The 70,451-nt window shown below is 45.4% G+C and overlaps 2 protein-coding genes across 9 annotated transcripts; one reads left to right on the plus strand and one right to left on the minus strand.

The window, feature by feature from the left end:
* The first annotated feature begins 482 nt into the window (after positions 1-482).
* PDE1B (phosphodiesterase 1B) lies at positions 483-39,891 on the plus strand. Of its 2 annotated transcripts, XM_072654932.1 has the most exons (16): positions 483-601; positions 732-855; positions 26,515-26,628; positions 27,359-27,541; positions 28,378-28,444; positions 28,793-28,909; positions 32,035-32,175; positions 32,900-33,000; positions 33,117-33,242; positions 33,492-33,593; positions 35,188-35,308; positions 35,820-35,901; positions 36,345-36,453; positions 36,812-36,912; positions 37,494-37,614; positions 38,405-39,891. In XM_072654932.1, the coding sequence occupies exons 2-15, from the start codon at positions 746-748 to the stop codon at positions 37,592-37,594; spliced, it is 1,575 nt and encodes a 524-aa protein (XP_072511033.1). In that variant the 5' UTR covers positions 483-601; positions 732-745; the 3' UTR covers positions 37,595-37,614; positions 38,405-39,891. The 2 variants fall into 2 exon arrangements, with proteins under 2 accessions (XP_072511033.1, XP_072511034.1); XM_072654933.1 differs by lacking the exons at positions 483-601; positions 732-855 and adding an exon at positions 15,740-15,907.
* A 1,427-nt stretch (positions 39,892-41,318) lies between these two features.
* Positions 41,319-54,955, minus strand: PPP1R1A (protein phosphatase 1 regulatory inhibitor subunit 1A). Of its 7 annotated transcripts, XR_011977204.1 has the most exons (9): positions 54,659-54,951; positions 45,202-45,262; positions 43,746-43,783; positions 43,511-43,574; positions 42,666-42,830; positions 42,399-42,453; positions 42,163-42,269; positions 41,953-42,056; positions 41,319-41,450 (listed from the first exon to the last, which is right to left on the minus strand). XR_011977204.1 is itself a non-coding variant. In XM_072654934.1 (7 exons), exons 1-6 carry the CDS (start codon positions 54,740-54,742, stop codon positions 42,163-42,165), a joined length of 519 nt encoding a protein of 172 aa, XP_072511035.1. In that variant the 5' UTR covers positions 54,743-54,955; the 3' UTR covers positions 41,319-41,450. The 7 variants fall into 7 exon arrangements, 3 of the variants coding, with proteins under 3 accessions (XP_072511035.1, XP_072511036.1, XP_072511037.1); XR_011977202.1 differs by lacking the exon at positions 42,399-42,453; XR_011977203.1 differs by lacking the exon at positions 41,953-42,056.
* Between the last annotated feature and the right edge of the window lie 15,496 nt (positions 54,956-70,451).

Genomic DNA, 70,451 nt, shown 5'->3' on the forward strand with positions numbered 1-70,451 from the left:
GGTTCTCCAACACGCTGATGACCAGTCAAGCTGTTTTGCGCATGACACCACCACTACCACCCTCCACAAACAAACAAACCAACAATCAAACAAACAAACAAATAAAAGGGAATGCTTGCAAACAGAGACTCGGTTGACAGCCTTGAAACACGCACCAGGTGGTCTGGCCTGTGTCTGTGTGTGTATGTGAATGAGTGTGTGTACCCGCACGACTGCTTTCCAGTGCACCTATGGGCTGTGCTTGGCTGTGTATGTGACAACCCTCTTTTCCTCTTCCGTTGCCCCCCCTCCCCACGTCCCCTGTAATTGTAACACTGGGAAGCGAAGGAGAGATGGAGAGGAAAGACAGAGAGGAATGAGAGACAGCAAAGGGGTGGGAGGAGAGAGCAGGGAGGAGGAAGGGAGAGGAGGAGGAGGAGGGGATCCAGGGAGGGAAAGGAGGAGGGAGGAGGGAAGGCAGAGGCGGCTGAGGCAGAGCAGCATCGGGGCCAACACAGACAAGCAGCCCGGAGCTCAGCTGGGCAGCCGGAGAGAAGACGCTGCAGCCTAGCCGGGGCCCCGACTCAAACACACCGGCCTGGCTGGCCTTAGCCAGCCGCAGGTGGGAAGAGGGGAGGCGGGGGTCAGGAGGCTGGGGGTGAGAGGGATCTACCAGGGCGGGGAGTCGAGCCGGGGTCTGAGCGGCTCTCCAAGCTGTCCTTCCTCGCTTCCTTCCTCCTTCCTTCCCGCAGTGGCTGAGCGGAGCATGGAGCTGTCCCCCGGCAGTCCCCAGGAGATGCTGGAGTCCGATTGTACGTCGCCCCTGGAGCTCAAATCAGCCCCCAGCAAGAAAATGTGGATTAAGCTTCGGTCCTTGTGAGTGAAACCCTAGCCCCCCCCCCCCAACCCCCGCTCCTCCCCGGTGCCCAGTGCAGAGTGTCCCCCCCTCAACAGGGAGCAGAGACTGGGTCGGGGGAGGGGGACGAGATGCACCTCTGGAGCCATCCCAGGGTGAGGGGAGCTTTGGGGAAGACTGGTGGCCACACATGTTGGCAGGTACAAGGTGACATAGCCCTGACATGCTTGGTCACTGACAGATCTGAGTCGTGTGCAAGTGGAAGGGGGTAATAGAGTTATAAAGTGAAAGATGAGGGAGATGGGAGTGCTTGTCTCTGGGGGCGTTAGTGACACATGTAGCAAGGAGAGAGGTCCTGGCATGTACCTGTAACAAACAGCAATGGTGAGGAAGACCCTCTGTCGACAAGTTATATTCAGAGATGACTAGATATGACAAAAACGTTTATATGTGTATATACATGCTAGTGGGCAGGGGAAATGTACAGCTATACTGTGTGCCCACAGTGACATGCCCAAACCATGCCAACCTGTGGGTAATATGTAGTTGCTTGGGATTGGCAGCTTTTGACTTCCATATATCTCACCAAGGGGTAAGGGAAGTTGGGGAATTGGGTAGGGAGAGCTCCGTACTGGCCCCCTCCTCTTTTCTTAGGGTTCTTGGCCTGGGGTGTCAAGGGCAGAAACAGAAATATGTAGTATGTGTGGGGGAATGAATGGAGTTACCCTTCATATTCATGAAGAAGGCCATTAGGGAGGAAAGGAGGGGTATAATCCTCCTTAGAGATGAAGGGTGTTTGGCAGGGGAAGGAGGTAAATAATTATCTCAAAGTCTTGTTTTTATGTAGGATCTTCCAGGATCCTCAAGCACTTCCAAACCTCTAGCCTCATTGTGGCAGGGCCATTGGGTGGGTGGGGGGAGAAGATATGAACGGGTAAGACATAACCCAGGTGTCCAGATCTCCAGCCCTCAGTCTGGAGAAAGAGTCACTCTTTTCTGCCTCTGGGAGGCAGGGAGAGGAAGTGGACAATATTAGACTAAAGCAGAGCCATTCTGTATATTAATCCACCATCAGATAATCACTGCATCCTGAAATGACTCCCCATGGACTGGTGGAAAAGGTGAGACAGCTCCATGTAAACATAACTCCTCACTCTCTTTTCATCTAGTAGCAACAGACTGGCATCACTGGGGGCCCTGGGTAACCCATGTGTAGAGGATTTAAAATGAGAGAATCTAGGTTCAAATTCCTGCTGTAGCTACTTATGGCCAATTCATCTTCTGGACCTGTAAAATGAGGAAATTGGCTTAGATGATCTCTAAGATCCCCTTCAGCTCTAAATTCCTTAGAAAATTATAGTTCTCTTGGGGGGATTAAGTCCCATACATACTGGGTACTTACCAACTTTCAGGGTTGGGTAGACACACTGAATTTCTGGGTCCCTTGCTCTAAATCTGTTGACTGTGACTCTATATTACCCCCTGCAGATCAATTTTTATCAATCAGCTGCTGGAAATCTTGTAGGGAAAATTGAGGCACATGGGGAACATGTATATGAGAGAACCTGGGATTTATACATCCCTCCCTATCTCGTCTTCCTAACTGCCTCAGGCCAAAGTAATTTTCTGGACTCAATGGAGCACAGCCCTGGCTAGAATGAGGTTTGGGACAGAGAAATGGCAAAGCAGGATTAAATTGATTTTGGGTGGTGAGGAACACTGGAGGATTTTTAATGGAAAATGAAGTTCAGTTGATGAGAACCAAGGGTGAGAGATGGGAATTAGAGGAAAGGGTTAGGTATCTCAGGCTGGTCTACCCCATCTTTCCAAGGACATTAGTTCCTTCTTCCTGACCTGATTCAAAATGATCTTTCCTTTGGTCCAGAACAGAAATATCTTTACCTCTTTCTATCTCTGAATATCAGGAAGTCTTACCTGAGGCCTAGCGCTCATATTTCCTGCCATAGTTTAATCAAGGGGATCCTGACCTCTAGCCTGTTTAGAGCTTGGGAGAGTAAAGGAATTGGAAAGAGTGGTCCATGGAAAGATATTGGCTTAGACAGCATCAAATTGTTATCATATTATCACTAATAACACATACTTTTATTGTGAAAACTATTCTAGTCTTTCTATTGTAACATGATTTTGAAGGAGAAATGCTTTCCCATAACCAAGGTTGGGCTCCTGCAGGTGTTATGCGACACGAAGACTGTATGTAATAAGGTCAGGAATATTGTAATAACATATTGTTGTAAGACAAATCTCCTGATAACATGGCAGGTATCCAGAAAAGGCCTGCTTCCTTGATTATTAGCCAAGATTTGAATCCCAATTTTTTGAAAAGGTCAAAAATTCTTAGAGGGAGGAAGGATTGGGGATGAAAATAATTCCCTTTTCTCAACAGCAGAGAAGGAGCTAGGTGACGTAGTGAATTCTAGACTTCATTTGCCTCAGGGCCCTGGTACTAGTTGGTATTTTGGGAATTAAAAGTATTGGGGAGGCTTTGGTGAGCCATGATGGGAGAAAGCCAAAAGCCATGGAATTACAGAGAGAAAGAAAATAGGGAATTCACCAACTTTCGGGGCTGGGTAGACTCTGAACTGGTAACAATAGTCATTTCTTTTGGAATCATAGAATGTCAAGAGTTGGAAGAGACCTTAGGAATCATCTAGATCAAACCCTTCATTTTCCAGATGAGAAAACTGAGGTCCAGAGGAGTGACGTGGTGCATATCAGGTCTCCTCACTTGCTAACCAATATTCTTTCCAATGTAGCACTGCTTTGAAGGGGAACTTTGCCCCATAGGCTAGGCTGGAGTTCTGGAGGGGTGATGTCCTACCAGGAAGTGGGAAGCTATGACTTCGGGGTGCTAGGCATGGGTAATGAAGGCTAACATAGTAATGTTTCTCCTCCATCACTGCTATTTGACCTGGTTGGAGGTGGGGTGGGGTCCAGTGATGGCTGTAATGCAGGACACCTGTATTTTCTTCTAAAAGGTCTGGGTTTGGCGTTTCCTCTGATGGAAAAACCTCATTTCCTGGTGTACAGTGTTGCAGGAGGGATTTTGGGCGGGAAGGGAAACTAGATGTCCTGGTTCGCAATATAGGGAGGGCTCTGCCAGGACAGAAGGGTCACTTAAGAGGGAGTCTGAGTAAACTGGAGAGCCAGGGTAGGGAGACTTTGGGGCTTTAAATCCTAGGGGCTTTCTCCACTATTCCACAGAAGGGATTGTAGTTAAACATCAGAAAGGCTTTCCTGAGGAGGCTGAGAGACTGTAAACAAGGGCGAACAGACCTGTCCAGCTTGGACACAGGAGACTGGCTAAGATGGCCTCTGGAATCTGTGACCCTGAGGTAGAAGGAGTTGGGTTGCCATCTATTTCACCCTGAAACTATGCAGGCATGGTGGTATGGGGCTTTCCATATGGTGACAGCTTTTGTTTTTGTTTCTGTTTTTTTTAATGGCTAAGCAGTGAATGACATACAAATGAGCAGTGGTAAATTGATCCAGCTCAGGAGGTCTGTGGCTGCCTGGAAAAGGGGCAGGGGTAAGGGCAGGGGCAGGTCACTGTGCCTTCTCTATTTCTCCAGCCTTCCTTCCACCTCTATCAAGTGGTGAAATTCCATCAGACAATTATTTTTGTTTTCCAATTCTGCCCACTCTGACCCAGGGGATCTGGGGCAGACTAGCCCCTACACCTGTGGAAACAGCACTGGGCAATCCTATTTAATTCCTCCTTCAGGGACAAGTACATAGTAGTCTTCTCTGACTCAAGACTGTTTAGACTTAGCTTATCTCTCTCCCAAGAACAGCATAGGCATGGTTCCTCTCTTCTCTGCAGTCTGGCGTAGACACTGTTACCATATCTCTCAAGTGAGAATAACTAACGTAACCCCTTGATCCCCTCAGGAAATTGTGGACACAGTCCCTTTTCGCCTTTTCCTCTAATCCAAGTGTAGTGTAACCATAGATTCTCTTTTTTTTCTTTTCTAAAGGGGTGGATGAGTAGTGGAGTGTGTCTGGGCTCAAGGTCATGGACTCTGACTCAAGGTCATTGCTATGGGTTTGGGAGTCCAATACTATTCCTGACCCTGGGGCAGATTGAGGGCAAGAGGGTTGCTTTGGTGGGGTGGGTAATGAGAACTTTGAGTAAGTGAGATCTGAAGGGCTTTGAGGGATAGACCCTGTTTTCTTAACACTGTGATCTCAAGAGAGAGCCAGAAAGGGCAGGAGGTGCCCAGGGAAAATGAAAAGACTTGGAGTGTGTTCATGTGTGTGATCATATGTGTGACTGTCACCATGGTGGTCATAAATGGTGGTGTATTTGTGCTAGGTATTTTGTGTGTGTGTGTATGTATATGTGTCTAGGTGGGTGGGAGAAGGTGTGAATATATGTGATTATCTGTGTACGTTTTGAATGTTAGAGACAACACTGGGAGAGTGCGTTGGAGGAAGTATATGTAGTTCTTCATGGCTCTGTATGACTATCATTCCGTGTGTGTGTATGTGTATGTGTATGTATGTGTTGACTACAAGAGGGGGGGAAGTGACAGAAAATTCAGAATTCCAACTGTTAGTATTTTCTCCTTTTTCGAACGTACAAGAAGGATTTAATGACAAATTCCTTGGACCTGGCAAACTAGAAGTGGGCAGCATTGTATAAGAGCCACTTGGGCAGGGGTGGGGTGGGAACCACCTATGATTCTACTACTGGTAGCTGGGAAACAGGGGAGCAGTTCTCAATTGTTTTATCCCAATTGTGTTATCTTCTCTCTCCTCTCTCCCCCCCTTCCCTGTGACTCTCGAGTTGCTGTGGTACTGACAGAATGAACTCCCTGCTTCCTGATCCTCTGGAAGCAGCATTCCTATGTTTAGGTGATGGTGGGAAGAGACATCACAGCCCCTTTCCCCCAGCCTGACTCCTTTCCTTTTATCCTCGCCTATGGGAGACCCCTTCTGAGGCTGTCAAAGGGTTCCGTTCTCTTCCAAACCTTCATCTCCCCCCCTTTCACCTAGTAGCCCTGTGCAGCAGCTCTTACAGTCAGTAGACTTGACTTCAAGTCCTGATTCTGACATATATCAGCAGTGGGATCCTGGGCCCCCTGTGACCCTTTGCCTTTTTTTAAGCCTCAGTTTTTTCATCTGTAGAATTAGCTAATAACACCCTACTTACTTCATCGTTTCTAGAGAGGAAGCATTTTTAAACTGTGGAGCAGCAACATTATGCCTGATGAAACTTTTCACCCAGAAGGGAGATGATTGGATACCAACCACTATTGCTGGAGATGCTGAAGTCAGATCTCAGGGAATACTTCTTGACCATGAGGGTCATTGAATGCCAGGGACAAGTAGCTGAGGGAGATCAAGGAACTTCATTCTCTGGAAAGTTTTTGGCACTGGTGGGATGAGATTCCTGGAGGAGAGGCAAAGGAATGGTCAGATGGGATGACTTTAGCAACGATAATAGTTGTGCAGAGATAGTAGGGCCACAGACACCTACAGGATGAACTTGTTGCTTCTTGGACCCCTGGAAGCAGGATCTTTATGTCCAAACATATCCAGAAAGGGCCCAGAAATTGGGGAATTTAGCGGATGGAGTACCCTGGGGATAGAGGAGAAGAGGGGAAGGAATAATGGAGAAGGGACTCAGGTACCTTGTGTTTCGGTTCAGACCCTCACTGGACCCTAGGGAGATATGGTATAGTGGAAAGTACACTAATTCTTGAATTGGAGGACCTGGGTTCAAATCCTGATTCTTCTGCTTCCTTCCTTTGGACCTTGGCATAAGTCACAACGTCTCAGGATTTCTGTTTCCTCATCTCTAAAATGAGGAGACTGGGCTACAGAGGACAAAGAGCTAGGAAGAAGAGAGAGAGCAGAGAAGTCCTTGATTAGTCTCCATCTTGCATACTCCATGATCTTCGAAGAGACCATGCAATGACATCTATAACACGAGAGAAGAAATGGGCTGGTGAATTGAATTTGTTGTTGAATTAAGCTGTAAGGGAAAGGACTGAGGCTAGACATAAATATAATGCTTTAGGGTCTATAGTGCACTTTCCTTGAAAGAGTCAAGTTCAGACACAAACTTTGGTACTTATTGTCTATGTGATTGTGAAAATTAATCTATTCTCTCTGGACTTCAGTTTTCTCATCTGTAAGATGAGAAGTTTGAACTGGATAAATTTGAAGATCTTTCCCTGTTAATTATTATCCCCATTTTACAAATTAGGAAGCCCAGGGACTTGTGACTTGCCTCTAGTCATATAGCTAGCAAGTATCAGTGCCAATATTTGAGCCAGGGTGCCTTGGTGGATAGAGTGTCGGACCTGGAGTCAGGAAGATCTGAGTTCAAACCCAGTCTCAGACGCTGACTAGCTGGGTGGCCCTGGGCAAGTCACTTTAACCTGCTTTGCCTCAGTTTCCTCATCTGTAAAAGGAGCTGAAGAAAGAAATGGCAAACCATTCTAATATCTTTACCAAGAAAACCCCAAATGGGGTCATGAAGAGTCAGACATAATCGATACGACTGAACAACAAACAACAACTCTTGACTCCAGGCACAGTGCTCTTAAAAAAAAACCCCAAACACACACACATATACATTCACACACACATATATATTTTCATACTCACATACACATGGTAGCATATAATATACACACATAAAATATATACAATATATACACATATATATTCATTTATTTGTAGATGTACATATATATGATACATAATTCTTTCTTTTTCTTTTTTTGTGTTATTCTGAACTTAACAAGCATCCACAAATATGAGCATTTCCATATACAAAGAACAAAAGAAAAAGGATTGTATGTGAAACCAGTGATCTTTCTGTTGCACTGTAGGAGGAAAGGACTTCCCAGCATTGAATGGGTATGAGTGGTAGAGGGTAGATAGTAGAGGCTCCTCCTTTCTGAGGATTCTCTAACACAGGAGAGATTTGAGGCACAAAGAAAGAGTGCTGGTACTAAAGTCGGAAAATCTGGGATTAAATTCTCCCTTTGAGACTTTCTAGACAAACTGCCTCAGTTTCCGCATCAGTAAAATGGAGAGGTCATTTTCATGTCTAGCCTTATGATCTTATGAGATAAAGATGGGCTAAGGATGAGATTGTCCTCAAGTGTTTGAGGTTCCTCTAGGAACCATGAGAGGCTGACTTCTCCCAATTCTGTCCAAAAATTTTGTGTGAGATTAGCTTTTCCTGTTGACCTATTTGGAAATTTTTCATTCTTCCCAACCCCTTTGCATCTTTAGTTCTTCTCTCCTTGCTTTATGAATGATTTGGAGCTATCCTCTCTCGTCTTCTTTATCCAGCCTCAGGATCTTATATGTTCCCCACCTCCAACTTTCTTTCCACTTCCTAAATTGGAATGATGAATTCTCTTTTTTGCCTTTTCTTTCTGCTTAGTGGGACTCAAAAAGATAAAAATTTTCTCCCCCATTTTTGTAGTCAAAGAGAACATTGGAAGCATTGTTTCTTCTTGATTTCTCCTCTCAGCCTCATTTCCATCCCTTTCTTATATCTACTCTCCTGTCCCCATCTCGGCTTCCCTTTTCCCTACCTCTGATTTTCTCTTTCCTTTCTTTTCTTCTTTCTTCCCACCTCCTCCATGGTCTTTCATCTTATTCTTCTCACCTCTGACTCCTCCCATGAAAGTCTCCTTCTTGTATTTTTCCTCCCCTTCCTCCTTGGTTGGGAAAGAGAAGGTTCCTTATAATTCCTCCCAGGTGTTTCTGGGGTGAAAGTACGAGTTGAACTTATTTCTTTCTGGATTTTTTCCTAGAAGTGGTCCTTGCCTCCTCCTTGGAGTCTCTCCATTTCACATACCTCCTCAATAAGGTCTTCCACCCCATTGTTCCCTCGACTAATTTGAGTTTGTGAGGATGGAAATCAATCATTGTCTTGAGCGATTTTTCAAGGCAGAGAATAACTCTGCTCTGTCTCTCTCAAGGCCAAAACTAGAAGAGAAAACTGTAGGTGCAGGAGGGGGATGGAGGTTAGACATTAGGGGGATCTTATAAGGGTGGCTAGTCACGAAAATAGATTCCTGAAGAAGGGAGTGGCCTCTTTCCCTTGGAGATCTTTTAGCATAGGAAAGACTTGATATTTGGGGTAGGGAAGGCATGGGAAGGAAGTAGAACAGGAAAAGTGTATCAGATACTAGTTGCCTAGGTTGAGGGAGTAAGTGGGTTGGAAAGGTCCAAAGGCAAGAGAAATGATCTCTTTCAAAATCCTGAAGTCCACCTAATATTTTCTGATCCTTGTCTCACTCCTCTAGTGCCTCTCTCTCCTTCCCATGTTGTGCCTTCCCACCCTACCCTTTATTTCATCCTGTGAACTCAACTCTTGCTAGGGAAACTTATATTTGGTCCTCCCTCAGCTTCCCTGCTGGACAGCAGACCATGGGGGGCATGCTGGGTGCAAGAGTGAAGGTTGAGTGGAGGGGTGTGTTTGGATGGGGTCAGTCAGAGCTGGTTAGTCTTGGGAGGGCTTTGGGAAAGTGGAGATATCAGAAGAGCCAGGAAAGAGGCATCTGGGGGGGATGCTCATAAACACAAACTCTGGGATGGTGGATTTTGAAGTTATAGCAAATCATGAGATAGGCTTGCAAAGAAGGCTTTTCTCTGCAAATGCAGACAAGGGTTGGTGATGGGTGCTGATGTTAACAAGGAAGGGGATGAGGTTCTGGCTCGGTAGGTTCTTGTCTTGGTGAATTGGATCTGAGGCATCTTCTTCTGGCCACCATTCATGGTCCCGGTTTTTTCTCTCTCTGCTCCCAGCCCTGGGGTATCCATGATGGCTCCCCTTCCCATCCATACTTGTCCAGGTTGGCATTAGCACATGGAGAGGAGAGGGCAGAGGATGCTAATAATAATAACCGAGATTTACATGGTGTTTTATAGTTTACAAAGCATGTAGTAAATAGAGTTCTGGATCTGGAGTCAGGAAGATAAGGGCTCAAATTGTGTCTTCTATGTTTATTAGCTCTGTGTCCATGGGCAAGTCATTTAACCTCTTCCAGTCTCAGTTTCCTCATCTAAGAAATGGGAATAATAATTATGTCTACACTATCTACCCCGTGGGGAAAATGAGACAATGTAAATTAAGTGACTTCTAAATTTTAAAGCCAAACATATGAATTTTAGTTCAGAGGTGACCTTAGATACTTACTGGCTGTGTGACGCTGGGCAAGTCACTTAACCTGTTTGCCTCGGTTTCCTCACCTATAAAATGAGAATAATAGAACCTATCTTCCAGAGTTGTGAAGATAAAAGGAGATAATATTTATAAAGCATCTTGCAAACTTTAAAGTACTATTTAAATGCTAGCTATTATTATTATTGCTATTATTATTATAATTATTATAAATGTCAGTCATTTTATCTCAGATCCTCACAGAAACCCCATGGGGTAGGCAGGTAGGGATGATTATGCTAAAAGAGAGGCTCTTTATGCTTTCCCCCAAACCCTCTCCCCCCAAACATCTCTGGCATTAGGCATTCCAGAGCAAAATGCTTGGCCCAGCCTGGAAAGTTTCCTTTCCCCCCATTCTTTTAGCAGTTTGCCTTCACTTCCAAAAGGGAAATTTGCTGGGAAAATGCTTTTTAGAAAAGCTAATTGAGACCCAGGGGTGGGGAACCTGTGGCCTCGAGGCCACATGTGACCCTCTACACCAGAAGACCTTGAGGCTCCCCACCCCTGGCACTAGACACTTCTTGGCATTAAACCCCAAAATTCATTGAATCAATGTGTACCTGCAATATGTGTGAAAAAGTTCAGGCTGGACAGGGAAGTTAGAAGTGGCATTCATCCAACTTTAATTAACTCGGTCTCTGCCTTCTTTGATCAGGTCTAGATGATGGGCAGAAAGCCAAACGGGTAGAACAAACTCTGTAGCTTACTTAGGAAAAGGGACCCAAGCAACCTATTCTTAGGTCAGGAGCTCTCTCTGTCAACTTGAGCTGCTTCTCACCCAGGCAGTCCCTTGCTCAGAGGCAGAGTCTCTTTCCCCCATTTCTTCCTCCTGCTCCCATCCAGGGTTGCCCTCCAAAGTGTATGGGACCCCCTGGGACCTGGGCATCTGTTAGGAACATCTGCTAGGGATGGGGTATCACCAGCTTGGGGGGGGGTGAAGGTAGTCTATGGGGAGGGTGGCTTAACAAGCAATTAATTAGCACTGGAGAGGAAGGAGAAGGGGCAGCACAGGTGAGGATGTGAGCTGGAGGCAGATTTCCTCTTCTCTCTTGGCTCCTGAGGATACGATTCTTCTCCATGTATCATCCCCCTTTCCACTTTCCCATCTCTGTTTTTCCAAGAGTCTTCTCACTCCCTTCTCCCTCTAGCTCAGTCAAAGCTTTGAGCTGGTGGGAGAAGTGACCCCCTGTGGGTGGTGGGTTTTTATTGCCCTGAGACCTGGCCCAGGATGCTGGGATCATCCTGCTCCCCGGCTCTTTAGCTGTCCAGTCCTCGGTCCTCATCCGACCTGAATGGAGGAGAGATAACGCTGAAGCCTGAGCAAGGGGACACTTGTCGGAAGCATGTTCTTGTCAAGAGGTAGATAACAGAGCTTGGAGGGCAGGGTGTAGCAGCAGGGAAAGGCTGAGAGGAGAGCTGTTTTAAGCTTCTCTGATAGCTTGAATACTTCCTTTTCGCTTTTGACCAGTCTCTAGAAGCAGTCACTGCCTGTTTCTTACAGTATCCCCAGAACCTCTGCTCTTCCCTCTTTGCCCCCCATTTCCTTCCCAACCTCTCTCCTCCAGCCCCTGCCTCTCTCCTAATGTTATCTTAGACCACAACTGGTTTCCCTGCTCTCTGGTTCCCCCCATTACTGCTTTAACACTATTGGGCCCTGCTGACTCTCAGGATGGCTCCCCCAGCTCTGCCACCAGGGGGGTTATTTTTATCTCTCGGTGCCACCCCCGCCACTCTGCCCAACCAGCTGCCAGAGCTGAAGATGTGGGCATAGTTACGGAAAGTAAGGGCATGTTATGTAGTGGTGGTGGTGGAAATATGAATCTTGGATCTAGGTAACTAGAGGGGAGCCCCGGCCCTCTTGGATCTGCCCACCTTCTAATGGACTAGTGTCACTGGCTTACTTTCTGCCTCCAGAAAGGACAGTATAGAGGGGTAGAAAGGAGTGGGATGGGTTTGGAGTTTTGCCACTAAGGACCAGGTGCAAATAAGATGCAAAGAGATCAGGATCTTGGGAAGTGACTCTTCACCTTCCCTCATCTTCCTCTTCTTAGCTTCATTCATGTACCTTGTCATCTGGGGTTTGGGGAACCCCTAGCTCCTCTCACCAACCAAGACTGTCTTCTCCTTAATGCCCCTCTCAGCTGTTAAAATGACAATCATGATGCACAGGCTGCCTTCCTCACTTTTCAGTGCTATTACAAAATCATCCTCTGTTATTATAATCATTACTATTAATAATAATAGCATTTACATAGCACTTTACAAATATCATCTCCTTTTATCCTCCTAATAACCTGGGGAGTTAGGTTTTACTGTTATCCCCATTTTGCAGATGAGGATACTGAGGTAGACAGAAGGCAAGTGACTTACTCAGGGTCACACTGTGGTATGTGTCAAGGCACAGATTTGACCTTAGGTCTTTTGGACTACAGCTCCAGGGATCTATCCATTAGGCTACCAAGCCACCTCTATTCCAGGTCTTCTACAGGTGTAGGATTTTGGTGCTGGCTGCAGTGAGGAAGGCATTCCTAGGTTCATTTCTGATTTTAGGGGCTAGAAAAAAGGTGGTATATTTGACCTTAGTTGGGGTTACCATGTCTGTCCCCCGCCTGTAGGCTAGATAGCATTTTTCCTAGTACAAGCAGAAATGGATTATTTTTCCTATCTTAGATTCAAGTCAACAAGCATTTATTAAGTACCATGTAAGACCCTTCTTTTTAGAGGTTTTATTGAATTGAATCAAGCTAATGTTAGCTCAGTCCAGAGAGGCATCAAGAGAGGTCAACAGTCTCATCAGCAGCCTGGGTATTAGCATTACCTTGCCATTGTGTATGTCAGGATAAGTAGAGCTTTTGCTTTGGGAGCCACAGAAGGGATCACTTCTCCGAGGAGAGCCCAGTGTTTGATAATTATGGCAGGGTGGATTTAGGTTAGACTTAAGGAGGAACTTCCTAGCAGCAACAGGCTTTTTGATCATAGATTTAGATCTGTAAGGCACCGAGGGTGCTATCAAATTCAACCCCTGTGTTGTGCAAATAAGAAAATCGAGCCAGGTAATTGTCTGTGGCAGGATTTGAACTCAGGTCTTCCTGACTCCAAGTCCAGCACTATCCACTATCCTGCTTACTGGTTAAGCCCAGGAATGGGCCTAACAGGTAGAACCAGCATCTCTGGAGGATTTTATTAAACATGACACTGTCTCATCTTTTGGGAATTGTTTTGGCATGTTTGGCATGATCTAAGTCTCTTTCAGACGGAGGCTCTGCTGTCTCACACCTGATCGGCTGGAGGTTAGTTGCCTTCCTTGGCAGTTTAGAAGGTCAAGGAATAAGGGAGCAGGTTGGGGGTTAACCTGACTTGGCGGGGGGAAGGGGTCTATTTCTGGAAAGTCTCCCAGGTTAGTGTCTGTGATTAGGATGCTGTCAGGGTCAGAGCCAAGAATTGTTTTATTTCCCTTGGAGCTTCCTATTTTCCCAGGCTCTCATTTACCTCCTAAGTAAGCATATTGGTACAGCAAAAGGTAAGTTCTATAAAGGTCCTGAACCTACAGCCAAACTGGTTACCTCTGTAGTTCTTCCTAAATCTTAGTGCAGCATTCTGTAGCGAGTGTGAGTGCATGTCATCACTGAAGGGGAATTCCTGCTGTGGAATTTCTCTAAAGATATAAATCTGCCAGATTCTATAACATACAGTGTCAGAGAGTTGCCTGGAGAGTGGGGACTTGGAGAGGAGGGGCACTGAGCCACTGAATGACAGTGTAACCTAGCTAGTATAAATCAGAGGCAAGACGTGAACCCAAGCCTACCTGACTCCAAGGCTGGCCTCTTGTTGGCAGGGCCATGCTACCCAGAGAATTAGTTGGGCCAGAAAGTAGGAGAGCTATTCGCCCTAGAAGCTCCCTTTGGCCCAGCATTATGTCCTTCATAATGTTCCATTGGAGACCATACCTCATGTTTCTTCTCTGGGCCCAGTTCCTGCCTCCCTGCCAAACTAAGGAACCGATCAAAGCATCTTATTATTCAGAATTATAAGGGTCCTTAGAGAACATCTTTATTCCAATCGCTTCACTTTACAGATAAAAGAACTGATGCCCAGAGTGTCTGGGATTTCTCTAAGGTCACAACAGGTAGTTAAGTAGCAGACTCTGGATTTGAACTCAGGTCCTGACTTCAAATCCAGGGCCTTGAGATCACACAGTGTACCTTGAACATAGCTGATGCTTCTTATATGATTGATAGACAAAGTGAGTGGAAAGAGAAAGGAGGTTCTCTTATTTTTAATTTTTTTTTAGGCAATCAGTGTTAAGAGACTTGTCCAGGGTCACGAAGCTAGTAAATGTCCGAGGTTAGATTTGAACTCAGGTCCTCCTGACTCCAGGGACGGTGTTCTATCCGCTGCACCACCTAGTTACCCCTCTTCTCCTTTCTAAGCCCGACTCTCTGTTACCAGCTGACTCTCTAAGGTCCAAATATAATCCCTTCTGCCTCCCTTCTATAGTCTAGGGCTGAATAACCTACCATGGGGCTAGGTAAATGCATCTCTCCCATCCTCTACCCGCTGCTTAAAATCTCTGCTCTTTGTCCCTTCCCGTCATCTGAAATGATCACCTGCGTCCTCTCTCCATTTCAGTTTCTACACTAAAAATCACCCCTGTATTTTAGTTTAGTTTCCCTCCAGCCATTCTATCCTGGCCCCTCCCATGCCAGGGACAAACCAATCGTAGGCAACATCTTGGTTCCTAATAATGATGTCATCTCACAGACAACTAGGGGATGGGCGGGGGCTTGAACCCCTTAGCCAATCAAAAGGCAGACTGAGATTCCGGGCTAAGTAGGCTCACAATGGGTCTCTGGTGCTTGTGTATTCTTCGCTCTCTTTCTCTCTCTTTTCCCCTTCCCCCCCACCCCCGCGCGCACACACACCGGGCCCCTTTCCAGTTTTTGGTGGGGGCCAGTCTTCGTTTTGCTCGTGCCTCAGAGTGAACCTCGGGATAAGGTTGCAAAGCATCCCGGCTCCACATTCCGTTCATTCCTCCGCCTCTGGATTGAACAAACGCTACTGTAACCAAATGTATCTTCATCCCCCTAGCTTCCTCTCCCCTAGGTTAAGGCGGGTACTTCTAATTTCTCTCCTGCTCAGCTCTGCCAATTTTGGCCAATCCCAACGAGATGGAGTGGGGGAAGTTCATCCTCAAGTCTCATCTTCTCCCTTCTACCTATTAACAAAGCCCATCACTATGTTCCCAAACTAAAAAGGCCAGGATTTGGGCCTTGAACCAAGTCAAGGAGTAGGTAGGATTGGTGAACTATTATTGGTCACTAACATCTGGAATCTGGAATGCCTGGGTCTTGCTTCAGTCAGACATTCTGGTTGATACCTTTCCTACCCTGCACTGGGATTCTTTGGGCCTTTCCCCTAATCCCTGCCTTCTTGACTAAAGAAGAGTTGTCCCCTCTCTCTGGAGTTGGACTGGGCTGGGCTATTTTTGTCCTTTCTGGGATTCTTCTGAAAACAGTTTCTTGTTTTTGGTCTGATTCAGAGGTGAAACTTTTCCTCTCATCCCAGGCTTCTCACCCAGTTCCTGTGGGTTGGGTCTCAAACAAGCCCTCGTTCCCCACCTCCCCACCCTCTTGTAGCCTGGCCGTTTTCTCTTCCCATCCCCAGAGTTCTCCTGGATCTCAGCAAAGCCTTGCTGAGGAGGGGACTCAGAGAGGAAGCCAGAGGGCTGAACAGGAGCCACTTCCCTTAGGGTCCTGATGGCTTCAGGGGCATTGTTTTGACCTCCAGAGAAGGGATTTGACTCTCATGGCCACCCCTATACCTGTGCAGAGGAGTCACCTCCAGGGCCCCATCCTCAGGTAGGAGCTGGGAAGGAGAATAGTGTGTGTGTGGGGGGGGGGCCTGCAAGTCCCCTGTGAGCCAGACCAGTGATGTAGTTTGGGTGAGATCCAAGGTCTAACAGCTTCTAGCAGCTGGGGGAAAAACATGCAGAGAATCTGGCGGCAGTTTTATTGAGACTCCTGCCTTTGTCCTTCCTACCCCTCCACTTTTCCCCACTTTTCTCTTTCCCCTCTGTCTCTCACTGGCACTATGACAATCGACTCACTATTCTTACTGATCCTTCCCAATCCATAGCCCATATAACCCCTTATCTGGCTTTTAGAACTCCAGAGGAACCCCAAAGTTACCCCAGCTTAAAACAATCCTGACCTACATCAAATAATCCTTTGCCTGTTTATACCTTTTATACCTCTTTACTCACAGTGACCTGACCTGATGGGGGCTTAGCTTTAGTTCAACTGTTTAGTTCAAACATGCAACAAGTATTTATTAATCATGTACTATGATAATTTAAGAGAGTGTTTAGAATAGTAGAGGATTCAGAAAAATGGAAAACTTGGGGCTGGGGGAAAGATATCCCCCTAAGGAGAAAGTGGTGTTCTCTAAGGGATGATATTTTCAGAACTTTATGTCCTGTCCTCCCTTTTTTGGGTCTGTTTCAACAGAAAAGAGTTCTTTTTCAGCCAAGTCCCTGAACTGGACACTTTTAGGTCAAGTGTTTGATTTAGAATAAATAGATTTGTGTTCAGATTTCAGTTCCATTACTTACTACCTTGGACGTGTCATTTTACCTCTGTAGGCCTCAGTTTCCACCTCAATAAGTATTGGGTTTGTTTCATTCTTTGTTCTTGTATCCCCAGAGCCAAGCATAGTAGCTAGCACACAGTAAGCACTTAATACTTGTTTGATTAATTGATTAGATGACCTCTGAGGTCCCTTATTATCTTCACATTTGATCTCTGGACCTAGAGTCGGGAAGACCTGAATTCAAATCCTGCCTCAGATTTTTGTTTAGTCATTTTCAGTCGGGTCCGACTCTTCGTGACCCCTTTTGTGGTTTTCTTTGCAAAGATACTAGAGCAGTTTGCCATTGCCTTCTCCAGCTCATTTTTCTACAAATGAGGAAATTTGAGGCAAATGGTTAAGTGACTTTTCAAGGTCACTCAGCTCATAAGCGCCTGAGGCTAGACTTGAACTCCTGTCTTCCTGACTTCAGGTCTGGCACTCTATCCACTCTGCCACCTAGCTATAGCACTGTGCCATCCACTGTGCCACCTACCATATTAGGTCTTTCACCTCTGAATTTTTTCATCTCTAAAATGGGGATACTTATCTCCCACGATGATTATAAGAATAAAACGAGATAATATTTATAAAGTGCTTTGCAAACCATAAAACTATTATGTAAGCTAGTTATTATCATTACTATTACATTATCCCCTATGCTTGAAATGTCTTGCATCACACCTCTTCCTCCTAGAACTGTGTGTGTGTGTGGGTTCTCTTTCAAGACTTAGCTCAGGTGCTGCCTTCTGCAGAAATCATCTCCTGGTCCCCTCTAGCTACTAGTACCTTCCTTTATACATACATATGTACATACACACACACACATATATAAATTTAGTTATTTTTAGTTTTCAACATTCACTTCCATAAGTTTTAAATTTTCTCCCCTTCTTCCTTCCCAAAACAGTGGGCAATCCAACAGAGACGTTACAAATAGTAGTATCTTTTTTTTTAAGGTTTCCATGTGACTTGTAGATGTCTGGTCTAAACCTATGCATGCTATCTGGTCCATTACAGTATGTGTCCTCATGAGCAGGGAATGTTTTTGTCTAACTGCCAGGCTCAGCAGAGTCCCTGGTACGGAGGAGGAAGCCCTTTCATAAATGTTTATTGATTGAGTCTGTTACTCTACATTCTCGTAGAATTCTTGTGCTAGTCAGAATTTTAGTGAATGAGTTGGGGCTCTGGATTTGGGGTCAAAAGAGATATGGATTTCAATCTCAGTTCTGATGCTTATAAGCTGTGTGACCTTGAGTAAGTCACCTAACCACTTTGGGCCTTAGTTTCTTCATCTCTAAAATAGAAATAAGAAAGTCTCATATAAATGCGAAGTAGTCTTCTTTTGCACAGATGGGAAGATTGAGATGAAGTAAGTTGTCCAAAGTTAGATCCTAGTTTGTGCTACAACTGTGACTCAAACTCTAGTCTCCTTACTCTCAGCCAAACTAGTTCTTTACCTCCTTCCCTAACTCATCTGGCCATTCAGTGATGTGGAGAGAGAATTAGCTCTGCTGGAGACAGAACTATGGCAAGAGGGAAGGGCTGTGTATTGTACTGGGCACAGGCGATGGGTAACAGTGGCAGAGAGGGACTAGAAGAGAGAAGGGAAGGTGGAAGGAAGGAGATAAAGAAAGGGAGAGGAGAGTGAGAGGGACCTGGGGGAGGGGAAGTTGAACCTGGGAAGAACATTGAAATGGAGGGATAGGAGGAGAAGGCAGATGGTAAAGCTGAGTTTATTTTGTATGAAAAGAGGTATTGGAGGGAGAACTAAATTAGTGGTCCCTTTAAAATTTTCTAGGTCACTCTTTTCTGAAGGCTGTACCAAAAAGAATGCATTGAAATGGTAACAGGTGGGGGCAAAGTGTAGTTCTCAGGAAAGCTTTTTTGACCAAGAACATTGTGAAGTCAGAACTCTGGGGGATGGGGAAGTGAACGCTTTTTCCTTAGAAGGGCTCAAGAAGAGGAGAACAGGCTACAAACTTGTACCAGGCAGGAGGATGGATGAGATGACCTTGGAAGGACTGTGTTTGGGATCTGAAGCCTCCCAGTGGCCTGTATGTCTTTCCTAGACTCTCTTCCCCCTCCTCCTCCACCCCATACCCTTCGTTCTGTGCATCTGGATTGTGTTATGTTGAGATTTCAGTAAGATTCAGACAGACAAGAGCTTCTGGGTAGGATCAGAATGGACATTAAAGGGAGGAACCAGAAGGTGGAGAGAATTAAAGATCAATCCTCAGGCTCATCTTCCTTTAAAGTCTTTCCCTGGACCTGTTGGGTTTCAATTGTAGGGTAAAGGTGGAAGCTATGTTTGAGACAGCCTCCTGGTCATCCATCCTTCTTCCTGCCAACCGTCTTGCCTTAAGGTAGAATGGATTCCTTTTTGCTCATTGTTCCTTACCTAGAAGGATTGAGTAGGACGGCAGAGACAGTTGCCAGAAAGGGATCTATAGATCCCTAGAAATTGAAAGGGATTTAACTTTCTTAAAGTTGGTAGAGACCATAATGATCATATAAATCATACAAATTCAAAGCAGAGTCTGGGTGAATGGCATGACACAATGCTGGAATAAATGACTTAGAATGTTTTATTAATGTTTACAGCCAAAAGAGCATGGGAGGAAATGGACAGATGCAGCCAGGAATAGTTACGCATGGTCTCCCTTGCCTCTGCTGTCTTATGGGGCAACATGTTGAGTGGTATTGTGAATGCAGATGTGTGTGTTTAAGCTACTAGGGGCTTGGGATTACATAGAGTTTTCATGCAAAGGGTCTATTGTGGCAACTGTCACATTACTGATTGGACAATGGGATCAGGGAGCACTTACTGATAGCAAAAGGTGGTGGATTTCTAAAAATTAATTGGAAAGGCCTATTCAGGATGATGAAGATGGAATTATAATGATGCTACATCAGTATACCTGCTGCAGTTTTCAGCAGCCTAGAGCTGACGAGAACTAGTTATCCCCTCCACATCATTACTTTCCCTATCATAGTTTCTATGTACTGAGGGTCAACATAAGCCAGCGATGGGAAACTTGTGGCCTTAAGGTCACGTGTGGCCTTCTAGGTCCTTAAGTGTGGCCTTTTGATTGAATTCAAATTTTACACTTTAAGTATTTTACACTTTAAATACAGAAGTATTTTATACTTTAAAATTGGGATTCAGTCAAAAGGCCACACTTAAGGACCCAGAAAGCCACACGTGGCCTTAAGGCTCAGGTTCTCCACCCCTGGCATAAGCTTTTAAATGGAAATTTGGGAGGAATTTTGCAGAAACCGCAGATGACACAGAAAAAGTTTAGAAACTCAGAAATGCATAAAATATATGTATGGTATTGTATAATTTCAACACATTTTATCTGTTAATACCATAACAATTTAGACGTCTTCTCTTGTGTGAAGGGAGGGCCAAAAATTCTTTTTTTAAAATTTATTTTAAGTTTTCAACATTCATTTCCACAAAATTTTGAGTTCCAAATTTTCTCCCCATCTCTCCCTTCCCCCTGCCCCAAAAGGCCTTGCATTCTGATTGCCCTTTCCACCAACATGCCCTCCCTTCTAACACCCCTCCCTTCCCTTATCCCCATCTTCTCTCTTGTCCTGTAGGATAAGATAAATTTCTATACCCCATTATCTGTATTTCTTATTTCCCAGTTGTACACAAAAACAATTCTCAACATTTGTTCCTGAAACTTTGAATTCCAACTTTTCTTCCTTCTTCCCTCCCCACCCATCCCCACTGAGAAGGCAAGCAATTCAATATAGACTATATATGTGTAGTTTTGCAAATGACTTCCATAATAGTCATGTTGTGTAAGACTAACTATATTTCCCTCCATCCTATCCTGCCCCCCATTTCTTCTATTCTCTCTTTTGACCTTATCCCTTCGCAAGAGTGTTTACTTCTAATTGCTCCCTCCTCTCATTTGCCCTCCTTTCCATCATCCTCCCCACCCTGATTATCTCCTTCTTCCCTACTTTCCTGTAGCGTAAGATAGATTTTCATACCAAATTGAGTGAGCATGTTATTCCTTCCTTGAGCCAAATGTGTTGAGAGTAAGCATCACCGTTTTCCTCTCACTTTCCCCTTTTCCCCTCCTTTGGGAAAGCTTTTTCTTGCCTCTTCTATGAGAGATAATTTGCCCCATTCCATTTTCCCCTTTCTCCTCCTAATATATTCCTCTCTCACCCCTTAATTTATTTTTTTAGATATGATCCTTTCCTATTCAACTCATCCTGTGCTCTCTGTCTCTCTGCCTCTCTCTCTCTGTCTGTCTGTCTCTCTCTCTCTCTCTGTCTCTGTGTGTGTGTGTGTGTGTGTGTAAAATCCCTCCAACTACCCAGATACTGAGAAAAGTTTCAAGAGTTACAAATATTATCTTTCCATGTAGGAATGTAAACAGTTCAACTTTAGTAAGTCCCTTGTGATTTTTCTTTTCTGTTTACGTTTTCATGCTTCTCTTAATTCTTGTGTTTGAAAGTCAAATTTTCTTTTCAGCTCTGGTCTTTTCAACAAGAATGCTTGAAAGTCCTCTATTTCATTGAATGACCATTTTTTTCCTGAAGTATTATACTCAGTTTTGCTGGGTAGGTGATTCTTGGCTTTAATCCTAGTTCCTTTGACCTCTGGAATATCATATTCCAAGCCTTTCAGTCCCTTAATGTAGAAGCTGTTAGATCTTGTGTTATCCTGATTGTATTTCCACAGTACTTGAATTGTTTCTTTCTAATTGCTTGCAATGTTTTCTCCTTGATCTGGGAACTCTGGAATTTGGCTACAATATTCCTAGGAGTTTCTCTTTTTGGATCTCTTTCAGAAGTTGATCAGTGGATTCTTTCAATATTTATTTTGCCCTCTGGTTCTAGAATATCAGGGCAGGTTTCCTTGATAATTTCATGAAAGCTGATGTCTAGGCTTTTTTTTTTTGAGCATGGCTTTCAGGTAGTCCCATAATTTTTAAATTGTCTCTCCTGGATCTATTTTCCAGGTCAGTTGTTTTTCCAATGAGATATTTCACATTATCTTCCATTTTTTCATTCTTTTGGTTTTGTTTTGTAATTTCTTGGTTTCTCATAAAGTTATTAGCTTCCATCTGTTCCATCTAATTTTGAAAGAACCATTTTCTTCAGTGAACTTTTGAACCTCCTTTTCCATTTGACTAATTCTGCTTTTAAAAGCATTCTTTTCCTCATTGACTTTTTGGACCTCTTTTGCCAATGGAGTTAGCCTATTTTTAAAGGCATTATTTTCTTCAGCATTTTTTTGGGGTCTCTTTTAGCAAGGTGTTGACCTGCTTTTCATGATTTTCTTGCATCACTCTCATTTCTCTTCCCAATTTTTCCTCTACCTCTCTTACTTGATTTTCAAAATCCTTTTCGAGTTCTTTGATGGCCTGGGACCATTGCATATTTATTTTGGAGGTTTTGGATGCAGAAGTCTTGACTTTTGTGTCTTCCTCTGATGGTAAACATTGTTCTTCCCCATCCAGAAAGAATGGGAGAGAATACCTGTTCACCAGGAAAGTAACATTCTATAATCTTATTTTTTCCTCCTTTTTGGGCATTTTCCCAACCAGTTACTTGACTTTTGGGTCCTTTGCCAAGAGCAGGGTGTACTCTGGGGACCTATAAGTTCTCAGTTCCTCCAAGGTGGCACAATCAAGAGAGAGGAGCCTCCAGTTCTGCCACGCCCCAGGACTGTGCGTGCCTGGGGCTGAGGCTCAAATCAGCTGCTCAGTACCCCCAGAGTCTTTAAGCTGAGCCACTCCAGCAATGGACCCTGGCTACTGCCACTGCCTTTGGTGCCTGTGGGTTAAGGAATCTGTGAACCCCTGCGGCTGCTGGGGGTTTCATCCCTGAAGCCTGCTCCGGTCCTACTGTGGTCCTGCTCTTCCCAGTGCCACTCGGCCAAGACTGGGCTATGCTCCACTCCGTGTCTGGTGAGACAGACCTTTCCTGTCTGCCTTCCAGGTGACTCTGCACTAGAAATCTCCTCCTCTCTGTTGTTCTGTGGCTTCTGCTGCTCTAGAATTTGTTGAGAGTCTTTCTTTACAGGTATTTTATGGGTTGTGGGGGAAGAGCTAGAGTATGTACCTCTTTCTACTCCGCCATCTTGACTCTACCCCTGAGGGCCAAAAATTCTTACACAGAGGATTAGGGGGTGCTGTGCCCTTAACCCCCTAGCTAGAGAAGGGGTAATTGTGGATGCAATTCAAGCTTTAACTATCCCAGGGTTGTTTAGCAGGAATCACTTTTTAGATGAGGAAACAGGTCCACTGAGATGAAGTGACTTGCCTGAAGCAACACAGATAGAAATTCTTGTTGTTAATTTGAGTAAGTAGCAAAGTTGGAATTTGAACCCAGATCTTCAATTTAACATTCTTTACACTGTAGAACAGGTCATCTTTTATGAGGCCTTAAAGCCTCTCCAAACTAATTAACTATTGCCAAAAGAAATCTAGCTTTGAAGGCCCTGCAGAAAGTGCCCTGTGTTTACTGGGGTCATTGCTGCTATCTTGTTTAAGGCAGAATGGTTCCTCCTGCAGCACCTGTAGGTATCTCCCTGAGTCTCTTACCCAGCTGGCTCTAGGACTCAAGGTCACCTTGATTTGAGATGGAAAATGACAGAGGCTTTTGGCCTGGAGTGGGGAGGAGAAATATGGCAGTATGCACAAACAGGCAGGATTAATCTTGACAGTTTTCTTTGAACATCCACAGCTGGGTACCTATTACAAAAAACAGTTGTTGCTATTCAGTCTTGTCTGACTCTTTGTTGACCCCATTTGGGGTTTTCCTGGCAAAGATGCTGGAGTGGTTTGCCATTTCCTTCTCCAGCTCATTTTACAGATGAGGAAACTGACCAGGCAGGGCTAAATGGCTTGCCTGGGGTCACCCAGCTAGTAAGTTTCTGAGGCTACATTTGAACTCATGAAGATATCTCTGTGACTCCAATCTCAGCTCTCTATCTACTGTATTCCCTAGCTGCCCTTAAAAAAACAGAAAGAGAGCCACCCAAGCAATTGGCCTTTACATCGACAACAAGGGCACTGACCTTCAGTAGGGGACTGAGAGGGATGAGGGATAGGGCTGAGAAAGTGGAGGATTCTGGTTACATTAGAAAATGGGTGGGAATACCATTGGAGATGACCATGTAGACTTTTTTTTTCACCTATCTGGGATGTATTCCCCAGGATGGGTTGGGTACCTGGGAAGGGGGACAGGTAGAGAAGGAGAGAAAGTTCTGGTCAGCTGGAAAGGAAACGTTATTCCCTTAACTACTTCATACTTTCTGGCATGAGCTCCAGAGACATGCCTTGGTCTTTCTCCCTGTGGCTCTCCCATGTGGTCAGGTAGACCATTGCTTCTTCCTCAACCTAAGTGTTTATCTGTGAGAAGCTTGAGCAGGGGATGAGGAATGAGCTCCAAGCCTCCAATACACATTTTCTTCCTCCTCCCTCTCGTCTTTCTCCACAAGGAATAGTGGAGGTGCAGGGATAGAGGTGAGATTTCAGGATCACACCCTTCCAAAGGCAGAGATGGGGGATACTTACCGTCTCTTTTTTATCTCCTCTCACTTATCACCCCTTACTCCCTTCACTCCAGAAATGCTGGTCAAGACGCTGCCTAGTAGGGAAATTTGGGAGCTATTTGGAACATGGCATCTTCTCAAGTGACTGGGATTCCAGGATTTTTAGAGGGGTTTCTGATCAGGAATACTGCTGTTCTTTCTACCTCCCTTCCCCCAACCTCCTAGAGAATGGGGATTTCAGTTTCCTTCCCTGACTCATTCTCTTTCCTACCCTGACTCATGAAGTTACTTGGACCTCAGTCTCTCTCCCCTCCCTCCCTCCCTCAGTGGGAAAGGATTCACGCCTGATGGGGGATGATCCCTCAGTCCGTCACCATATCCCAGAATCTGTGCTGGTATTGGCTGGGGATAGAGGCTGAAGAAAATTTACCTTTTAAAGATCTCTTATGGACCAGACCAAAAAGAGTTTCTTCCATTCACATCCCCTTGCACCTCTACCCCAAACCCTATACAGTGGGAAAGATTGAGGTTAAACATCAAAGAAGATTCCTCAGTGGGCCAAGTCTCTGAAATGATGTATGGATATGAGGAGATTGTACTTTTAGGGAGAGTCTCCATCAGAACAGATGCTACACCCTCACCCTGCAACGTATGCAAAGGAGCATTCACTAGTGCTTTGGGGAGAATGGATTGATGCAGAGGCAGGGGGATGGCTGCAGTGACTCAGCCCAATTGGACACTTGCCACAACACAGATTTGGCAAGACAAGGCTTAGGATGCTCTTTGGCTGGCTGATGAATATTGGAATCTCAGCCTGTTAGCTCTCTTTAGCAGGAGAAAGCAGTTTAGTTGTGTGTGTGTGTGTGTGTGTGTGTGTGTCTGTGTGTCTGCATGTCTGCGTGTTTCTGCCTGAGCTCTAAATGTCTAGGGGCCTGGGGCAGGGTCTCAGTGACGTGGAAATCCTCATGCCCCACAGGGAACATTTCTGAGTGTAGTACATTTTCATTACAGAATTTATTGGTGGCTGTGACTACTGTAATATTAATAATGATAAAAAACAACTGATGTTTATAAAGAGCTTTTTGCAGATCAAAATCCATGATTTTTTTTATCTAAGTAGGTTTATAAAATATGTAATTTTCTCATTTAGTCCTCACAACAATCCTGTTTAGGTAAGAGTTACAAGTATTATTATCTCTGCTTTATACAGATGAGGAAACTGAGGCTCTGAGAAGTTAACATGATTTCTGTTTAATATACACAGCTCTAAGTATCCATGGTTGTATAGCTAGGAGGTGGATTGCATCTCTCCTCTCTCCTGAGGTCAGTCCGTCTTCCTACTAGATCAGGCTGTCTCTTGAATACTTTTAGAATAACCTGTTTTTTAATATGCAAACCAACAAATGGGGCAATGTGGAAAGGTGGAAAGTGCACTGACTGATCTGAGAATCTGAGGCCTTGGGGATCCAGAATTTGTTTCGATACCTGCTAGCTGTATGACCCTAGACAAGTCACTGAAAGATTGGTCAGTTAATAAATATTTATTCAGCACCATGTGCTAGGCACTGTGCTAAGTGGATGAGAAGGAGGGTTATCATACTGCACTATCCACTTCCCAGGGTAGTTGTGAGGGAAGTATTATAGAAATGTGAGTGGTTATTATATAATCCTGAAGGAACCTTTTTTGGGGGGGAGGGTAACACAGTTCAGCTTAGAGGAGCAGGAGCAGAGCTGGAAGCAACCTTGGAGATCATGTAGCCTAACCCCCTCATTTTACAAATGAGGAAACTGAGGTTTGCTCAGGCTACACTGGAGAGACAATGAATGTACTATAAAGAAAACAGTGCTGAACTGTGTGTGTGAAAATCTTGATTTTAGTATCACTTGTTCCTGTTTCTAGACATCTGATCTTGGCCTAGCCACTGAAACTCTCTGAGCCCCAGTTTCCTTATCTGTAAAATGGAGGTGATAATACTACTTTCATTGGCTCTCACAAGGCTGTTGTGAGGAAAAATTGCTATAAATGTGAAGTGTTACGGGCAATTCCATTTTGCAAAAGTTGTTATTTGTGTGAACTTGTGGGCATGTTTTCAGTGAGAGGAGATGAGGGTAGGTGGCCCAGAAGTGGATTGGAGGCCATGAGGTAACGGGTGTGGAATTTCACCTTAGCCCTGGATAAACGACATGCTCAGCAAAGCATTGCAGGATGGTCGGACCAAATGTGTGCTGAGCCAGAGACCAGGCTCCCTGGTGACTGTGGGACAGTCCCTGAGGTTTGCGTTCCCTTCTTTCTCTTCTTCCTCCCTGAAGGCTGCGCTACATGGTTAAGCAACTGGAGAATGGGCAAGTGAATATTGAGGAGCTGAAGAAGAATCTGGAATATACTGCTTCACTGCTGGAAGCTGTGTACATCGACGAGACCCGGTGAGGGCAGGCTAGGGAGAGAGCTAGGAGGGTGAGCGATAGAGCCAGCGGCAGGTACAGAAGAGAGGAAGGGAGGGAGGGAGGGAGGGAGGGAGGGAGGGAGGAGAGAGAGAGAGAGAGAGAGAGAGAGAGAGAGAGAGAGAGAGAGAGAGAGAGAGAGAGAGAGAGCAGAAGGAAGAGGGGTTGGAGACAGACAGGCAGTCAGACACCATGGAGGCAGGCAAAAAGAAGAGATTAGGGAGAGACAAGATCCAGGAAGACAAAAAGAGGGAAAAGCAGACAGAGAAACATCGGCATGGGAGGGAATGTAAGATCTCTTTCTTTCTCTCTCCTCTTCTCTCTCTCCTCTTGTCTCTCTTCTCTTTCCATTTCTCTCTCTCCTCTTTTCTCCCTCTCTCTCTGTCTCTCTCTCTCTGTCTCTCTCTCTCTCTCTGTCTCTCTCTCTCTCTCTCTGTCTCTCTCTCTCTCTCTCTGTCTCTCTCTGTCTCTCTCTGTCTCTCTCTGTCTCTCTCTGTCTCTCTCTCTCTCTCTCTCTCTCTCTCTCTCTCTCTCTCTCTCTCTCTCTCTCTCTCTGTCTCTCTCTCTCTCTCATGGAAACAGGGATAGAGCCTGAAACGAGGAGAAATCTGAAATAAGAACTCCAAATTGATGCTCCTTAGCATTCCTCTGGGTGGTGGGGGTAGTGGTGATCCTTCTCTGTCCATTCTTCGCTTCTCATCCTGGGTTTTAGACAAATACTGGACACTGAAGATGAGCTACAGGAGCTCCGCTCAGATGCAGTGCCCTCAGAGGTTAGGGACTGGCTGGCGTCCACCTTCACCCAACAGACTCGAGCCAAAGGTAGACGAGCGGAGGAGAAGCCAAAGTTCCGAAGCATTGTCCATGCTGTGCAGGCTGGGATATTTGTGGAGCGGTGAGGTCCTCTCCTTGCAACCCCTTCACACCTTCCCTCTTCCACTTATCCCTGCTGACTATTCAACCGATGTATTCCTTAAAACCATTTCTACCTTCTTTACCATCTATTCCACTTCTCTAGACTTTTAGCTCTTTCCAAACCTAATTCCTCAGTCTACCTGCCTCTTCACTTCCCTGCACTTTTGGACACTTTCCTTATATCCTTACAGCTCCAACTATGTGGCTGTGTAACTCTGTGTGTGTGTGTGTGTGTGTGTGTGTGTGTGTGTAGTCAGTTAGGTTGCACCATAGTGCATAGATTGCCAGATCTGGAGTCTGGAAAACTCATCTTCCTGAGTTGAAATCTGGCCTCAGATACTTACTAGTTGTGTGACCCTGGGCAAGTCACTTAACCTTGCCTCAATTTCCTCATTTGTAAAATGAGCTGGAGAAGGAAATTGCAAACTACTCCAATATCTTTGCCAAGAAAACCTCAAATAGGATCATGAAGAATTGGACACAACTGAAATGACTGAACAAAAGCATTTATATATGTATATATCTCTATATTCCCTTTCAGCCTTCTTTTTATACCTTCACACATACTTCACAGACCTCCCTTTACTTACCTTACTCCTTCTACCCATGTCCCCTTAATCATTCTTTCCTCTGCCCCTTCTTGTCATTTGTCACCTTTCATTCCCCAACCCTCACCCCTCTGCCATCTCATATCATTATTCTTCTGCTCCCTTTCTTCCCATGACAGACCCTCAGACCCTCCACTCCCTAAAATGTCCCCCTCATCCCCATATCCTCATGTATCCACCGTCACACCTTTTCCTCCCCTTCCCCTAGGATGTTCCGGAGAACCTACACCTCCGTGGGCCCCACCTATTCTAATGCTGTTATCAACTGTCTTAAGGTGATGCTCTAGAAAGCTGGTGGGGAGCTGGGAGTGTTGGGAAGAAAGGGAGGGGGTCAAAGTTTGCATCCACTGACCTGTTTCCTGCACGCTCTCTCTAGCTCTTCTACCATCTTTCCTTTTCTCAAGGAGGTGGCACCCCTCCATGGAACCCTGCTTCTGTGTCTCTCCTGTCCTAAGGGATGACCAGGGAAGGAGATGCTTGGCTTTACTTTTTTCCCTTCCTTCATCCCCTACCCTCTCTGTCCATTGGGAAGTCATTCCCAATGTTTCTCTTATTTCTGGGAGGTTCCCCTGGTTTGGGATGACCTCATTTCTTAGTCCACTGAACCCATGGTCTTCACACAGACCCTGGACCACTGGTGCTTTGATGTCTTTTCCCTGAACCGGGTGGCTGAGGACCATGCCCTGAGGACCATCGTCTTTGAGCTGTTGACTCGACACAACCTCATCAGCCGCTTCAAGGTCAGAAGTCAGTCCACATATTCCCTTCTCAGAGTAGTACTCACTTGCTCCCTCTCTGTCTCTATCTCTTTGTCTCTGTCTCTGTATGTCTCTGTCTCTTTCTCTCTCTGTCTCTGTCTGTCTCTAAGTCTCTGACTCTGTCTCTCTCTCTCTCTCATTCTTAAAAGATCCCCAGGGAAGAAGATTTTCTTAGCCTTCTCATTCAACCCGGACCACAAGGAAAAGGTCCTTGACTACTAACATCCTTGTCATGCTTTTTCATATATGTAGTCTCCAGCTAGATGTACAGATCTACAGATGTACAACTCCAGCTCATTTTACAGATGAGGAAATTGAGGCAAGGTTAAGTGACTTGTCCAGGGTCACACAGCTAGTAAGTATCAGAGGCCAGATTTCAACTCAGGAAGATGAGTTTTCCAGACTCCAGATCTGGCAATCTATGCACTGTGGTGCCACCTAACTGACTACTAACTGCTTTTTCAGCCCGTCCTTTATTGGTCTACCATTCCTGGTAATGGAGATCAGCGGCCCCTCTCCTCCTGAGATTTCCCCTTCAGAACCTGTCCAGGGCTTTGCCTGCACCTTCTTTTCTCTAGGCTGAATTTTTGCATTGCCTTCCTTGTTCTCTATAGCCTCCTCCTTTCCCCTCCAGGAGCCTCCTAGACTTCTCTTCCAGGTTTCCTCTAGACTTGGTTGAAGGCAGATGCCAGATGTTGCTTTATGGGGCCATCAGACCATCTCCAGATGTTCTCCAGGACATCCCTTTCTTGAGAAAAAAAGGAGAAAAAAATCTAGTAATTTTCAAGCTCTGGTTTCTATCCAAGAAACTTTCATGAAGAGTAGGCCCCAGGCTGAGTTGAGGATGTGCAGAGGAGAGAGCTGGAGCCAAGTCTGCTTAGCAGCTGGGCCAGGGAGAAGGGTTCAGGGGTTAAAAGTCTTCCTCTTTTGGGTCTCAGTGGAGGGAGCATCTCTGGGGAATCTGGGCAGGAAGAATTGCATCCTCATGGAAAAATCATTTGGAAGGGCAAGAAAAAATGTGTGTGTGTGTGTGTGGGGGGTGGTGGTGAGGGAGGAGGAAGGCTGTCTCTGAGCTTCAGAGGGGTGGAGCTATTGCCATGGACATTGTTTGGTAAACTTGGAGTCCAGGAGGGCTGATGTTAGCAGCTAGGGAGGTTGCATGTTCGTGTCTCTAGGGTGGGAGGTTGATTGGAGAGGGGAATTAGGTGGAGTACATCTACCCAAGAAATCTTAATCCTTCCAAGGGGTTAGTTAAAGCAATCAGTTTATTTTTCTGCTTTTACAGGGATAGATTGTGTGTGTGTGTGTGTGTGTGTGTGTGTGTGTGTGTCTGCTTGTGTGCATGCATGAGAGAGAGAGAGAGAGACAGACAGACAGACAGAGACAGAGAGAGAGACAGAGAGACAGAGAGAGAGTCAAGTGTGAATGTGTGTGTTTGTGTGTATGTCTCTTCCTTGTACCCTTAACCACATCTACCTAGCAGCTAGGCAAGGGAGACTGGTGTGTCCAGGGTTAAAACCCTCCCCCTTAAGCCTAGTCCCTTTATCCTTACCATAGAATAGTTTATAGCTTTCTGTGGTCAATGACCAGTCCTCTTGAATGCTGACATTCATCCTTCCTCCTGCAGCCCTGATCCCTTTCTTCCAAATCCCCTCTCCAGGAGGCAGGAGTGTCAGGTGGAACATGGCACTTGGAATAAAATGTCTTGGGTTTTTATCTGATTCTTTCCTTTAGTACTCACGTGACTTTGGGCAAGACATATAACCTCAAAGAGCCTCAGTTTCTTCATCTAAAGACTGGGGATAATAATAATCTGTGAATTACTTATCCCACAGAGTTATTGTGAAGAAAGGACTTTGTAAACTCTAATGTACAATAGAAATGCGAAGCAGTTATTACTGGGTAGAACCCTTCTAGTCCTCCCAAAATCAGAAAGCAAGTCTGTGCTAAATTCCGTGTCTAGCTCTTCAGGGGCTATGCTGGCTTGGAGCCTCCAAGATGAAAACAAAACTATTTGTTGGGCTCTGTCTAGATCCCCTGCATCTCTAGAATTAAGATTCCTGGGCCCTCCCACTCTGGTTTTTCTCTGTCTGAGCACCATTCTTTTGGACTCCCCCAAATTGTAGAAACCTTGGTCTGAACCTTCTTTCCTATCTTTGTTTTCTCTCGGAGCACCTGGACTGTCTCTGGCCCTCCCCTCCCTTCTTCCCCACCCTCCCACCCCAAGGGACACCATGGCAACGTCAAAAACCATTGGGTAGTTGCCATGGATACAGTTCTTTTGAATTCCCTGTATTTGGGGCACAGCCCTTCAGGGCTTGGCGGGGTTTGGCTTTGGGGTCTGAAAGACTGAATGGAGGGAGGAGTAGATCTGAGGCTTTTATCTTCCCTTACCCACCTAGCCACAACCCTCCAAATCAATCTTCCCAAGTCCAGGTTGATAACTCCTCCGTTCACCCCCTCCTTAGACCCTCCTCAGATCACCTAGGGCAGGGGTTCTTAAACTTCTGTGTGTGTCATGGAATGCAGACTGACCCCTTTGATAGTTTGGTGAAGTCTAAGGATACCTTTTCTGAGTAATGATTTTAAATGCATAAAATAAAATGTCACAGATCATAGAAAAATACAGAGGATCACAAACCCCCCAAATTACTGAAAATAAAGATGTTTTTCCATCCAAGCTAATGCTCTCTTTGAAATATACCCCCTCCCCCCCCCCCCCCCAGGATGGGAAGGAAGAATCCCACAAATCCTAATTTTTAGAAGCTTTCAGTATAATGGGATTCACACTCAGGGGTGGAAACAAGGACAGGTGTAGGAGCAGCTGAATAAGACACCTGCAGAGCAACAGAGAAAACATATTGAATGAGAGAAGATTAGTTCCATAGGTCTCTTAGGTGAAAAAAGATTTTGCTAAGGTCGTGATGTCCTTCCTTCTGTTCGCCTGATAGAACTTCTTCTGTAATTGAGTGATGGGAGGAGAAAAGAGTCTCTCTCCAGCTTTTAAAGGCTTCCTAGCAGAAGATTGCTTTACTTTTTCCTTTCCTCAGCTACCTGTCTCTTGGGCAGTTCTTCATTAAGTCTAACTTTTATCCTTCCTGCTGTAGCTTCCCACTGTGTTCTTAATGACGTTCCTGGATGCCCTGGAAGTGGGTTATGGGAAGTACAAGAATCCCTACCACAACCAGATTCACGCAGCTGATGTCACTCAAACGGTCCACTGCTTCCTCCTTCGAACGGGGATGGTGGTAGGTGTTCCTGAATCCCCAGTCCCCAGAGAAAGTCAGACATAAAAAGCAGCGTGATCTGCTTATGTTTATTTCAATTTTCTAATTTGTTTCTTAGCTTAGTGGGGTCCCTGGGGAACTGTCTCAGATTATAGCTGGAGTATGGGTGTAGGTGGGATGGGAGGATATATAGGGTATCAGAGGATCTTGGATCTTTTCCAGGGGAGTTGAAACCTCAGAAATATGAAACAGTGAGGTGATACAATGGATTGTGTATTGGACTTGGGCATCAGGAAGATCCGAGTTCAAATTCTGTCCATGATGCTTGCTGTTTGACTCCTGGTTTAACTCTGTTACTCTTAGTTTCTTCATCTGTAAAATGGAAATATAAATAGCACCTCCCTCCTAGAAATATTGTGAGGATAGAATGAAATAATATTTATAAAACATTTTGCAAGTCGTAAAGCCCACCCAGGGTGTTCCAAAAGTTTTAGTGTTGTTTTAAGTTGCTAAAACAAAATTACATTAAGACTTTTGGGACCCTTAGTGTACATGCAAATGATTATTAGCTGCTATGCTCTTCCTTAACATCAAAGCTGATGTTGTAGAAGGAAATGAAGGTGGCTGGGAGGTTTGCCCCAGGGACTGGAAGTGGGGATGTTGTGGTGGGTAACCTGAGGGTTACAGGGGAGGACTCATCCCCAGGACCTGGCTTCTCTGCCCTATTTCCTCCCCTTCCCCCAAGCACTGCCTGTCGGAGATTGAGGTCCTGGCCATCATCTTTGCTGCTGCCATCCATGACTATGAGCACACAGGCACCACCAATAGCTTCCACATCCAGACCAAGTGAGGAACTTGGGTCTGGGGTGTAGGGGAGGGATGGAGGGAGAGCCAGGGAGGGTGGAAGGCTTTGGGAGCTCTCCTAGGGCAGGGGGCTAATGCAGATGACCTTTGGCACCTAGGTCAGAATGTGCTATCCTGTACAATGACCGTTCAGTGCTAGAGAATCACCACATTAGCTCTGTCTTCCGAATGATGCAGGATGATGAGATGAACATCTTTATCAATCTCACCAAGGATGAGTTTGTGTGGGTACCCATTCCTCCTCCTTCTTGGAAATGCTTAGTTCAAACCCCTTTCCTTTTCCATCCTCTACCCCCTACCTCTCTTTGTGTAGTCCAGGGGTTGGGGAAAGAGCTTTTCACCAAGGTCGGATGATCTATCCCTTCTCTTGGTCAATTTCCCAGCCCTTCTGCTCTATCCTTCACCCTCCACCCAATCTCCCCAGGCTGGAGCTGGGCCTGAGGTGTGGACCTGAAACCTATCTTTCTGCACAGAGAGCTTCGATCCCTGGTCATTGAGATGGTGCTGGCCACAGACATGTCCTGCCACTTTCAGCAAGTCAAGTCCATGAAGACGGCCCTACAGCAGCTGGAGAGGTAGGCTAGCATGGGAAGAATGGGCTTGGGTCAGAGCAGTGGGTATATAGCAATGGGGAGTTTCATGTTGCGCCTGACCATGTACCTGCAGGGACCAACCTAGGTGAAAATATCCATTTTATGGATCTGTGGGATATGTCTATATGAGTATGTGCAAATGTACACACAGGTCTACCTGTGCTGGGGAGAGTATGGCCAGTGGGGAAGGCCTTGATCTAGGGGCTAGGAGAGCTGAGTTTCAGCCTCAGCTTCATTACTTAGTAGCTGAATGACCTTGGACAAAGACTAAAGAAAACTTTTTTATAATCCCATGTTTCGTTCTGCATTTCTGATCATAGCATTTAGAACTGGAAAAAAGGGACCTTAGAAGTAATTTAGTCCAAGAAAAGTTACATGACTCACCCAGGGTCAAAGAAGTAGTACGTAGCAGTCAATATTTGAAACCAGATCCTCTGATCTAAATATCTAATACTATACCAGACTGTGTTCTTGTGGATGAAGCTAGAAAATTATTAGAACATAATAAAAGAATGTATTCTTTTGGAGTGTAAAAAATATTCTTTTCAAATTGGAAATTGAGGGAATGCCCATCAGTTGGGGAATGACTAAGTTGTGGTATATTAGCTGAATGACCTTGAACAAATCTCAGTTTCATATCTGAAACCATGCCTGACCTCTATATTCCACATGAAAAATATCCTAGAAATGTGGGGCTGCAGTATTATTATTGTTTTTGCTTAAATATGTGTGTTTTTATTGTGAATGCAGAATTGGATAGTCCTTGGGTTTCTTGGGAGGGCGGGGACTATCTTTTGCCTCTCTAGTACTTAGCACAGTATCTGGCACATAGTAGGTGTTTAATAAATGTTTGTTGATTGATTGAGTGTGTGTGTGTGTGTGTGTGTGTGTGTGTGTGTAAGTGAACGTGAGAGCTGGGGTGCATGGAGTCAGCATAACATCATCAGGTGAAGTGTTAGGTTTGGAATTGGGAAAATCTGGGTTCAAATCTTACCCCAAACACTTCCTAGTCCTGTGAATGTGAGCAAGTCACTTCACTCTCTTTGCCTCAGAGAAATCCCTGGAATTTGTCTATTAAGTAGTGATAGAGGTGGTCTGTGTTGTTGAAAGGAGATTCCACCCAGGTGATTCCCTACCAAATGGAATTATAGATGCTTTTTGTGTTAGAGTAGAAGAAAATGATCTGAGCAGGCATGTGGACAGGTCCTGAGTGTGTTTTAAACATACATGCATATATATATATGTATTATATATATATATGATATATACCTGCAACACATGTGTATACCTAGGTAGGTATACTTGTGCATACATATGTATATGTACATATGACTATATGTGTATACATACACATGCACACACAAAAAAGTACATATACACCTCCCACATAATTCTGTATGTGGACAGTCCTCCAGTCTGTGTTGTGTTTGTAGTGTTTGTATGAGGAAGTTCCTGAATGTCTATGGCGTCTCATATTTGAGGATGTGCCTGGGTGGGGATTGGTCCTCCCTGAGGCCATGTGTGAGTGGGTGCCCTAGGGGTTCTTCTCAAGAACCACCAATCTTTCACATCTCAGGATCGACAAATCCAAGGCTCTGTCCCTCTTGCTCCATGCTGCCGACATTAGTCACCCTACCAAGCAGTGGTCAGTCCATAGCCGGTGGACCAAGGCCCTCATGGAAGAATTCTTCCGGCAGGTATGTGATCAGTGTGGCACTCTGTCTCTCTCTGTCTCTCTGGCAGCAGGACTTTTCTCTTGCCCATACTGAATAGGAATGAGAGGAAGGCAAGAAGCAGGGAAATGGTGTGTGTGGGAGAGGTGTCTGGGCTTTTCAATTGAATTTTGACCCCAGGTTCCTTCTTCCTGTTCTGGACCTTCACAGTAATATCCTTAACCTTCCAGCTGTTCTCTCAGGACTGAACACTCCCTCATTCAATAAATTAAAAAAAAAAAAACATTTTTACTCTGCATATCCAATGACAATAATAACTGGGGCTGCTTTGACTAGCCCTTGAATGTCTTAGATTTTCAAATGAAAGGCACAGAAATTACTCTGAGGCCCCTCTTTTCCTTTTCCAGAGTCCCCTCCCCCAACCCTGCCCCTGAGCTCGAGACCTTGCCTCCCAGCATCCCCTAGCCCATCCCTGAAAAAACCTCAGGTTAGCCTGGAATGTTCTATCTCCCCCTACCTCCCCTCTTTCTCCTAGGGGGACAAAGAGGCAGAGCTGGGTCTGCCCTTCTCCCCACTCTGCGACCGAACTTCTACCCTGGTGGCTCAGTCCCAGATCGGTGAGTGACCACCAGACTTTGCAGGGAGGAGAGGTTGGGGGGTGGGAGGTGGTAGTGGGGGAGAATGAAGGCCAGGGCTGGGTCTTCCTGAAACCAGGGCCAGATAGTTTCTAAACCCTACCTGCCTTCACCTGAGCTGTGGTTCAGTAGGGCTCTATGGGACTGATTGATCATAAAGCTTTCTTGTGTGGCTTGTATGGGAAGTCCCTAGTCCAGGGGTGGGGAACCTTCAGCCTTGAGACCACATATGGACTTCTAGGTCTTCAAGTATGGCCCTTTGACTGAATCTTGTGTTTGGATTCAAACAAAACCCTCCCTCACCCCTGCTCTAGTCCCTGAGGGTCAGAATCTTGTTCAGCTTTGAATTGAAGCAGGACCATTGCCACTCCATTCACCCACTGGTCCAACTTTTCTTCTGCCCCCTTTCCCCTCCCCCTATGCAGGATTCATTGACTTCATTGTGGAACCCACTTTCTCTGTTCTGACGGATGTGGCAGAGAAGAGTGTCCAGCCCTTGGTAGACGAGGGCTCTAAGACAAAGATGAAACCTAGGTGAGGGCTTCTGGGAGGAACCTTCAATATCTAGTTCTCAAGGGATGCCCAGATTTTTTGTCTTTGGGGAGGGTGTTAGGAGGCCCACAGAGAAGCCAGGATCAAGTTCATCATTACTTGGATAGTTGATTTCCACCTGGTTTCCTCTTCTCCTCCACCCTTTCTTCATGGCCACGTTCTGTGTTTGTGGGGAGGGGGAGCCAGGAAGTAGTCTTGCATTTGCTTGGCATGGGGTACAACAGTAGGAGACATCCAGGGTCCGCAGGACTGGTTGGGGGTGGGGAAGGGATTTCTATCTAGGATGGGATTTCCCATACATGGCTCCCAGAGGTGTCAGCCCTCTCTGGATTTCTTCTAGGGAACCTGGGGACCTCAACCCTGACCTGGTCAGCTTTCGTACCACCTGGACCAAATACATTCAGGAGAACAAGCAGAAATGGAAAGAACGAGCAGCTAGTGGTAGGTGCCAGGTCCTGGTTGGGGGAGGAGTGCCAGAGAGAAAAGGAAGAGGGGTAAATCTTGATTCTATCCTTTCTTAAACTGACAGGAGAGGAGGGGTCTTGCCCTCCAGGTATCCTAGTCCCCTTGTCCCCTCCCCTCAAAGAGGGAGGGCAGAACAAGAGGAAATGTCCTGCAAATGGAATAGGAGAGAGTCAAGCTAGATTTCAGGAAGGACTTGAGAGACAGCCAAAGTAATCATGCTAATACTACGAATAACATACTAACGTACTATATATACTAACATACCAATATACTAACATAACATAATACTACAAATAACAGCAGTTTAAGGTTTACAAAGTAAATTTGTCAGACAGGCACTTGAAGTATTATTGTCTACTCTTTTCACACGTGGAAACTGAGTCTGAGGGAGACTTGTCCTGGGATGAGGACTGAGTAGGTTTTTAAGGCACTGGAAGAATTCTCTCCTATGAGATGGAGGTTAAATAGAAATGAAGTGACTATGCTGGATCTGGGACAGCCCTAGATCTGGGACTTGGGAAGGTAGGACATCTCTCTCTTATCCACTGCTCCATCAGGCATCACCAATCAGACTTCCATTGATGAGCTGTCCCCATGTGAAGAGGAGGCTCCTTCATCCCCAGCCAAGGAGCTCAATCAGAACGGGAACCTGGATTAGCTGCCTGGGCCCAGGCTCAGGTGAGCATAGGCAGGGAGAGGTGGGGTGGTTCAGCTCCGGGCAGGACTAGGGCTGATAGATTCTGAGATTCCTCGGGAAAGGCCATCTGCCTCTGCCTCTTGCTATCACAGGATGCTAGAGTTAAGGGATCTTAGGAGATTCAAGTCTTTCATTTTGCAGATGGGAAAACTGAGGCCCGGAGCACTGTAGCATAGTAGAGTATCAATAACAATAATGCTAACTAGCATTTATGTGTCAATTTAAGGTTTGCACGGCTCATTATGTGGTATCTCATTTAATTTTCACAACCACACTGGGAGGCAGGTATTGTGGGTATTATCTCCGTTTTACAGATAAGGAAACTGACATTGAGGCAAGATTTGAATCTAGGTCCTATGGATGCCAAACCCAATAGAGCCACTTAGCTGCATGACTTGCCCAAGGTCACAGAGCAAGTCATTGACAGAGTTGGGACTGTAATCACCAGGTGTCCTGACTCTTGGGCTAGTGTTTTTCCCCTATCACCACAAAGCATCTTCCATTTTCATGGAGGATGGGGCTTAGATTTTAGCACAAACTTCCCTCTGGGGAGGAAGATGAGGAAAGAGTTGGACAAACAAATGAAGAAGTCTTCTTGTCCTCCCTCCTTTTCCTCTTTCCTCTGCCCCTCAACATTGGTGAGATCTCAGGGTGACAACAGCAGTCACCAGGCCAGGCAGGATCCCTGTCCACACAGACCAGGAGAGAGTTAGCTGGGTCCAGAGGAATGTGTGGAAAGAATGACCTGAGTCACCTCTCTTTGCATCCTAGGTTTTACTGTAGCCCAAAGTCGTTGACGCCATCAACACCACTCACTGGGACTGGCTCCCTCAAATGACAGATCGAACTGAGGCAGGGGAACCCAAGGATGAAGAGAGCAGATCGATGACCCCAAAGGCCAAATGTCAGAGATTGTGGGGTTGGGGGAAGGGGACATTTGGACCTGGGCTTGAGCCTGGCCCTCCCTAGTAGGAAGCCCTTTGCCATCCCCCATAATGGGGTACACTTTCCTCTCAGGCAGTAGGACCCAGGGAGCTTTGTCTAACCCTGTTTCCTCTGGAGTTCTCCCCCTCTCCCCCAAATAACCAGGTGTCTTGTGGGGGAGAAGCTTCCTGGACTGTCTCCTACCCCAAGGGTTGGGGTGGGAAAATCAGTGATGCCAGCCCCCTCCAGTGCAATACTCTTCTTGCCTCCAAGTTTCTGAGCAATACATTTTGGGGGTCCCCTGGGGGCCCCCATCCCAGATCTTTGCTGGCAGGTCTGGGCCCCAGTTTCCTCCCCCGGAGAGGGGCCAGAGCAGGACATATGGGTCTCTTAAAGCTGGGAGGGAGACGATGTTCCCAGTTTCCCCCATTCACCAGGCTCCTGAAGAAGATGTCTGCCTTTGCCCCAAATTGTTCTATCCCAGGTGGTCCTCTTCTCCCCAACCCCCACTCCTTTTACTCCTGGCCTACACTCCTCCTTCTGCACATTCTGAATGTGAGTCTGGAGCCAGGGGACAGAGAGATGCCTGTGTATCTAGGTACACCCCTAGGGGCTTCAGCAGCATGAGAAAGGCTGGGGACCCAGCTCCTATTTGTATTACTTCCTCTACATTGAGTCCAACATCCCCTTCTCCTCAACATCAGACACCCTGGTTGGGGTAGGGGGCAGCTTCCATCTGACCAATGTCTGTAAAGTGCTTTGAGATCCTGACACAAGCCCCTTGTGAGGACACCTTTAACCAGCACAAGTTCTCATGCTCCCCTTACCCACAGCTTCTGCCAGGAATGGCCACCCCCAATGAGGGTGCCCCAGGGCTTGGTTGGGCTGGTATCTGTGTGATGGGAAGAGGGATGTGCAATCCAAAAATCCATTATTGGTGGCCGACCTATGCTATAACCAGTCCCTGGGCCCACTCACCTCTCCCAAATGGTTACCCCTCTTGGGATAGTAACCCAGGGTAGCCATAGGCAGGGGGCTGGGTGGGGTTTGGGGAATGTGCCTCCCCACTTTTCCCTTTCTCTCACCCCAAAGGGAAAAACCAAATTTGAGGTGACCCTGCCCTCTGTGTAAATACTGCTCAGCACATCTGTACAGTGGGCTGTGTTCCATGTGTCTTGTATCTACCATGGTTTCTTGAACATGCTGGCCTCCCCTCCTGCCCCAGCACCCTCTCCTACCTGGGGACTGGGGACATAGGCGCATGTGACTCTCCCCACCCCCTCCTTGCAGACCACTGCTACATCCAGAGACCAATAAAGGAGGGAGACAGGGTCTGATGTTGTCTTCATCTTTCAATCCAAGGGGCTGGGTGCAGGTGTGGGAGATGGGGTAGGTAAGGATACAGAGGAACAGGGATGGGGGTGAGGTGGGTCTTTATCCTGGTCCCTGAAGAGATAGCATAGATCATAGGGAAGGAAGGAGGATGGTGCTGGGCAGTCCCTGTTCAGACTGTGGATCTGTCTGTGGCAAGTCTGGGTTAGATGAAGGAAATAGTTGGACATACTTCTTACCTCCAGCCCCTATCAACTTCCAATCTGAGATTTCCTGTCACCCTCCTGGCCAGGAGTCTGATGGCACAGACTGTCTCTGACATGTTTTAACAGAAAGCACAAAGGAGTTAGAAGAACTGGACCCAAGTTGGCTCCCTCACTGCCCCTGAGGAATTGTCATTTGGTGTTGTCATTTCTGGGGCTTGAATGGCCTACTTCACAGGGTCATCGTAAAGAAGGCTCTTTGTAAAAAGCGGACTAAATCATTTGATCTCTCTCCCCACCCAACTGGAGGCATCTAGGGAAGAGACCATAGGGCTAGCATCATCTCTCTTTTGTGCAGGGTGACTTTGAGGACATTGGCTTCATCTCTTTGGTCCTGTCCCTTTCATGTTTTGATGAGTGGGAGGGGCTGTTCGAGGGGGGTGGGTTTTTAAATTCAGAGCCTGTCCAGTGATCATCCCCTTCCTTTGTTAATGGATTTGGCTTCCAGGCTGGTCATCTCTGTTATCAAAGAGGATGGAGAAGACTGGAGGTGAATAACAGCCCCGTCTCCAAATCATGGCTGACTTTGGAGCATGGGCTGAGGCACACACAGACCCCCACCTTCAGAGTTCTGGCCCGGACCCCATAGAATTGTAGAGTCTTGGAGTCAGAAAGGGTCTTAATGGTTACCTAGTTCATCCTCTACCTGAAATATGAATCACTAGGACAGCGGGCAAGGAGAAGAGATGTTGCTAAACCCACAAAGTAGGTAACAGTGGCTAACTGATCTGAAAATTTGGCTTCCTTCCTGTTCCCTGAACACCTTCTGGATTTAGACAGAAGAGGCGGCCTGTGTGGAGGGGCATCATGCCAACTTTTGGCCACCAGAGGGAGCCCTCAGCTTGCTTCTAGCAAGGCAGGGCTTTCTCCTTCCTTGACTCTGCAAAGAGGTTGCAGGAGATTCCCAAGGTCATTCTGGTCTCCCCCCTGCCTTGGGGCACAGGGCCCAGCCTATTTTCCAAAACGGCCAGGGAGACAAGTTCCAGCAGCAGTTTTCCCTAGCAAATGGACAGCTCCTCCCTCTGGCTGGGCCATCCAAGCGGATGTCTGTCTTGTGGCTTGAGTGATGGGGCTGTCTCTGCAGTCCCAGGAGGCTCGCTAAGAGGTGGGGGAAGGGAGACAAGGACACAGGCCCTTGAGTCTGGGAAAGAAAAAAGGCACCGAAGGCCCAACACCAAATTTATCACTTTTTAGAAACAAGAGTTTTCCCCCAGAAGTGAAGAAAAAAGAAAAGAACTGGCATTTGTGGGGGCCCCAGCCCCAGCCTCGACTCCTGGTCGGCTTCGAAGGCCTCGGACCTGTGGGGGGTGGGGAGAAGGAGACTTGAGTCAGGGCCGAGGAATGACTGCCTCTCTGTGCAGGCCACACTTTGGGGTTCATCTTGGCCAGTCCCGGGTTGTTTCCTGTTTCTGGACAGTATCTAACTTCCCTCTTTCAAACTCTTTCCTCAGTCCTCCCATGAGTTTCCCCCCTGGGGAGAGCAGAGCATTGGACATGGAGGGTACACTGGGACTCAGAAGGTGGATCACCTTCTCTGCGTCCCTTCCCTGTCAGGACCCCCACTAACCCAGCCCAGGCCATGAGCTCCCCCACCCAAAGATGGAAAGGAACTTGGTATTAACTAGTCTAACCCCCCCTCATTTTATAAGATGAGGAAACTGAGGGCCAGCGAGATGAAGTGATGGGCCCAAGGTCACTCGGCTAGTAAGCGGCAGAAATGAGACAGTGTCTGTGGTGGTGGATTCGAACCCAGCTCTTTCCACTATCCCACAAACACTTTCCCGAATCTCTCTCTTTTACCTATTCCAGAGGCAGGGGTTCCTTCTTGATGTCTAACCTCAAGCCCTCCTGCTGTAGCTCCAGGCCACCTACTTTGGTTTGACCCTCAGAGGTGGTGTGGGCACCTAGAACACCCCATTCAGAGGCTGAAACCCGTCATTCCCTCCTTGCCCTCCCCAGCTCCCACCGACCCTTCTGTTGGGAGAGCTTCCCAGACCCAGGGCTCATTACCTAGTCTGCCCCCCTGGAGCCTGAAGGCTGTATATGAACTGTTGGTGCCTCTGAGCTAGGTTCCTCACTGCCAGTCTCCTGGATCTTGGGGATGGATTCTGGAAGCCCTGGGGAAGGGAGAAGGGTCTGCCTTGGGGAGGGGCCTAGAGGAGATTGGGCCGCTGCTGCCCCAGATTCCCCATCTCTCCTGCCCTCAGCTTTGGAGAGAAGCCCAGGATCAAGGTGGGCATACTCACAAAGAGCTAGCCTGGCGTTTTTCCAGGGGAGAGGGCAATGGAGAAGAGGACAAACCTGGGGAGTTGGAGAACCGCTGCTAGGAATGATATGTAAATGAGATGAAAATGTATGTAAATCTCCCTGCATTGCTGAGAAGCTTTAGCCTTGGGACTAGATCTCCCCTCAGTCCCTCTTTTAAAGGGAAATCTCTTTTGTTCTCCCCACTCCCACGGGACTAGGGGACCAGGACGTACCCCGGTGTTAATCCCTCCCCATCCCTCACATACTCTGGGTAGTGTCAGTGAGGCTCAGCCTTGAATCCATTTCTGTGTCTTCAGTCTCCAGCAGGCAGGACTCCTGTGTTTCTTCACTTTCAGCTGCTGCTGCCTCAGCTTCTTCCCCCTGCTGCTTCTGCTGTTGTCCCAGGTGATGTTCCACCATCATTTGGAGCTCTTCGGAGAATGGGGATGAAAGGGGCAGTGACATGGAAGGAGGGGTATGTTGGATGTACTTCCCCAGATAGTTCCCCTGGATACACTCCCCCTGCCCCCCAATAACCCCTGAAATTCAACAATTTAGGCATCCTGACATCTTGGCAGTATCCTCACACTGTAGGACATTGGACCCATTGAAATTTTTTCCCTTCCAGAGGACTGAAAAGAAAGTCATGGAATGTCAACTACAGTAGAAGAGACTGGATTAGACACTTGAAAGGACTTTCCCACAGGGAAACAATGCTACATAGAGCAAAGAGGTCTTGAGAACAGGAGAGATTCTCCTCCGAATGGGAGGGATTAAAAAGTCCTATAGGATTCAGTCTTAGAGAGATTGTTGTTCAACAGCCTCATTTCATACATGAGGAAATTGAGGCCCCAAGAAGTGGAAGGACTTGCCCGAAGATGTGCTGCTAGGAAGAGGCAGAGGGATGGGGCCAATGATACTGCAGATGCTCTTTCCTGTCCCAGGAATCATTTAACCAGAAGGTGGTCTCACCCATTACTGACCCTGAAACCCTGCTTTCAGAGAGAGCTCTACTTGCCTTGGGCCTGACAGCTCTAAAGACCTCAAGGGAAAGAGCAGAGGAGGAAATGGAAGGAGGTGAGAGTAGGAGGGTGTGGGGGGTCCCCCAAACCTTTCATCGTGGGTGTGGTCCGAGTCACTTTCTTCCGCTGCCTTGGAGACATGGACAATGTGGACTGTAAGGGACACAGAATGAAGCTGGGACCTCCACTCTTGAGGCCCAGGCCCCTCCTCCCCATCTCATTTTTTTGGTTCACCTAGGGGCAGCACTAGGCCCCTGCCCATTCCATTGCCCTCAGGACACAGAGAGGAGAAGGAGTTTGGTGGCATGTGGAGGATTCACTCACCTTGAACAGAGGGTTGGGAAGTCTATCTTCATCGATCTCTGGGGAAGGAGTGATGGAGGAGGAAAGAATCATAGAAATAGAAGTTGAGAACTCGAACAGAGGTTGGAAATTATTTAGTTCAGCTCCCTCATTTTACAAACAAGGCAACTGAGGCCCAGAGAAACAAATGACTTGTTCAAGGTCATGAGGTGGCCAAGTGATCAAGGAGCCAGGATTAGAACTCAGGGCCCCTGCCTGCCACCAGGACCCCACCCATTCCACCCTGTCTTGATATCTCTAAGGGAAGGTGAAAAAAGACGCCCAATGGGCTTGCCACTAGTCACAACCACCAAGTTATCAGGGTTTGCTACTGATAGGATTTGAATTCATCTCTTTCCAAATGCTCACTTTCCTCTTCCCAGAAGCCCTCGCTGACTACCTTCTCCAGGCTGCACTACTCTTAAGCTTCAGGCCTGATGTATGGGATTCTCATTTCTTCTGCCTCAGTCCCTGGGTTTGGGACTCTTGCCCGTCAGCCTGGGAGCTGTGTGGACGCTGGCCAGTGGCTTGTCCTTGTTGCTCTCTCCTTTCCACCTGGTGCCTAGGATAGGGCTCTGCTCATAGGCCAGCTTGGCCAGGGGAGGGGAGGAGAGGGTCAGACAACAGCAAACTCATCCAGGCCAGAGCCCTGGGCTAGGAGGCAGAGGATGACTTTGAAGTTGCTTCCTGAAGCCAGTCTTTCATCTTCCTTTTCACTCTCCTCCCATTGTTCTCCCTCCTGACGGGGCACCTTGGAGGAGACCCTAGTGACTTGGAGTCCAGCTCCATCCTGGCCTCTCTCTGGTCATTATCTTACACTTTACTCTCAAGTCTTTTCGAGCTTTGAGAGGGAGTAGTAGGGAGAAGAAGGGCCCCCTCCTCCGCAGATGTCATTCCCTCTCTCCTGGGGAAGGGGGGAGGGGAGGAGCAGCAGCATCTCGGTTACTGGAGAAACCTAGTAGGCTGTTGCTGTGGCAACCAGCAATCAGTTGACCAACCCAATTCCTGGGGGGGCAGAGGAAGCAGGTGGTGCCCCGGCCCCTCCCAGCTCTTGCTCTCCTCTCTGAGAAAGCAAAGGAAGTTTTCCTGCTAGCCCAACCTACTCTGAATGCACTCACCAGGATGTGGGATACCTTCCCCAGTCTTATTTCTCTCCTAGGAACTAGGTATCTCCCTCCACCCCCATGGAATACAAGCATGCAGACCCCTGCCCGTTGCTTTTCCCAGCTCTGTGCACCCTAGCTTTCTCCTCCTTGCTTTTGCTCTCCGCCTGAGACCCAGACACTTCATTCTCAGCCCCACCTTCCTCAGGAGCCCCAAGAACGCCACTTCCTACCTCCAGCCCTCATATTTTCCCTGGGACTTAGGTATCTTATTCCACAGTGGGACCCAGACATCATGGTGTAGCCCTTTACTACCCAGGGGGCTTCTGAGTTACCTGGAGATGATTGATCACTGGTCAGCACAAGAGTGGCAGGGGTGGGGCGACGCCTCCGGATCTGGGAGGGCACAAAAAAGGGAGAGGGGAAGTCTTATCAGACACACAGATCAGAGTCCTAGTGACCAGTAGTTCGGTACACAAATAGATTCAGCCCAGTTCTATTTAACGTATGCCCAAGATAACCACACCCGAAGACACACATATGTGTGCCCCAAACAACACAGAACAAAGAGAGTCAATGTAGTGAAATGGAAAGAGCCCTATGTTTGGAGTGGGTTTGAATCCCAGCTCGGCCACGTACAATCTTGATGACCTTGAACAAGTCATTTTATTTCTCAATGCTTCAGTTTCCTTTCCATTCAGTTGAATGGGGTCATTCAACTGGATGACCTCAAAAATCCCTTCCAGCTCTAAGACCATAATAAGTCGTTCAAGTGCCCTGAGCCTCAGTTTCCTAGTCTATAAAATGGGGGAAACCATACTTATACTATCCACTTCACAGGTCTGTTGTGATCATATGAGACAAATGGTACAAAATGCTCTTACAAATTATACAAGTACTCTGTATCATCTATCATTATTAACTGTGCTCCGAGGATCCCAAGATCCATCTTCATACAACATACTACTCACCATGTTGCCTCCTTTATGGCCCCCTGTAGGTTTTTATCTCTAACCCTCTAACACCTTTTTTACTAATGACTATACCATTCCCAATCCCAGGTTTAGCTTCTTCTGCATAACCTGGAAGCCCTTCCCACTGCCTCAATTCTTCCCTCTTGGCTTTTGGCCTCTCCCTTCTCAGCAGCTGCATCAGCTCCAAACTACTGTCCAGGGATCAATGGCCAGAAATAACCTAGGATTTCAGTCATAAATATGGACCTTCAGTGGGCCAGCATCTCTAGAGAATCTCCCCACCTCCATAATGCTCATACCTCAAGGGTGACATGGGAGGAGATCCAACAGGACCCCAAACATGTTAGAACAGGACAAATCAGCTCCAGCCACTTTTCAGCTCATTCTCCCAGCCCAGGCACATTATAGTCCTTTCCAGGCTCATCCTTATCCCCTCATGTCTCATCCTGTCCCTTACCCCTCAGTGTTTCCAGTCCCACTCTCACCAGTAGCTCTCAGATCCTTTACCTGAATAATCTCCCATATCCTGCTCCTTTCCCGGTCTTCTTCTAGTCATTGCTCCTCATCCTTTATGTGTTCTCCAGTCCCTCTTCCTTAGTATCCCCAAACTCTCTCTAGTTCTTCCTCTTTCCTCCCCATTATCTATTTAGACCCTCTGCCACCAGTATCCCCAGTCACTGATCTTCCTCCCCACCAATATCACACTCAGTTTCTGTCCCTGCTACCCCCAACTCCAGCATCTCCCAGCCTCCTTTCAGTGTATTTTCATCTCCTTCTGGCCACTCTTTTACTATCATCTCTTATCCCCTTACTTTATCCCCAGTGTCTCTTCTCTCCCTAGGAAGGGTCTCTGACCTTCTTACATATGACTCTTTGGTAGCTTCTGATGAGGCTTGTAGAAAGAACCCAGAATCTGAAATCACTATAATGATAACTGCTTATATTTCTATAATGTTTCAGCATGTAAATATGTAAAGTGTTTAGACTTCACCTATATCCTCCTTGGTCTTCACAAACAAGCCTTTGGAGCAGGCAGCATGAGTATTATTATATGCATTTGTATGGGAAACTGAAGCCCAGGGAAGTTGTGTGCTTTTCCCATGGTCATATCTGTGGTGTCAGATTTGAGGAATCCAACCTAGGTCTTTCCAACTCCAAGGCTAGTGCTCTTTCCATTATATCAGGACCTTAGTAGGGCATTGAGTGTGACTGGAAAATCTTGTGCCATGCCCATCTAAAGTCACCTGTAACAGTCCCTTCTCTGACTTCACTCAAACTACTGCTCCTTTGCCAAGCTTTCAACAGGGCTGGCTACTCTGAAAGTGACCCTTGAAGATATAGATTTCCCATTTTCTGGGCACTATATTGGTGTAGAAGAGGGAGAGAAAGGGGCTGGACAGAACTGGGAGGGGATTATCCAGTCCTGAGAGAAATTTGGAGAGGGGAGGGAGGTAGTGTTGATAGGAGAGCAATGGTTTTATCATGAGACAAATCAGTCAACAAGTGTTGATGCAATGACTACTGTGGAGTACTGTGCAAGGTGCTGGGATAGAAAGACACATGAATTTTCATTTTCAAATCTCTTAATAGTTTTGGATCCTTCTCAGCACATATGGAATCCTCTTCTTTCTACACACAAAATGCACTTCTGCTGCAATTGGAGGGACTAAAGTTAGACTTTAGGCAGAACTTTCCAACTGAGGAAGAGGAAGAATAAGGCGACAATTCAGGGAAGGAATGGGGAATGAGAGGTGGGGTGGGAATTAAGACATTTCCTCTCCCTGGGGGCACATGTCTCTTCCACTGAGTTCAGTACTTGGCTCACAGTCTTCTTCCCCTCCCTTCCCAACTCATGTTGTTGTTTGGTCTTTTTTTCAGTCGTATCTGACTCTTTGTGACCCCACTGGGGGTTTTCTTGGCAGAGATACTGGAGTGGTTTGCCATTTCTTGTTCCAGCTCATTTTATAGATGAGGAAACTGAGACAAACAGGGTTATGTGACTTCCCCAGGGTCACATAGTTACTCACCAACTCATGTTCTCCTACTAAGGAGATTTCAACATACACGTAGACCTCCCAGTTACTCAATCTGCTCATCTTTCCTGACCTATTCCTCCACTCCACCTCAGCTACATACAAAGATGGCCACAAACCCTTAATCTTTCCATCGTTCGTTAAGTCCTCCATTTTCCTGATCAAGAACTGAAATTCTTTGACCACACTCTCCTATCATTCCATCTTTCCCTATGCCTCACTCCTCTCAAACCCCTTTATCATGACCTTCAATCTCTGTACTCTGTATTTTGCCAGGCTGCCACCTCTACTCTGGCTATACCTCCCTTCCTTCCTCATTGTGACCCTTTAGTGAACCAGTCCAATCCCACACCATCATCTATTCTCAGCTCTCTTCCTCCCTTGCCTTATTGCTGCTTGTGCCCTGGCAAACCCTTACCCTGAATTACTCCCTCCATTTGCCTTCTCTTCTACTCATGCGCTACCGCATGGAGCTGATGCAAGTCTTGAAGCAACCACACCGACTATCCCCATCACAGATTAGTGTTATCTAATCTCTCAACTGGGTCCTCACTGAAGCCAGACAGTTCTTTTGCTGTGCCCTAATTGTTTCCCTGGGCAGCTAGGTGGTGCAGTGGATAGACCACCAGTGCAGGAGTCAGGAGGACCTGAGTTCAAATCTCACCTCAGACACTTGATGCTCACTAGCTGTGTGACCTTGGGCAAGTCACTTCACCCCAACTGCCTTATCCGGAGTCATCCTGATGAATATCTGGTCACTGGATTCAGATGGCTCTGGAGGAGAAGTGAGGCTGGTGACCTGCACAGCCCTCGCTCACCCAAAGCAAAGTCAAGTGCAAGTCATGTCATCGTTTCTCTGATGGCATGGTCTTCTTCAGCAACGAAGGATGAACACACATACAATTGTTTCCCTATTCCACTTCCCACAGAGGCTATACCAAATCCCATCTTCTCTCCCACACTACCCCCTCCCTTGCTCTTGTCTCATACTTTATTGAATTTGACACTATTTGCTGAGAACACTCTTTTCTCTCTTCCACATCTGACAATTCATCCTCCTCATCTCACATCCCCTTGACTTCATCCTACTCATTTCCTCCTTTACTCCAGTCTCTGCTGAGGATGTGGCCCTTCTCTTCACCAGTGCAAGTCTCTCTAGATGGACCTCTGATTCACATTCTCTACTACCCTTTCCAGAAGATTAACCCAGTTATCATTCGCCCTCTCTTAATAACTCCCTCTCCCTCTAAACCTTCTTTCCTTGCTACCTTCAAACTCACTCAACTCTCACCTACTCCTAGACAGTCCTCATTAGGTCTCACCATCTTTCCTAACTATCCTCCTATAGATAGTGTGGGTCAATGGAAAGAACTGTGGCTTTAAAATCAGAGAATTTAGGTTCAGATTCCACCTATTACTTCCTCTGTGATCTTGAGCACACTTCTTAATCTATCTAGGTCTCAGTTTCTCATTTGTAAAATGAGGGGGTTAGACTAGATGGCTGCTGAGGTCCCTAGATGCTAGATTGATGATCCGATGACCCTCTCTTTCTCAATTGAATCCCCTTGAAAAGCCATCTATACTGGGTGCCTCCATAGTCCTCTCCACTTGTGCTCTAACTGCCATGTAATCTGGCTTGGGACCTTATTACTCACCTGAGGCTGCTCTCTCCCAAGTTACAATGAAATCTTAATTGTCAGATCTAACCAGGCCTTCTCAGTCCTTATTCTTCTAGACCCCTGGGTGTCATGTGACACTTTTAACCATTCGCTTCTCCTGGATATTCTCTTCTTTCTGAGTTTACAGTTTTCTCCCAATTCTCCTAACTTTCTGTTCATTCCTTTTCAGTCTCCTTTGCTGATTCATCATCCATGTCATATCCCTTAACTGTGAGTGTACCCCAAGGCTTTGTCTGGGCTGTCTTCTATTTTCTTCCTGCACCCTCTCTCGGTGATCTCATAAGCTCCCATGGGTACAATTACCATCTCTATACTGATAACTCCCAGTTCTAGCCTAATCTCTCTCCTGAGCTCCAGTGCTGCATCACAAACTGCCTTTTGGATATCACAAAGTGTATGTCCCCTGGGCATCTCAAACTCAACATGTCCAAAATAGAGCTCATTATATCTTTACTCGAGCCCTGTCCCCTTCCCCCCATCCTGGGGCCCTCTGAATGTTCAGCATTTAAAACTCTTCACAACCTGGTCCCGTTCTAATTTTCCCATCTTCTTAGACATCATATTCCTCCTATTCTGTGATTTGGCCAGCCATACGGACCAATTTATTGTTCCACACTCACTATGTTTTCTCCTGCCCTTGCTTCTTGGAACCTTGGGTTTTCTTCAAAACTTAGCTTAGGTGCCTCATTCTACATGAAGCCTCTTCTGATCGCCCTTCCTCCCTCCCCCCAAATTATGTTGATTTTATCTTGTGTACATCACATATCTCTTTCTTCATACATATGTTGTTCCCTGAGAGCAGGGACTATTTTGCTGTTGGTTTTGTATCCTCATAACTTTGTACAGTAAGCAGTTAAATGCTTGTTGATTGACGGATGACATTTCAAGGTTTCTGACAACACCAAGCTGATATATGTGTGTACCCATAAAAACAGCCATATGGTCAGTGGTGTCCATCTGAGTATCCTTCACTTGTGTGTATGACTAAATGAGGGATAGTGGAAAGAATGCTGACCTTGGAGGCAGAGGATCTGGGTTGGAAAACTAGCTTTAGCAAATTATTAAGTCTCTCTGGGCCTTATCTGTAAAATTACAGATTAGATTAAGTGACCCGTGAGATCTTTTTCAACTTTAAATTACTCTTTTGTGGAAGAAGGGTATATTATGATCTGATGAACATTCATTCTTTCCCGCAGTCCCCTAGTCTGGCCTTGGGGAAAAAGAAAGATAAAAAATCCAACATCCTTCTTAGCCCCTTGCTCTAATACAATTAAGATTACCCCTGATTTCTCTCCTTTTCTCCTCTTTCTCTTCCCTGGCTTCCTTCTTCTTCCCTACATCCTCTCTCCTTTTTTCTTTCTCTTCTCCTCTCTCCCTTCTTTTTGCTTTTCCCTATTCCTTCCATTTCCTTTCTGCATCCTTCTCTTCCCACCTTTTGTTTCTGTCTTTCCTCCCTCTCCATCCTTTCTTCTTCTTCTTTTTCCTTTCCTTCTTCTCTTATTTTCTTTCCCCCCCTTCCCTCCATTGGATCACAGAGTTAGAGTTGTGTTTGATCTTAGGGGTCATTTTATCAAACTCACTAATTTTTTTTTTTGGAATGGGGGAAGGTGAAGCAATTGGGGTTAAGTAACTCGCCCAAGGTTACACAGCTAGTAAGTGTGTCAAGTGTCTGAGGTCAGATTTGAACTCAGGTCCTCCTGACTCCAGGGCTCTACTCACTATACCACCTAGTTGCCCCTTAAACTCTCTAATTTTTCACATAAAGAAACAGAGGCCATAGGTTGAATGAGTCGTCCAAGGTCATTCAGGGAGTAAGCAACAGAGTCAAGGTTTGAACCCAGATCCTCTAATTTTAGAACAGCCTATTGCAAAGAATTCTAGATTTTGAGGATGAGCACTGAGTTTGAATCCCAGTTCTGTCACTTACTCCTTAGGACTTTGGGTAAGTCACTGAACTCAGTTTCTTTATTTGTAAAGTAAGAAAAGTGGCCTCAGATCCATCCCCATCTACCCAGTTCCTTAGCTCATTCCATGAGTCAGTTCTAGCCCCCCAGCTCCCATTTCTTTCAAGTTCCTCTCTTCTTCAAGGCCCAGCTTAGGTGTTACCTCCTCTTTGCAACTTTTCTTCATCTCTTTATTTATCAGTTTCCCCAGCTAAAATTAAATTCTCAATTTCTAGAATTCTTATCACATGTACATAAATGTATTCTTATTACACACATCTGGGTCTCTCATTTTGTTTTCATTCCATTCCTTCCATTTCCAAAGTTCTTTGCAAACAGAGACTGTCATATCTATGTCTCCCTGGTACCCAGCAAAGTATTTGGCACATAAGAGGCCACTTCAGCAAGGACTTCCCATTGACCACAGACTTCTATTCCACAGACTTCCAAAGCTTCCTCAATTGCCCAGAAACTTCCAAGTTTGGATTTATGCCCAGACTAGTCTGCAGATGGTTGACAGACCATGTGATGACTTTGTGGTCTTCTTCCTACCCTACCTCTTGCCTCATTGGAGACAGCCCACCAAATTCCTGAGTCCTTCCCCTGGATTCATAGCCAGGAGACAAGTTTAACTCTCTTGTCCTGTCACTTAGTGTCTGTGTGGCCATGAACAGGTCACTTTGGTGTCATGGAAAGGGTGCTGAATTTGGAGTCAGAACCTTGGACAATTCTTTTGCACTCAGATTTGTTACCTGTAAAATGAAGGGAATAAACTTTGAATGGATGATTTGAGCTGTCTGTGCCTCAAAATCTAGAAAATAGGGATAATTACACTCATACTCCTTATTTTGTAGGGTTGTAGTGAGGAAAAAGCTTTGTAAATCATAAAATATGATATAAACGTTATCATCACCATTTCCCTGCTAGACTCTCCCCCCAACTTAGTCATCTATTCTCCTAAAGCACTTGGTTCTTGATACCCCAGCAGGAGAGAATGAGGTTAGATTGGAGGTAGAATTTCAGACTAAGAAGACACAGGCTTACTGACGATTGGAGAGAAAGAACTTAGGAAAGAGCTCTCTTGGCTGGCTCCCCTTACTTTTCATCTCCACTATCAAGGGCCCTTGACCTGGCTGCTGTTTGTACCTCTGTAATCCCTTTCCCTCCTCTCCTTTTCTTTCTTTCTCCAACCACACACACCTGCCTCTCCCAACCGCAAACAAAGAGTAAACCCATGACAGTGGGATGAAGAAGAGACCAGCTGGAAGCAGATCATGTTAGTTTTGCCTGGCTCTCCGCCCCCAACACACATGGCCTGTTATCATTAGTCCCCTTGTTCAGAGCCAGAGGTCATCTTCTCAATCTTATCTTTTGGGAAGTCGAAGATCAGGAAATGGGTTGAAGCCCTTCTTTCTTCATTAGGCATCAAGCTCTCCCCTCATCCCCCTATACCCACCCCCACATTCAGGGAGATCTTCCTGAGGCCTAACCACACACTTTGCAGCTGCCATGACTGATAGAGAGAAGACTGTCTGAGACTCAGATATCTGGCCATCCTTATGAGACAAGGTTCTTTTAGCTGTCTAGAGGACATGGGGAAGGGGACAGAAAAGATCTGGCCTAGAGGATGCTTCTGTCCTTCCCATATGACCTCCCAGTATTCCAGTGGGCACCTGGGGAATCCCTGCTTTGGAGACCTAAAGAGCAGTGGGAGGGGGAGGGGAAGGAGAGTGGGAGAGAAATAGCAGAAAGAACATCCTTCCTTCAGGATCCCAGAAAGGACAGCTGGGAGTTTTTCCAGGTAGAGAGAACTCTAGACTCAACACAGAGGGATAATGTCTGAATCAGGAAATCAGAACTTAGATCGGATGGATTTGGGGCTGACCGAGGGCAATTCTGACTCTGCAGGAGAGGGCAAAATAAAGTAGAAAACTATGCAAATAAGTTTTGGTGATTTAGTGGTGCCTGTGTGTGTTTGTGTGGGGCGGAGCTACAGTACTGCCTGGAAACCCTTTGCCAGCACAGTGGCCCCAGCCCTCACCCTTTGGCCTCTGTGTTCACTCTACCTCCCCTCTCTTCTCTCTGCCAGGCTGCTCTGAGCTAAAAATAGCTCAGGTCAGGCAGTCCAAGGCCTGTCTATGTCACCTACTCCTTTGCCCAGGTTCAGAAGTGGGGGGAGATCCCAGAGAACCAGGCATCATTTGTATATAGCATCCTTCTCATCTGCATATTGTTTAACTCAGACCCTTGTACCCCCTCTTAAGGTCCTGCCCCCCTCCACCCAGGGTCCATCAGGGCCTTTTTCCCAGTCAGTCAACTATTCCCCCTTGTCATCCTTTTGGGAGGAGGGTCCAGATGTTCATTGCTCCACCCTAGGAGAGGGGAGCTTCAGAAGACAGACTGCATCCCTCCTCAGATCTGGGGGAAGGTCTTTTTCCATTCTGTTTCCTGCCTTCTCCAAGTCTTTGCCCCCCAGCTCTCCTTCCCATCACTCTTTTCCTCCAGGACTAAAAGCTGGGGTTACATTTCCCCCTCCTCCTTTTCCCCACAGCAACCCTTCCATTATTTTGAGCTCTCTCATCAACTTAATTCCCTCCTGGCCCCTAATACTTTCTGTGAAACTGTGGGAGATTCTTAGTCCCCCCCTAATTCCTTTAAAATCCGGGTTTGGGGTGGGGGGAGGTGCATGGTAAATGAAGGGAAAGGGGCTGTAGGGACAGAACCAGCATCTTTTCTCCCATCCCCCACCTCCCCCGATAAGGCTGGGGAGGGAGCTAGCCTGTACTGTGTGTCTCTGAAGGGACGGGGGAGGGGGGAAGCGGTGAGAGAGTGGGATCGTGTGTCCGTCTGTCTCGCGACGGTCCAAATGGGTTTGTGGTTCTGAGTATACGAGGCATGGGGTGGGGGGCGGTGTTCATCCAATTGTTAAACAGGAATTCTTTTCCATCTTTCCCCTCCAACATAGGGGTACAGCAGCAGTCAGAGGGGGCAAGAGGGGCGCCCCCTCGGGACGATGGATCCTCTTGCTCCCCGAGTTCCCGAAAGAGCAGAAGTCTCCCTATTCTTAGCTCTGTCCAGCCGAGTCTAGCCACTGCCTCCCCCGCCCTGGGGATGCTACTCCGCCCCCAGTCTCTCGGCCCAACAAAGCCTCCATGCGCCCCACCTGCTCCGCCGCCTCGGGGTCCAGGTGCGGCTCCAGTAGCGGGACAGTGAACTGGATCTTCCGGGGACTGTTGTCTTGCTCCATGGCCGGGGCGCCGGGGACGCCTGGGTCCTTCTGGGCGAAGAAACCCGGTGCTGCAGTGGAGGTGGGGGATGGGGCGGCTCCCGGAGCGCACGAGGGACTAGCCAGTTGCCTCTCTTTTGCTGGTCCTGCCCCTGATCGCTGCCCCAGCCGCTGGCCCGGTCGCTGCTCGGGCTCAGCTCTCGGAGCCTCACTCCCCGGGATTCAGCAGCAGCCGATTGGCTCCGTACCCCTTCCTCCCAGAACCCCCACCCGCCCCAAAACCTTAACCCTGTCGAGTCCGCGCCAGCGGGGGTCACCACCAGGGTGCCAAGGGCTGGGGGCGTGGCCTTTTCCCAAGTAGTGGGTGAAGGTAGAGGACAAGAACTTGGGCGGGAACCCAGGAATCCTCTGAGTCCAGTCGGGCGGAGCCCAAACCTTAGTTGGGAAGGTTTTTAAGGGGACACAGCTAGGGCTGGAGGCGAGGGGTAGGGAGAAGGGGCAGGAACCAGTGGAGGGTTTGGTAAAATATTCTTAGGGTTATTATCCCATGAAAATGCGAGACCAAAGGGGGCTTCGATTTGCAGCAGGAAGGACTTGAGGTTAGACATTGGTAAGGACTTTCCATAAATGGGCGGGGGCTTTGTGTTTAGTCTCCTTAGGTTTTCCAAATCCTGCTTTAAAGCAGAAAGATGGAGAGCATGACCTCAGAAGGGTCTGGTAGTCCTGTAATGTCGCCCCTATGAAATGTTTATGCCTTGTGCTGGGATTGGAGGAGAAGAAAAGCTAGGGGATACGGCCATATGGGATTCAGCAATTTAGCCCGGAGGAGGAGGAGGAGGAGGGGAGAGAGAGAGAGAGAGAGAGAGAGAGAGAGAGAGAGAGAGAGAGAGAGAGAGAGAGAGAGAGAGAGAGAGAGAGAGAGAGAGGTGTGTGTGTGTGTGTGTGTGTGTGTGTGTGTGTGTGTGTGTGTGTGATGGGTGGGATGTTGTGAAATGAATGGATTTTCTTCCTTTGTTGAATTATGGACCTTGGACCTTGGAAAGTGGGTGAAAGGCCGAACTTGGGGGGAGAGGTAGAGTATATATATCTGTCCAACTTGAATCTCCTTATGATGAGGCTGGTCCTCAGTAATACCAGGGACAGGATAAAGAGCGATGTAAATAGAGCACTGTAGCATGAGGCATGGCCGTTAGACTATAGGAAGAACTTTTTGGCTGAGGAGGGGAAGGGTGATAATCTAGCTGTACAAGCAAGTGAGGAATATAGGGAAATCTGGAAGATGAGGGGAATCTGGGAAGGAGCCTGCCTCACAAAGCTGTTATACGTACTTTTTTTTCTTGTTATGTTGAAGGTGGGACAGGCCCTGGCACCAAGGACAGAGGTCTAGGGGCAGTGGACATTTCTGTTAATTTGACTTTAATACACCAAAATGGAAATGAAATGTGGAATGCATGCAAGAAGCTCACAAGTCCATCCCTTTCTCCCGAGGTTTTGGGGAGCAATTCTCTTTTCTGTGGGTTTATCTGGTACCCTTTCTGAGCTGTCCCCACCTCTCTTGCTGGGTGGATCCCCTTCCACACCCACCTCCCAAAATAACTTCTGCTCTCCCTCCAGCCTGCCCAGGCCATATCTCTTTACACATACCTCTAGGGGCTCAGTTTTCTTTGGAACTTTGTGGGACACTGGAGTTAGGGCAGAGGATCCCAGCAGGACTGCTGACTGAACTGACTCTGATTTTTATATTATTTGGCACCTCATCTTCACCTCATGAATTCAAAGCATAGGCTCATAGAAGACTCCTTCAAAGACCAAGTTTCCGCTGAAGAGACCCTAGTTCTCTTCTCTGCCCTGGATCCCACTGAGCTCATCCAGAATGGGGAAACAGCTGGCTGTTTTCACTAACTCGCCATGACCAGACTTTGGATCCATCTCCCTCCTCCCTCTCCTCCCACCCCTACCCTCCTTCTTTCTCCCACCATCATTACTGTAAACTGTTCTAGCATGTCAGCTGGGGTTCAGGGGAGACCTTAGGTGGGTAGAACATTTAGAGTGGGTGGGAGCCATTGAAACAGGCAGTGGAGGATTGGCTTCTGATTTCTCAGTGCTTCCACCCCAGATAGGAGTCTCTACCTAGGAGTGTGTGTGTGTGTGTGTGTGTGTGTGTGTGTGTGTGTGTGTGTGCGTGCGTGCACGCGCGCACACGCGCGTACATCTTCAGAGAGATATCCTACTCATAACCCGCTTAGTCACAGAAACAGAGTGTGAGAGCCAGAAGGCAACTTAAAATTATCTTGTTCACCCTGGTCATTTTGTGGGTGAGGAAAGGTGATTTAGATAGGTGACATGGCTTGTCCAGTGTCACTCAGCTGTTAACTTCCCCTCTCTGATCCCCATTGTCCTATCTTTTGATTGAACAACTGCAGCTGGTAGTGATGAACTGGGAGAGTAGACTCTCCAGTAGGAGTTCCTAACCTGGGATTGAGAGTCTATGGACTCAGGGGATCTAACGCTTGAATGGGAAAAAAATTATATTTCTTCTTTCCCCCTGAACCTTACCCCCTCACTGACCTTTGGTTTCCTTTGTAATCTTGTGTATTATATTTTATTCACTTAAAAACATTATTCAGAGTAGACTTCACTACACTGCCTTTTGTGTGTGAGTCTAGGACACACAGAAAGTTAAGAACCCCTGGTCTGGTATGTCATAGGAAGGGATACCTAGTGTCTCTTGATCTTTTGTTACTTATTCTTTCTTTACAATGTCTAAACCGGCCTAGGTCTTATCTTCATCTTTTCTGCTATTTCCAAAGCCCTAGGTTTTCACAAAGTCTTGAAGACCAAATGACAGAGAGAAAGGATAAACACCTCCAGTATATCAAGGTTTGATATTGCAGGGGAGGATGGGGTGGTAATAAGGGGATTCTGGGAACAGCAGGTGCAGGGGTGGAAATAGGGAGAGCTGATCTGGAGGTGCTCCTGAGAGCAATTTGTGAGGTAGAGTGTCCAGATATGGATGAGGGAAAAGGAGTGTGGGAGAGAGGGAGACAATGTGAAACGAAGTTGTGGAGGAGTGAGGATGTGTGTATGAGCATGTGTGTGCACGTGTGTGTGCACGTGTGTGTGCATGTGTAACTATGGGTTGCAGAGATATTGAAGAAATGTGTAACTGTGTAGTTATGGGAGAGAAGACTGAGTTTTTGTGCCTGTGGGGTCACAGGATTTAGGAAGAGACCTTGAGGCATCAATTAGTTCAAGCTTATCCTTTTCCAAAGCAGTGACTTGCCCAGGGTCACACAGGTGGCAGAAAATGGCCTTAAGCCCCCATCTCCTGACTCTACATTCAGTGCTTTCTATGATACTTAGCCGCCACTGCCGTGTGTTTGTGGAAGCTTGTATGTATTGTATGTGTGTGGAAGGTGGGAAGTGGAGCCCCTGTATGTGTGTGCTGTGAGTGATACTGAGTCCATGGGCTTTCACCTGCCTCAGAGAGCCATTGTGTTTTTGAATTTGTCTCCATGTTTGTCTTTGTAATGAGGATGTTGTTAGGGGTTGGTCAGTAAGGGCTAGAGGGACTCTGCTTGAGCTTCATTTAGCCAGAGATCTTCTAGCTCCAGAAAGATAGAACGAACAGAAGGGCCTCAGCACTTCACCAAAGGGCATCCTCAGGTAAAACCTGCACCAGCTCTTCCCTTCCTTCAAGCTTCTCTTTACCAGCTTTTCTGACACTGGGTTCAAAGTGTAGATCAATTTGATCTAATCAAATATGTACACATATGCACTTTGCAAAATATTTAAAATAATGAATGAACCCTTTTCTCATAGGTTCTGCCCTTACCGAGCTGTTGTGCAGGAAAAAAAAAATCCTCTCTTCCACTGGAAGAATTTCTTCTCTCTCAGTTCTGAGCAATATGCTTATAAATGGACAAGGTCATGAGGGATGGCAGTTTGCTATTATATTTTTAATTTTTTTTTACTAGAAATAACATCGAAACAAAAGCAAGCAATTAAAGAAATATACTTCCAAATGGCTGCTGTGACTGGCAGCTGAGTAAGAGACAGTTAAAGGCTTTCTCCCTCCCCACCCTTCCCCACTGAATCAGAGGGAAAGGATGGAAGTGATGGGCAATGGTTCCTTGATCCAGGGAAGGAGTGAGTTCTGGGTTACTCAAGGAGAAAAACCCAGGAGGCTCATGGACTGGGCTCCAAGTGTCCAACTGACCACCATGCTTATGTGTCTTGGTACCTACCCATTGCTCCACTCCAACCCTTATGTCCATTGGTTTGTTTCTACACTCTGGCTGACAATCAGAAGCAACTCAGGTCTGTCCTCTGCTCAGCTCTTTTCTCCCCTTCCCCCAAAGTGTCCTGGAGAAAGGATGTATACTGACCAACAGAGATGTCACCTTGTGGATTCCCAGAGAGTCCACATCTTGTCCCATCTGCCTAGTGACCTGAGCTTATCTCACCCCTTGAATCAAGAGTTCTTTTCAAAGCTACTAGAGCTTGGAATTTTCTGCAGCTTCTGGGAGTGATCCATTCATCTTTTTTAGCCTTTGGGTCCTTCTGCATCTCAGGGTCATGTTCTTGGGGCAGGATGGCATCTTTATTTGGTGCATCTCTGGGAGTGAATCTGTTTGTGCAGATGAAGACATAGGTGTGAATGTTTAGGTCTTTTTTCAGTGAGCAGGCTGGAATTGGCATGCCTATGTGTGTGTGTGTGTGTGTGTGTGTGTGTGTAAGTGTGTGTGTAGTGAGGGCATTCTCATGAGGAGCCCTTCATTGGTTTTGTAGCGAGAGACTCATGCTCTGACAGTTTCCCTTCTCGGTGTTTTCTGGGGTGCAACCCGCCCTATTGAGAAAAGGTGGGTCTGCACATTTAGAAGAACCAGCTGGCTCATGTGTAGTCAGAATGAGGGGGCTGGTGGGTGCATGTATGCTTGCACGCCCCCCTCTAGTCATTGCCATGCTGGAGCAGCACGCAAGGGCTGCTCTGAGTAGGAACATTCCCAGGTCTATAAAATATTTAAAGCGACAGTGACAGTGACGCCAGGATACAGCCACTGAAATAGCCTCTTCTGTTCCCATCTCTGTCCTCTTTTCCCTCCTCTCATTTCCACAGAGGCTGCTGGGAGAAGGAGGAAAGCCCAGAGTCAGGATCTGCTTTGCTTCATCACCCCAATCCAAATCCTCTAAATTGCTGCCAAACCTTCTTGCTTCTCCCAGTGAGTGTCTTCCCTTTACTGAATCCAAACCAAATGCCTTAGCTTGCCATTCGAAGCTCATTGCAATATGGTCCCTTCCTACCTTTTTAAACACATCTGCTTGCACAGACCTATCATTGTAGCCAAACTGGTCTCCTTTTTCTGTTTCCTGAATATGCCCATTACTTTCCAAGCTTTCTTTTCTCCCTAGACTCATAGGAACTAGTTCTGGAAGAGACCTTAAAATTCATCTAGTTCAACTGCCCTTTTTCACAGATGAGATCACTGAGGCTCAGAGAAGTAAAATAACTTGCCCTAATGTCACACAGCAAGTCAGTGGCAGAGCTCAAACTCAAATTCAAGCTGACTTCCAATCAAGGACCCTGTTATCTGGAGTTTCCAGATGGTGGTGTCCCACCTCCTGACTAGACCTTCTTTACCTCCGCCCCCCCACCCCAACCCCTATTGCAGTGCCTTTAACATAGTTGGTGTTCTTTCTGAGCACATCGTGAGTATTTTGTTGTGCTCTGGGTGCCAGATTTTAGGAGGAACATGGACAAATTAGGCTAACAAAACAATACATTTGTTAAGGTGTCATTCAAGGCTCAGGACCAATCATAGAAAAGGGTCAAAGAATCAACCACTTTTGGGTGATTCTTTTAGGAGAGATTCCTGCAGGTCTTTGGAATGAATCAGAAAAAAACCTAATAGTATGGTGCACAATCACTGTCTCTGCCCCTGGGTGACCTTTAAAAGTCAGTTCATTTAGTCCAAGCGGAAGCCAAACTCAGAAGAATCCAAATTCTGACAGGATGTCACAGTGGGTCCCTAATAAATGCTAGATGTGTGGAGTTGGAGAAGGGGAGGTTTCAAGAAGTCCAGTACAGCTGGAGATGGGGGGAGGGGCCCCAAGACATCATGTGGAGCCAGGAAATCAGAAGGATAGGCAAACACTGCCGCTAAAAGGAGCCAGTATTGGGCATAAGGAGCATTGGGAAATGCTTGATGGCTTTCAGGCGAGAATTCTGTGTCTTCTTTCTCCACTTTCGCTTTCTCATGGAAGACTGAAACTGTTCCCTCTGGACATGAGGAGAGTTTGCTTACCTTTCTTTGTTTAAATGTGTACTTTATCTTTATAAATATAGTTAAACACAGGCATTTGGTAGTCTGGGTATACTTTGGGGGAATTGTTAGGAGGAGGAAATTAAGGGGAAAACATTCTCACAGAAGAGAGAAGAGAATTTAACCAGAGCACTGTCTCTGACTGGGGTGTTGAGTGCAAAGATAGAGAGAGTTATAAATTCCTTGGAATTCCTCTGAGGAAGGAACATTTGTACTTTGAAACCCATGTAGGCAATAAACTAGTAGTGAGGAGGGTGAGGCACAAGTGGGAGTGGTTAAAGATCGCTGTTCACTGACCCTGCTTCCCCAATGTGGCACTACTACACACCACAGCACAACCCAGCCCAAATTAAAGTATCTGTTGTGGATAGAGCAGAGATTTAACAAGGCAACTACAACAAATCAAAGCCTGTCCTTAGTTGAAGAACCACTCACCAAAGCTCATCATCCTCCAGTAGTTTCCTCGGATGGATCAATGTCATTGATTTAGATGTTCCTTTTAATGACACAGCTCCCAACTCATCTACACCTGCCTTTCTTGAGCGACTCTTGTCTATGTCCTTTTATAAATTCTCCACAGGGAGTCCACCCAACATGCTGGAAGCCTTCCTCACTTTCTTTTAATATACTGTTTACTATTTTTTTTGTTATTCTGAACTTACAGCAGCAAGTGAGAACATTTCCATATATAAAGAACAAAGAAGATTATATATGAAACTGAATTGCCATTATGTATAGCTTGTTTTTCAAAGTATATAATATATTTAGCAAAATAGATAGATAATAGATTAAATGCTTACTATGTGCCAGGCATTGTACTGTTAGGAATGCAAATATACAGTATAAGCAGAAAAAAAGACAGCTACTTCCATTCTAATGGAAAGAGAAAGTAAGTGGTGTGTGTGTGTGTGTGTGTGTGTGTGTGTGTGTGTGTGTGTGTGTGTGTGAGAGATGAAGGGCAAGGGTGACATTCTGGAGAGTTAGGATCAGAAACTCAGTTCATCACATGGGGATTCCCTCAAATGGAGACTCTGTATGGTAGTCACTCACCGTAGGAGGGGACCAAAGAGAATCAGGAGCAAGGCTTTATTAGAAGTTAGTTTATTTGACCAAAGCTATCCTGCTTGTTTGTGTTTCTCTCTGAACTTTCTTCTGTTGTTGGCTTTTTTCTTAATGTACTTAAAAAAAATGCTTCATTGATTCTCTTAACATTTTATTTGCCTCACTATCATGAGCACTCCCTTCCTCCACCTCTAATAAAAACAACCTTCCTTTGTTACTAGTAAACAGAGAGAAGCAAAAGAAATCCACTCATTGGCTATGCCTGAAAATGTATGCTTCCTTCCTCACTTTCAGTCCATTATCTCTGTCAGAAGGTGGGGAGCATGCTGAATCTTTGGTCCTCTGGAGTTGTTTGTTCATTGTATCAATCAGAATTCTCAAGTCTCTCAAAGTTGTTTTGCTTTATAATGTCATACATATTGTTCTCCTGGTTCTGCTGACATTCTTCTTCAATCCTTGTTTTCTCGAGACATCCTGAGAATACTAGTGGGGCGCTCTGACTGTCCACTTATCGCCCCTTACTCTCAGCATCTGATCAGTCCATCTTATTTTTTCATCATGATTTTCCCAGGTAACATTGTTTGCTCCTGTTCTTCAAAATTTTTCTTTTATTACATGGCACAGTTTTCTCCCACCCACTTTGTACCTCTTTATTGGCTTTTGCGTGTAATTATTTTTCAGCTTTTCAAAGCATGTGTTCAATGTCTCACATCCATACAGCGCTGGCAGACTAAAATTCATCATAATATTCTACTCCTGTTTTACTTGGTGTCTAACACATTGTCCATTTGTACTCTCTTCTTGAAATTTATATTCTTATGGACATGAACTGTAGTTTGTCCATCTAGGCACTGTCATCTGAGCAAACGAAATTGATTATCCACTTGGTCTTTCTTATGTGGATGAACAGGACAAACTCTTGCAATGTATTATGAATCTTTCAGAGGGCTCTGCCATGTTCCAGGACTTGATGAAATCAGCAAGAAGTCAGCTGCAAATAGCAGTATCTGTTTGAACCTCATCATCCTTAGTAAACTTCTTTCCATAATGGATACTCGATTTTGGTGAGCATAAATGTTCCTTTTCTTTTTATGCCTTGACTGATGCTTTGATGAGAGGGTCATTGAACTGCGTCATCTCATATTTTTTCAAAGATGAATGGGTGACATTTTGTGGGAAGAGAAACTTTAAGGCGTTTTTCTCTGCTGAATCAAATGCTTTTTCATAAGCAACAAGCAAATGTAACAGGGTGTTGTATTCTTTATGGCTTTCAGTTTTATGCTGGTAAATATATGTAATGTTACCTGCTCACTATTAAGACAGTATTGTTTTAAAATATAAAGTCATTTGGAAAATCTTTAAAAAGAAAGACAATAGAAATGTTTCCTTAATAAATCTATAGCTGATTCTCACAAAAATTTTGTATTGATAAGAAAGATAGAATAGATGAATAATTGTTGACATTCTCTTGTTTTTTCATTATTAGTTAAGTTCTAGATTTAAAAAAGGGAGTTTTCCTATTTTCTACTTCTGCATCCAGATACCTTGCAAATTAATCCTTTAATGTCCTCACAATTGTGTAATTTTTTTTTTTTTTTTTTTTAGCGTGGATCTCTTTTATGGACGTTTGGTTCAATGTTTGTTCTCTATAGAGCCATTTATATTTCCTGTAGAAGTACATTCATGGTTTTAGTGACTTTATTATCTTTTATGGTAAAAAGCTTATTACAGCATTTCGCAGAATGTCTCCCCTTTTTAAAAATTTGTTGTTTTCTCTTCTCTTCCCATCCTTAAATTTCCTTAGGATGATGTTGCCAAGTTGGGTCTCATATCAAGTTTTCTTTCAACTGGTTTTACCCACCACTATTTCTTTCTGTTTATGAAGCAACATCATTCATTATCTTCTATTGAATTTTTTTTTAAAGATTTTACAAATGACTTTATATTTTAAAACAATATTGTCTTTGTCTGACCCACCATCTCTGCACTTGGCAAATAAGTTAAGTACTTACTGACTAAAACACATATCAACTCAGGTCATCTTTGGAGTTCTTGCTTAGGGCCCAACCTACTTGTTCAGAAATTAAGTATATACAAATTCACCCACTTAGCTCACTCTATCTATTGCTGGACCTAGACACCAGATAGTGTTTTAGCTTCATATCTTATTTAGCCATCTATGTAGACCAGTAGGTCTGCTGCCATGACCTGCTCTTTTCCTCCCAGCCTCCTCCCCGGCCCTAGCCCTATCCACACTAGACCTGAGACCTGGACACCCCTATTCATCCTTCCCCATTTCCCCACCCACCAACCCAATTGAATGGTGACTGAGTGTATGCAAACTAGGTCCTTTAGTTCACTATATCTACTGCTAGCTCTAGACAAAGACTATACTTTAGCTTCACTTTCTATCCAACATCCAACCAGGTCATCTCATCATGTCCCTCCTGACACTGACCTGTTCCTTGCTTCTTTGACAGACCACTCCCCACATCCTCTGAACAGAACCCCCTAACCTAGTCACTGCTCTCCTATATGTGATATCTTCCTCTATTAGAATATATGCTTCTTGAGGGCAGGGACTCTTTGAAAATATTTGTATCCTCAGTATTTAAGCATAGTGTTTGGCAAATAGGAAGTGCTTAATCATTTTTTCCTTTTCTCTCTTTTCTTTTTCCTTCTTCCTTTTTCCTTCTTTCTCTCCTTCCCTTTTCTTTCCTTCATTTTTTCCTTCCTTTCTTTCTCTTCTTTCCCTTCCTTCCTTCTTTTTGTCCTCTTGTTATAAGAATTGGTTTTTATCAGTTAAATCTCTATACAATTATTGTAATGGGGGTTGATATCATTTCTATTGTCTATTATCTATTTTTCATTATGAATAACTTGTTTAAGTAGGTCAGGATTGAGTTGTTTCAATTCCACGCCGTATCTCTTTCTCATCATAATTCTTTCTTTTAGCTTTATACAAATTCTGACCTTTAATGGTGGTGGCCTCACTGAACACAGTCTACTGATTTAAGGATGGCTCCCATAGCAATAACAAATCTTTTCCTGTTTGCTAAAATGTAATAAATAGCAGTAACAGCTGATGGTTACATAGCACTTAAGTTTTTCGAAGTGCTTTGTATATATAATCTCATTTGGTCATTTTTTTTGTTGATATTATTTAGTGTTCAGTAGGATGATTCTTTTCTCAGAGAAGGTATTCCTGATGCGGAAATGTGAGACTTCTGCATAGCTCCCAAGTCTTTGACTTCTCCTAGTCTTTATTACTGTCCTATACTTTCTGATATATTGACATCACCATTGTCATTCATTTCCACTATTGCAATGAAGTCACTAAGTATTAATTGCATATTGACTTAATTTGGAAGGTATTATCATTTTCTTCATAAAATTTCCTACATGTTCCTTCTCTGAAAATAATATTGGCAATAAGTTACGATTATTTTTATGACTATTTTTTGTAAATGCTCCCATTGTGCTCTCTGGAATACTTGATTCACAGGCAACAAGTTGCTTTCATCTTAAACCTTTTCCTTTCTTATTTGATCTTCTTACACTCACTAAGTCCTGGCTCCTTCCTGATGACATGGCATCAGGCTACTCTGCCCAGTACTGGTTGTACTTTCAGGCTTACCACTCCACTTGATCATGATGGTAGGGGAGTTGCTTATCTTTGCCACATTCAGGTTCTCCTTTTACTACCATTATGCATTAATCTTTACTCCTTTGAGGTTCATTAAATCTCTATTTCTCACTGAATCAGGATTCTACCAACCTCTAAGACACTTCTCTTTTTTCCTTAATGGCCTCAGTGGTTCTTTATTTCAACAGACATATTGACATTTCCTTCATTACCCTAAATTTCCAGTTCATCACTTCATTTTTAACAAGACCCTCAACTCATTTTCCACCGCTTTTTCCTTCATCCTGCCTCAGCTACAAAGATGTTCACGTTCTTGATATTTGCATCACCCATAGGTGTTCCATTTCCGTGTTCATGAACTCTGAAGTTCTTTTATTTCATCATAATCTCTTGTTGCTCCCATTTTTTCTCAGCCTTCCCTCTGACCCCTTACCAGTTTTTCATCCTTACTTTTCTCTGTCTCTCAGTTCTTTCCAAGGCCATCCCCTGTACTGGCTACATTCTCCTCCCTTCCCCACCTTGACTCCGTGGTGACCCAACTGAACGACACTCTCTCCTATCCTTGAGTCCTTTGCTCCATTATCCTATCTTGCTCTGCCAAATCACAGCCTTGGATTATTTCCACTATCCATTCCCTTTGTTGCTATTAATGTTCTGCTGAACAAAGTTGGAGAAAATCATTGAACCATGCTGATTGGGTGCAGTACAAATTTATGTTATGCAATCTAAATTGGGCCCTCATGGCAGCAAGGTAATCCTTTTATATCTCCCCAATCAATTCACTATCCCCCTCCCACAGGGGATATTACAAATCTTTTCATCCCCCATCAAACTTCCTACAGCATTCCCTTCCCCTACCCTCTCAGCTGAGAACCTTATCTCATATTCCACTGAAAAAGAATTGAGACTGTTCCTAGAGGGAGCTTTTTCCTCCCAACTCCTCATTTCACATCACTCAGATGCCTTCTCCAGCTATCTGTGGGGATGGCCTATTGATAGGCCTTAGCTGACAGAAGTGACTTCATGTTTGACCTGCCTGTATACTAGAAAGTTCTTGTGTACTCATTATTGGTTTAGTCAACTTCATCTGGGCAAGGAATGAAAAGCTGATTATCCTGATTATAATCAGCTTAGCAAACTTCATCTAATCCAGGTATGACAAGGTTAGCAAACTTTCTTAAGCACAATGCCCTTGTGGTTGATAAGGTGGGGGTAGTGGTGGTTCCTAGTATAAACCATTCATTCATTGACTGCTTCTGAGATCCTCCTCCCATTCAGTCATTGTGAATCTGCCCAGCAACAATAATCTGATGTGACTGAAGAGACCAAGAAATCTGGACTCTTCATCCAGGTATGCATTCCATTGTAATACCCAAGCTACCATTTTTCATGTACTCATAGGTCTATAGGACTTGAGAGCTTTCATTTTGAAAATCTGTGAATAATAAACTTCCTGATCCATGGTCCTTTGAGGGCTTATATTCTTTTTTTGGTACCTAACTTATGTTCTCTGAATTTTTCTCCTTCATCCCTGTCTCATATGAAGACATAGTCCTTCTCTTTGCAAAGGGAAGCCCCTCTACACACACAAGTGATCCCATATCATCCTATCTTGTGCAGTAAATTATCCCCTTTATCATTTCTGCTCTCTCTTTTTTAATTTTAAAATTTTTAGTTAATTTATTTATTTTTAGTTTTGAATATTCACTTCCATACATTTTAAATTTTCTCCCCTTCCCTCCCCGTTCCTTCACCTAGATGGCATGCAGTCCGGTATAGGCCCTACACATAAATTCCTATTAAACATATTTTCACATTACTCATGCTATATAGAAGAATTATAATGAATGGGAGAAACCATGAAAAAGAAAAACCAGACAAAAGCCAGTCTGCTCTGCTGTACATTTAGACTCCATAGTTCTTTCTCTGAATGTGGATGGCATTTTCCATCATGAGTCCTTTGGAATTATTTTAGTCTCTGCATTGTTGAGAAGAGCTAAGTCTATCAAGTCAGTCATCACACACTGTAGCCATTACTGTGTACAATGTGCTCCTGGTTCTGCTCTCTACTCTCTTACTAATCATCAATCTCTGTTTATAACCTGCTTCCCTGCTTCCTTTAAAAATGCCCATGTCTCCCCCAATCTCAAAAAAGTCCCCGATTGATTAGACCATCTTCACTATCATCCTCTATCTCTCCTCCCTCTTTTTGGGCTAACCTCCTGGAGAAAGCCATCTGCAATAGGTGCCTCTACTACTTTTTACTCTCATTTGCTTTTTAAGCCTCTGTAGGCTTGCTTTGGATCTCTTCATTCAACTCAAACTGCCTTTTCCAAAGTTACTAATGATCTCTTAATGGCCCAGTCTAATAGTCTTTTCTCCATTCTCATCCTTCTTGATTTTTCTGTAACCTTTGATACTGTTGGTCACCCCTTTCTCCTTGAAACTCTTTTCTCCAGGTCTTTGTGACAAGGTTCTTTTATGTTTTCCTATTTGTCTGATTGCTTCTTTGTTAGATCTTTATCCAGATCTTGCCTGCTAATTGTGGGTGACCCACAAGACTCGGTGCTGGGACCTCTTCTCCCTCTCAAATCCTTCATTTGGTGATATCATCAACTTCCATGGATTCAGTTATCATCCCTCTGCAGATGATTCTCACATATATCTATTTAGGTGGGGCAGGGCCTGAGTGAGTGCTCTCGTGGCACTCCTCTGACCTTGGCTCTCTCAAAGTGCACGTGCCTCCCCCACAATGGGGGGGGGGTGCCTCAGACTGCTGCTGCCAACATGGCCTCCCACTGGCTTGCATTGCTGAGTGTCTCTGATGAGACGGGATTGTTGGACTTTGCTAAAAATCTGAATTCAATTGGGTTGATGCTGGTTGCTTCTGGAGGGACAGCAAAAACAATGAGAGATGCTGGTCTCACTGTCAGGTATAGAGAAACTGAAAATTCTAAAGCCAGTTTCTCAAGCAGGAGTTCCATATGCATCAGGGCCCTTTGTAGATTTCCCTATCAAATGGTTTAGATCAAATCTAATTGAAAGTAAAATAAAAATGCTTTGCTTGAAAAATGTCAATTTATGTCCCTGTGCCTCAGATCTAAGATACACATGCAGAAATATTAGCAATGAGGATTGTTACTACATTGTGTTTGATAAAACAATATGTTTGCTTAGAACTTAAAATTTTAAAGGAACTTTTTAATATATTGCTGAAAATAGAACATCTTCAGGTGTTTGGTCCAAAAATGGAATCTGGCTTTTGGATCCATGCCTGGGTGGTGGTCTGGCTCTAACTCCCCCTTGCTACTTCATTGTTTTAGATGTATGTCTCTACATTCTTTTATTTGGAAATACAATCACTTCTAAAAATACGCTATTAAATGGGACAGATAAGCATCTTTCTGTCCATGTGGACATTCACTGTTCAGAAGTCTGTGATCACCCCTTGTGGAAAGCAGTTCGAAATTATGCTAAGAAAGTGATTACAGTGTCCATATCCTTTGATTTACGGATCCCGAATGCTAGACATGTGCCTCATAAAGGTGAAAGGTAGTGGCAAGGGGAAGAAGGCCCAAATACGCCAAACATGCTTTCTGTGGTAGCAAAATTTTGGAAAGAAAGTAGATGCTCATTAATTGAGGAATGGGTGAATATTATGGTACATAAATGTAAGAGAATATTATTGTATGATGACTGAAAAATATAAAAAAGGAAGATTTTCAAGATGCAAATGAAGTAAACAAAATCAGGAAAACAACATACACAGTGACTGTCAGTCATGTAAATGGAGAGAACATAAGTCAAAATTGCCAATAAATTATAATGAGCAAGGTTTGTCCCAAAGAGATGAGAATATACCTTTCTCCACTTCCTTCATTTTACTGGGTAGGGACTATGCATGTGAAACACTACATATCATGTCATATGTGATTGATATATTGCATATTTTTTGGCTAGACTGGTATTTTTCTTTTTGTTATTCTTTGTTACATGGGATGGGGCAGGAGCCTTAAAGGTTAAAGCTTAACACTATAGCACACCATGGATATGGTGGATACCCTGCTTTGGGAAATATAAATGATGTCACAACAAAAGAACAATAACAAATTTTTAAAGAAAAGAATAATTTCTGCTATTGACAGTCTATTAATACTGTTGAAAATAAATAATTCAAGGAGAAGCCAATGATTAGGTATCATACTTTCTAAATTTAATAGTATTTTGAAATCTTTGAAGAGTATAAAATAAAGCATTGCTTATTTATAAAAAATGTATTTTATGTCTATTTAGCCCTAATCTTTCCTGACCTCCAGTCACACATCAACTGCCTATTGGATATCTTAAACTGGATGTCCCATGGACATCTTAAACTCAACATGTCCAAAAGTGAATTCATTATCTTTTGGGATAATGTCACCCAGGTTCACAACTGAGGTGTCATCTTGGACTCCTTACTCTCCCTCATCCCCCCCTCCCCAACCCACCCGATCTGTTTCCAAGGCCTGTTGATTTTACATTGGTAAGCTCTCCTCCATAAACTACCTTCTGTCCTCTAATTTGGGTACCACCCTGGTGCATGTCCATATCACCTCACTCCTAGTCTGTTGCAATAGGCTGATGATGGGTCTTCCTTTCTCAAGTCTTTCCCCATTCCAGCCTATTCTCTATTTGGCTATTAAAATGATTTTCCTAAAAC

This window comes from Notamacropus eugenii, chromosome 3 (genome assembly GCF_028372415.1).
Source record: "Notamacropus eugenii isolate mMacEug1 chromosome 3, mMacEug1.pri_v2, whole genome shotgun sequence".
In the NCBI taxonomy this organism is placed as follows: Eukaryota; Metazoa; Chordata; class Mammalia; order Diprotodontia; family Macropodidae; genus Notamacropus; species Notamacropus eugenii.

Bases quoted from the DNA above. Each gene is read 5' to 3' on its own strand.
- PDE1B (XM_072654932.1), top strand. From the start codon at position 746: ATGGAGCTGTCCCCCGGCAGTCCCCAGGAGATGCTGGAGTCCGATTGT. The intron at 28,910-32,034 runs GTCAGAAGTCAG...TTCCTGCTGTAG, and splicing joins ACCTCATCAGCCGCTTCAAG to CTTCCCACTGTGTTCTTAAT. The intron at 33,001-33,116 runs GTGAGGAACTTG...TTTGGCACCTAG, and splicing joins AGCTTCCACATCCAGACCAA to GTCAGAATGTGCTATCCTGT.
- PPP1R1A (XM_072654934.1), bottom strand. From the start codon at position 54,742: ATGGAGCAAGACAACAGTCCCCGGAAGATCCAGTTCACTGTCCCGCTA. The intron at 42,831-43,510 runs GTTTGGGGGACC...CATTCTCCGAAG, and splicing joins GACCACACCCACGATGAAAG to AGCTCCAAATGATGGTGGAA. The intron at 42,270-42,665 runs GTATGTGAGGGA...TCCCTTCCCCAG, and splicing joins CCTCACTGACACTACCCAGA to GGCTTCCAGAATCCATCCCC.